This window comes from Mixophyes fleayi, chromosome 10 (assembly GCF_038048845.1).
Source record: "Mixophyes fleayi isolate aMixFle1 chromosome 10, aMixFle1.hap1, whole genome shotgun sequence".
Lineage (NCBI taxonomy): Eukaryota > Metazoa > Chordata > Amphibia > Anura > Limnodynastidae > Mixophyes > Mixophyes fleayi.
In genome coordinates this window covers 89620537-89676075 of record NC_134411.1, presented here as the reverse complement: position 1 = coordinate 89676075, position 55539 = coordinate 89620537, and the positions used below count along the sequence as shown (strand labels likewise).

The window sequence follows — 55539 nt, the reverse complement described above, 5'->3', positions numbered from 1 at the left end:
TATATAAACAGATAAAAGCAGAGGGCCAAGAGCAGAGCCTTGAGGGACCCCGACTGGTAGTAGTAGTAGGGGAGGATAAGTAGTAGAGACACTGAAGGAGCATTCAGAAAGGTAGGAGGTGAACCTGCAGAGTACAGTTCCGCGAAGGTCAGTGGAGAAGAGAGTGATCAAAAGCAGCAAAGAAGTCAAGGAGGATGATTAGGGAGAAGTGTCCCTTCAACTTAGCTGTGAGCAGACCATTGGTCACTTTAGTGAGAGCGGTCTCTAGAATATAGAGGGCAGAAGCCTAATCTGAGAGGTTTGTGGAGTGAATGAGAGAAGAGAAAGTGGGTTAAGTAGTTGTACACATGCATCTCAAGTAGCTTGGAAGCAAAGAGAAGGAGAGAAACGGCTGTAGTTGGAGATAGTGGGGGGGGGGGGGGGTCAGTGATGGTTTCTTGAGGATATGAGAGATTAGGACGTACTTGATGATGGAAGTGAAAGTACTAGTAGAGGGGGACTGGTTGCAGAGGTGAGCTAAATTTGGGCAAGTATTGGGGGAGTTGGGAACAAATGGGGTCCAAGGCACAGGATTAGTGGAAAGAGAAGACCTTGGGGTAAATGTATCAATATGCGGGTTATTATTAAGGGAAGTTAACCCTTTACAATGCAGCGCCGCTTGAAATTTAATCGCGGAAGAGGCTGAACACGCGGGTGTTGAAGAACCCGCATATTGATACATTTACCCCCTTGTCTTCAGTAACAGAGAATGTGGGTGTAGGCTCCTGAATAGTCTTGGATTTTGTCTTTGAAGTAGTTGGGAAGGTGAAGAGCAGTGAGGGAAGGGTGCGGAAGTGATTTGAAGAGACGAGGATTGGAGGACATTAGGTTTGATTACAGCATTTAGTGTTGATGTCTGCGTTTAGCACATGTCTGTAAAGCCTTTTTATTCCCACAAAATTACTTCATTTTTACATGTCTTCAAGGGTGCTGAAAGTCTGACATCGGCCAGTACATTAAGTGGGGCACCTTCTCCTTTTTCCAGAGGCACTTGAAATTTGAAAGGCCATTTATAGTAATAAGAACAGTAAAATACAGAAATGTGACATGAAATTAATGAAGCCCCATTGTCTGGTTTTACTGAACATTTATATACACGTAACGTGAAAATAAACCACTCTTAATAATATTACCTACAATCTATCTAGCCACATTATCTCCTTTAAGCCTCATATAGAGTTGGTTCTGACCTGACAATGTCTGTATTGTTTATGTGAAACTATTACCCAGAAGTCAGTTCTGCACCATTTACATCCCATTTATAATAAGTATTCAAATGCTTGCACTGAGGTTATACTAATAAGAGATATTCCTCTTGTTTTACCTGTATTTGTAGAATATTGTCAGGAAAAATATGTGTCACTAGCACAAGCTTGTTTTTGGAACAGATAGAAGAAGATTTTTTGGATAGACGAGCCAGAGTCATCACTTGTGATATTATCATCAAATGGGGGGGGGATGGAGTGGGTGTTGAATGACCAGAAGTCGATCCCTAGTGATTCTGGAATAAAAAAATATACTTGGCATCAGAAGAGCTGTGGGCAATGTCCGCCCTTCGCTCTGTAAAGCAGAGTGGTAGTTCTATACATGTACCACGCCCTCTGATATTACAGTACTCTGACATAACTCTTGAGGGCAACACCTTCGAGCCTGAAGGGACATTGAAGAAAAATTAATTAACGAGCACCAACGTTTCAACTCTTGCAGTTAAAAGCTTGTGCAACTACAAGGGCTGTCGCAAGCAGCTATTAGATCACATCTGTCTGTGGCTAATCAAAAATTGGATTTAGATGTTATTAAATAGCAGCATATTTCATGAAACATGGCACCATCCGCTTATTGAAGATGAGGAGAATTTTTTTCATTTTTTTTTTGCTAGTGGGTATCTTGTGAGGGTCATGGCGGATTGACCTTGTTGGAGAACACAACTTTGCCTCTCTAAACACAGCCCCAAACCCTAGGCACACTTCTTTCCTGTAGTCTTGATGGTACTGCTAGTGAGCTGAACACTCTTCAGTTAATTACATGTCTACCCTTACCTGGTTAATTTAAATGCCACCTTTCTGTCTCTGATACCCCTAGGTTTAGTGGAAGAGAATCATTTTGTGGACTAAGCCAATTCACCTGACACTAGGCAGTCCCTGTTTTACAGTTTTCTCCCTAGAAATGGAGGTCATTGAAAATGTCCCTGTTTTTTTTTAATACCTCCTTGGGCAGCACGGTGGTGTAGTGGTTAGCACTTCTGCCTCACAGCACTGGGGTCATGAGTTAAATTCCCGAACATGGCCTTATCTGTGTGGAGTTTGTATGTTCTCCCTGTGTTGGTGTGGGTTTCCTCCCACACTCCAAAAACATACTGGTAGGTTAATTGGCTGCTAACAAATTGACGTGTGTGTGTGTGTATGTTAGGGAATTTAGACTGTAAGCTCCAATGGGGCAGGGACTGATGTGAGTGAGTTCTCTGTACAGCGCTGCGGAATTAGTGGCGCTATATAAATAATAATTGGTGATGATAATGATGAAATGCACAATTCCTTATATTCTGTATATAGCATGCAGCTCTCTGTAATTGTAATATTAAAGATTAGCATTTAAAATGGTAAATTATGAGTCAATTTATTATCCGTGGGTGATAACACTGATTTTTTTCATTGCTGCTTATCACAGTGATAAAAGATCTGGTTTCACCCCTATTTATCTATAAAAACCATATCAGAGTAGTTGTATCGCTCGGCAGGCAATGCTGCTGATTTAGTACGCCAAGGTCCTTTTGTACTGCACCGTGTGTAACCAGCTTCCATGTGCCAACACTGCACTATACTGTATGTCTGCATGTTTCATAGTTCTGCTTCACACAAGAGCACTTGTTTTGTACCTATAATTTAAAGTTCACCTCTGATGTCACCTTATCACCTTCACCCATCAGAAAATCTATAGCAGAGCCATCTGCATGTTTTGCCACAGGCAATTCTGGCAGCCGTTCAGGGGCTACCATATACCATCCTTACAAGAGTTATAGGGTGTGGGGTGGGGGCAATATGATTTTACAGAGGTCGTTTGAGAATCAAATGTGTTGAAAACAGTAATTATAATAATAATAACTTAGGTATCCAGTATTGTAAAATAAAAACTAGATTTAGGCGTTTATTTCTCCTAGACATATTTTTGGAAGAGGAACAGAAGCGAATATTAAAACAAAGAAAAAGTTACATATCAGTTGCAATAGTTACTCTAAATTATCTTATACAGCAGAATCGGTAGTGCATTAATTTATACATTACCGATATTATAATTTTCCTAGGTTTCCAAGACTTTCTGTGTTTGCTTCTGTTTTTGGAGAGTTGCCTCCATCCAGTCCATTCTCATGGCAAAGAACAGATTTTCTTTAAATTGTTCAATGTGTGTGTGGGGGAGGGGGGGAGGGGGTAGTCTCTGGATCAACATATTGGAGGACGCATTTTCTGTCTGCTGCCAAAATCACCATTATCATTTTTTTTAACCCCCATCGGAGATCCTTACATTGTGCAGTAGAATGCCTAAAATTGCCCATTTGGGTGTAAAGCGTAGACAATTCACCAAGACCACTCCACACCTGGATCCAGAAGCTTTCTACGTGTGGCTGCGGGATTTAGCTTAATGGAAGTACTTAGGGATTTAAGTAATTTGTTTACTTCTAAATCAAGAAAATATACTAAGCCTGTCTTATTATGGTATGGTCTATGGGGTCACTTAATGTAGTGAAATTTCTTCTTTTTGGAGAGGGTTGGACTATAGGACATTGTCCAAGGAGTTGTTGCAAATTTTTATTAGACTTATGGTGTGGTGTTGTGCATGGAGAAAAGTTAGGCTGCAAGGGCCAATGAATTAAAATTTGTCTCTGGCCTGGGCATATATGAGAGATTTCCTAGATGTTTTGTTCAGTAATTGTCCTATCGATTGTAGGCCTTCTGTTAACCATATTACGATGGGATGAGCTGCCATGCCATTTTTGGAACTCTAGGCTCCCTACAAAAGGTAGGTGTATAGGTTTATACGGGTAAAATAATTATTTGGTGGTAATTTTTCTAAGTGACAGTAAAAGTAGATCATCATCATTTATTTATATAGTGCCACTAATTCCGCAGCGCTGTACAGAGAACTCATTCACATCAGTCCCTGCCCCATTGGAGCTTACAGTCTAAATTCCCTAACACACACACACACACAGACAGACAGACAGCGAGAGAGAGACTAGGGTCAATTTTGATAGCAGCCAAGTATACTAGTATGTTTTTGGAGTGTGGGAGGAAACCGGAGCACCCGGAGGAAACCCACGCAAACACGGGAAGAACATACAAACTCCACACAGATAAGGCCATGGTTGGGAATCAAGCTCATGACCCCAGTGCTGTGAGGCAGAAGTGCTAACCACTAGGCCACTGTGCTGCCCATAATCTAAGATGTAGGTTGGTTTTTCTTGATCATGGTAATGGAGGAAAGCCTTGATATTTAGATTTGTAAGAAAGTGTTTCTCTAATATCGTGTTTATATAAGTGCTTTGGTCTTGTAGCCAGTCTTTTAGGTATCATAAGGGTACCACATGACTGTAAAGGACTGTATTTGGAAAATGAATACGATCATAAGCTTTAAGTTGTTGCAACTTATCAAAATGGATGTCTGGGCCTTTTTCCTGCCCATATAAATGTACAAACTATATTATTGATAGTTTGAGTATATTAGCAAGTTCGTAAAAGAGGTAATGATTATAAAGGATATAGTAATTTGGGGAAGAACAAAATCTTCAAGAAGTTGGTTTTGCTCAAATAAAATAGGTAGTGTTAGCCAAATGCTTGGGCAATTAAATACCTAGATAAGATATAGATTTAGTAACCCAATTAAATTATAATTTAGTCGCCCAAGCACTGTTTGGAAATAATACAATTAATTTGTCAAAGTTTACTTTTAATCCTGAAACTTTGTCAAATTCTTCAATTTGTTTCATGAAGGAGTCAAAAGAGGATTCAGGATTACATATATACTGTAGGATTTCGTACACAAATGCAGAAATTTTGATCCCCCTATTCTGATTTCCAGGAAGGGTTGACAATTTTCTAAATTATCATGTGTTCTAAAGACAAATTAAATAGGAGGGAAGACATTGGGCTCCTTTAATGCGTTCCTTTCACCATTTACAAGTGTTTCCCGCAAATTCCATTAATTTTTAATGATGTGACTGGTTTATCATAATATTATTTAGTATAGAGCTATGAAGTCTTCCTCAAACTCTCTTCTTGGTAATATGACAGTCATCAAGGGTACAGTGTCAAAAGCTTTACGAGGACCGAGACTCGGAAGCACAGTGGGAGAATTTTAATTTTCTATTGAAGCTGCTACTGCTGCTCTTGCCTATGCCCCTGACCAAACGGCAACTGAGCACGAAACCCAAATGATGATCTGTCAGCGGTGTGTCTAGGATTGTTTGAAGTCTTCTTTCTCACCATAATTTTAGATAGTATCTTAAAGTAAACATTCAATAAATGTATTGGGTGTTACGGAGATATTAATGTTGGGTCAAGTGTTTATTTTGTGCTATTCTTAAGTTGGGCAGGTCAGCTTTTTTCAACAATTGGTTAAGAGCGTTTGGTTTTGTTCCCCCAGTAGTAATATATATTTTTAGTGTGATCTAATTTCAATTGGGCCTGTGCCAAAAGTAGACTCTCCAGCGTTTGTGTCGTCTGTTTGTGATTGAGTAATGAGATCTCATTTGGGTCAGAGGCATAGGTATTATATTTATCCTGTAATAATTTAGATGAAGACTGATATCTTTTATTGGCTTCATTTTTATACCTGCTACGTATATTTTTATATTCCCCCTCATTACGGCCTTTGAGTTTTCCCGGAATAGAATAGGGCCATCTAGGTGTTTTATATTAATATCTAGGAAAACCATCCTGTTGTGTTATAAGTGTGGTAGAAAGTGTTCTGAATTGTGTAGGTATGATGGGAAGTTATTAGGTTATTTCTGGGTCCTTCAGAGACTCTGGTGCATGGTTGGAAATAACGATATCCCAAATGTCCACTTTAACGACCTCTGAGATTAAGGAATCTGCCCGCAGAATATAGTCCATTCTGGATTGTGAGTTATGGACCCTGAATGGAAAGCAGAAGATTTGTACGTGGGTCTTTATAACCTCCACGGATCAGTTAGTCCACATATTATCTTAAATTTAGCTATTTGGCTCCGCAGGTCTGAGCGTTTGTTCTTTGGAGTTGGATGTTTGTCTAGTAAGGTCTTATCAACCACACTGAAGTCTACTATAATTATTCAATTTGGGGAATCCCTAGTAGCTATTAGGTGGTAGATTTGTTGAAAGAAGTCCTGTGGGTGGATGTTGGGTGTATATATATTCACAAGAGTATATTTAAGGTTGCATATTTGAATATTCAATAGGATATAGTAACCATTGAGATCCAAAATCACATCTACGATTGGGCAAGGTAGTTTCTTGCCCATTAAAATGGCCACCTCCTAGATTTATTTATATATGGGGCTGAGATATGTTCATTAATCAATGTGTCTGGGGGGTTTCCATGTCTTGTTCAAGCCTTAATGCTGAGGGAAGTGTTACACTGATGTACTTGTACTTTGTTGAATGTCTTGTCTTATATATGCACATTTACCATTTTATATGTCTGTCTATTAATAAAGCTTCAGGCCTGTGATTACCCTACTTCCCCTCACACCCATTGCTCTTTGTTGGCTCTATTATTTCAGTGATGAATGAATGTGCTTGGTGTATAGAGCAGGATGTCACGTTGTATGCATATGTCTTGTATTTTGCTTTAAACTATGACTGATTTGTGTTTCACAGTGTATTGGGTTTCAACCGCACTACGACGCCGTACACTTTATGTTATGTCCGTTTTATTTTCTATATTTTTATGCAAATAAAGTATACATTTTTCAATGAAAAATTAGTTGGGGTGCCTTGATGTTTTCTGGGATACCTATGAATTGGAGGTTATTCCTCTGATTTCTATCTTCCAGGGTTCATCAGTTAATTGATCAGTTTGTATACTAGGAGTAGCAATAAATGGTTTATTTAACAATTATGATATAGTCAAGTTTTCCTATATAGTGTGATACCTAATATCAATTCTCAAAGCAGAAATCTTAAAATCTTGTGTGGCAGAGTGGAAATATAAATTGCCCAGAGGGATAAATATGCTAAATATTGCTAAATATAGTGCTAAATATGAGCCTAAAAATTGATCCCCAGATATTTTATCAATACGCCCCTGGTCCCAAGCCGTTGGAACAAGGCAAGCCAGAGTCCATGTGCTGCTACCAATGATTACGAAAAGCCACATTGGGCCCAGTGTTCGCTGTCAAGGTGTGATTCACGTATGTTCGCTCCACCTGTCGCTTGGTATAACTCTGGTCTCTTTTCTACAACGTGTGGGGAGCTGGATTCCTCAAATATAATGCTGTGGTAATTAGGAGGCTAGGTCATGGGAGAGTGGAGCTCCCCTCCAACTAGGAGGTATGCTTACAAGTGTTCCACTTGTGATAGTGTGGAGCTAGATTCATCGGCCAATCACTGAAGGGTGCCGATTCATCAAAACGGCAATGAGTCTGCTGTGCAGCTAATATGGAGATATACTCTGCGCTGTGGTCTTAGCCAGTGACCCTGGGTATGTGCATGTCCTGCTGCCAGGAATCAGAGGTAATTGCTCTATTGTCCTGGTATGCATGGTGAAATGGGAATCGCACTAGGTATAAAGATCATAAAACATCCCCAAATCAATAAATCATTATGGATTTCATTACTGAGAATATATCATTAATATTATTGCCTGAGAGGTGCACCCTAACACCTAAGTACAGTACATCATCATCATCATCATCATTTATTTATATAGCGCCACTAATTCCGCAGCGCTGTACAGAGAACTCACTCACATCAGTCTCTGCCCCATTGGAGCTTGCAGTCTAAATTCCCTAACACACACACACACACACAAACACACACACTAGGGTGAATTTGATAGCCCACACACACACACAGAGGAGACCCACGCAAACACGGAGATGGATCATATAAAAGAAAAAAGAGATGTTTATAGGGGCACTCTGGGATGTAAGTGAAACATATTAAATAGTATAATCTTTATTCTGTCATCTAAAATAACACATTATCCTGATGATGAGAAAGGCAGCAAAATAATTTAAAGAAAAAAGTGAAATAAATGTGAATTAAAATTGCAGATCCACTGCTAACAACCCTGTTGTCACTTATGATAAACTTATATATATATATATATATATATATAAATTAAACACTTTTTTTGTGTATTATCTTGTTATTATCTTGTTAACTGCACCCTTTTCTTTATAACCAACTGTCACTATCTGATAAATGGTGCAAATTGCATACAATAATATCATAATAAAGGTTACAATAAGACATTAACCATATCCCTACAACTATTATTATCAAAGTAATAAGAATTCTGAAGTAATATGATAATAACGAGACATACCCAAATAAAGGTCTCCAAATAAATAAATATATATATATATGATATACAGCAATAAACAATTGGCGCAAACAACAGTATAGTATATATGTATGGTATTTCAAGAGAGTCCACAAAAACACCTCTTCCACGTATGGAGGCAGCCTTCCTTAAATTGGGTGGTAAGTCCAGAATAAATAAATAGGTATAGTGCAGGAATCGGCACTCAAGGTGTGACAGTATTGGATAATAAGCCAAAGTTCAGTGGAAAATATAAGTCATAAATAAATAGATTTTTCAAGATTCTGGATAGTCCTCTTGGACCAGGGTTATAAGTCCAGTCTTGTATATATGTAAAAGACAGAAAAACAGGAACATCAGAGGACTAGTGTTTGTGATAGCCCATCACCATAGTAAACACACCAGAAAATTTATAAATTAGCTAGATGGAGAGCAAGATGGAAAAGAGGAGAGAGCAGAATACGATGTAGTATAGGAGACTAAGGGAGTGTATTAGCAGTCCAAGTATGCTCTATGACACGTGGATATTATTTTTATAGCCAGAGATATCACAATGGGCAAACATGACATTTTTGTTAGTTATAACCAGCATAAATGGAAAGATCTGGTATTTAGATAATCAATTACACAGGTTGCAAAACAGTCATAGATGAGATATAGAGTGACGTGTGTTTTTTTTTCCAAGCATATCCCCCCCCTGCAAATCTTTAACTCATAGGACTTAGTTTTCCTTCATTTAAAAGATAATAAACCCTAAAGCTGAAAATGCAGTTTTGTATGGAATATCAGAAGTAGAACCTAGTCCCCAAAAAATCTTTTGCCTGGGGACTTGTGGTCACATGATCCGGTGGGTCACCTGACGAGACGCTGAATGTGCTCACTCCCAGGGGACAACAGGCTGCCTACCTGAGAAAACACTGGTTGTCAAGGAGGAGGAAGACATGGGGCTCTTCTTGCTATTGCCACCAAATCTTTCTTTTAGACAAGCAGCGTGTTGTCCACCAACAAGACATTGGTAGCAAGAGTGACCTGAGCAGCAAGACTCTCTGGGAACCTGTGGATTGCATGAACGCTGGACCCACAGATAAGTCATCCTTTGGGACCAAATTATACTTCTGATACTTCATCTAAAACTGTATTTTCAGTTTTGAGTAGAATTATCCTATGAATTAAGGACAAATAAGATTTGTGTTAGAGATATTGGATGGCAAAAAAGGGTTCTGATATTTTCAATTTTCAGCTTTGAATTGAAAAGGCCTTTAATTTCCCGATGCACCTAAAATAAAAAGACAAGTTGAATTAGGTTCCTATAACTGTTTTACCTTATTTGGGACCTAAAAAAAAGGAAGGGACGGATTTTAAGGACTGAGCAACCCTTGGGTCACATGCATGTCCTGGAGTTAAAGACGATGAGCCCTGATCAGGACAGGTATATAAAGTCTCATGAATCGGAGCACATGGAGAATTACTATGTAAATACATTGAGAAACCAGGTCACTGATGAATGTACAGTCATTGTATAACAACCAGGTCAAGGATGTTTCTCAGCTACAGAACTTGGTAGATCTCAAAGCCGATAACTGGGTCCATAACATTCATTTCTCAGTACTCTCACATAGCCTCCTAAATAGGTTTCCACCTTTAGAGGAGTGATGTTATTGGCACATACATGTCCCTCTGCGATTCCCCTGGAGTCCTATATACAGTACATTGTAGTAGGATTTTATACCTGTATACCTGTATATTATTATCTGTTTATTATCTATAACCTTTGAAACCAGGTTCTCGTACAAAATAAAATTAAACTATCAATGCTCATTAGTTGGCACAGGGTACTCTGTTATTAGGTTAGGGGCTTGCTCATGAAGCTGAGAGTTATTGTCATATCTGAGTAAAAATGTCAAGGAAATATTCATTACTTCTCTTAAGATATATACAACTTTACCATTTCAGGTTTCACTTTGTAAAGTATCTCAAGGTCAAAGGGACCTGCTACATGTACCATAATGATCAAGGGAAGGAGAAGGACTGGTGTGTCTTATGTGCAATACAGGTAGGTGCATACAATTCAGTAATTAAGTGACGGATATTGGAAACAAAGGGGCTGATGCAGAGTTGGAAGCAAAATAACTATTTAAAAACTATGAAAATTACGGAAAAAATGCGACTTTCCGCACATATGCAGTACACATCTCCTAAAAAGTGTATATGTGTGCTTCTGCAGGTCTGCATTAGGTGTGCACACTTTTATTGCACTCATCCAATGTTAGAACACCCTTCCCTCCCCTGTCATGCTTCTCCAGGCGTAGGCAGGTGTAAATGAGTCAAGCAAGTCTGCATAGGTGCAAACATTCACGGCATGCAGGGAGCGAGTTCATGCTAAGCAAATTGCTGTATTTCCCAATCTCCAACAGTCCCAAAATGTGTCAGATGTAGTCAGTGATGCTAGCTTCAGAGTACATATATAGATCTATATCAATCACAGACTTATGTGTAAGAACATGTGTACCATCCTAGTTATCTATGGCATACATCCAATTAAGTGCTGGGTGGAGGAAGCTCAGATGCAGTGTGTGGGCACTGTTTATATATAGAGATGTGTGTGATGGCACTGGATAACAAGAAACTCCATTAAGTAATTTTGCTTTAAAAGTACATATTTGATCTAAAAGCAGTGCAGTCAGAAATTATTTAAATGGATCCAATATTCATGCAAATACAACCTATCAATTTAATAGGAACAAAGACATCACTGAGGGATTTGTAAATTGATAGGCTGCATTCTCAGTGATGTCACAGCTTCCTGATGAACCGATAGGCTGCATTCTCAGTGATGTCACAGCTTTCTGGTGAATTGATGATATTCTCAAGTTGCAACTAGACCTGATCAATGACTTGGATTTGTAGTAATAAAGGATGATCTATGCTTAAAGCAGTTATAGGTTGGACTCAGGGGAAATAAGGACTCTGTATTAAATGACACTTTTGTATGTTGGAATGTTTATATTGCATTGGATAAAGTAATTAATTTTGTAGGTGGAAAAGTATATCACCTAGGTCATATGGCTTCCTAGGTGATGTCCTCACACTTATTGCTGTAGCAGGAGGTGAATGGCCTGGTCCCCTCTGAGCTCTCCTGGCTGGAAGAGGGTGACCCTCATCTCTGTAGATGCCATATTGTGAATACTCTCACCGCTCCCACTCTCTATGGAGACAGTCAGACAATGGCGCAGCATAACTAGTCAGCAGGGTTCTTACACAGAATTCTGACATAACCACTGCTGATTATGTAATTCCTGAAAGGGTCATTATGCTTTATAAATATAGGATACTATTTGTTTGGAAACTCATCAGCTGGCTATAAATTGTGGTGGCTTTGGTTTGCCCAGTCTAGATCTGTACAATTCATCCCCGCATTGAGGGGTTTTCACAAGAAAACTATCAAAATAAACAAAATGATGCCACCGTGGACAAATTCTCCTGTACAATTTTTCAGTGGAGTCCAGTTGAACATCATCATCATCATCATCATCAGTTATTTATATAGCGCCAACATATTCCGTAGCGCTTTACAATTGGGGACAAAAGTAATAAACTAATAAACAAACTGGGTAAAACAGACAAAGAGGTGAGAAGGCCCTGCTCGCAAGCTTACAATCTATGGGACAATGGGAGATTGACACATGAGGTTAAGTATACATTTTGCATCTTGGCCCAGCCAGACTGCAAAGGTAGGGTGACTCATAAGCTAAATGATCCTGTCACACAATAATGTTGGTCAGGGGGCAGCCGTCCCGCGTGAAACTGTGTAACAGGCTAAAGGTAGTGAGGTTAAGATGGTGGTTGAGGAATATTATACGCTTGTCTGAATAGGTAGGTTTTCAGAGAACGCTTGAAAGTTTGTAGAACAGAGGAGAGTCTTATTGTGCGAGGGAGAGAGTTCCATAGAGTGGGTGCAGCCCGAAAAAAGTCCTGTAACCGGGAATGGGAGGATGTAATGAGGGTGGATGAGAGACGCAGATCTTTTGCAGAACGGAGTTGCCGAGTTGGGAGATATTTTGAGACAAGAGAGGAGATGTATGTTGGTGCAGCTTTGTTGATGGCCTTGTAGGTTAGTAAAAGTATTTTATATTGGATTCGGTAGAAGACAGGCAGCCAGTGTAGAGACATACAGAGTGATTCAACAGAGGAATAGCTATTTGCAAGGAAAATCAGTCTTGCCGAAGCATGCAAAATAGATTTTAGGGGTTTGAGTCTGTTTTTGGGAAGACCAGTAAGGAGGGAATTGCAATAGTCAATGCGGGAGATGATTAGTGCATGAATTAAGGTTTTAGCAGTGTCTTGTGTGAGATATGTGCGGATTCTGGAAATGTTCTTTAGATGTATGTAACATGATTTAGATATAGAGTCAATGTGGGGAACAAAGGATAGGCGTGAATCAAGGATTACACCTAGGCAGCGAGCTTGTGGGGTGGGATTTATGGTCATGTTATCAACAGAGATAGAAATGTCAGGTATGCTCTTGTTGGCGGGTGGGAATATTATTAACTCTGTTTTAGAAAGATTAAGTTTGAGTTGACGAGAGGACATCCAAGATGAAATGGCAGAAAGACAGTCAGTTACACGGGACAACACAGATGTCGAGATATCAGGAGAGGATAGATAGATTTGGGTATCATCCGCATAGAGATGATACTGAAAGCCAAAGGAACTTATTAGATTTCCAAGAGAAGCGTTATAGATAGAGAACAGCAGAGGACCTAGCACCGAGCCTTGTGGTACTCCAACTGATAGGGGAAGCGGAGCAGATGTGGCTCCAGAGAAATTAACAGTGAAAGAGCGATTAGAGAGGTAAGATGAGAACCAGGATAGAACTGTGTCTTGAAGACCTAGGGATTGCAGCGTTTGTATGAGAAGAGAGTGGTCAACTGTGTCAAATGCAGCCGAGAGATCAAGGAGAATTAGGAGAGAGTAATGGCGTTCAGTCTTAACAGTGATCAGATCATTAACAACCTTGGTCAGCGCAGTCTCTGTGGAGTGTTGAGAACGAAAGCCTGACTGAAGAGGATCCAACAGGTTGTTTGCGGAAAGAAAGCGTGTGAGGCGAGTGTAGGCAAGTCTCTCTAGAAGCTTGGAGGGGCAAGGGAGCTGAGAGATAGGACGGTAATTTGAGAGAGAGTTTGGGTCGGAGTTTTGTTTTTTTAGAATAGGAGTAATCACTGCATGCTTGTATAGTGATGGAAAGATGCCAGTAGAGAGTGAGAGATTACAGATTTGAGTTAGAGGTGAAATGAGCACAGAAGACAGGGATCTACCAATTTGCGAGGGAATAGGATCAAGAGGACAGGAGGTAGAGTAGGAAGATAAGAAGAGCGTAGAAATTTCCTCTTCATTTGTGGGGTCAAATGAAGAGAGGGTGTCAGAGGGTAGTGGGAAGGAAATGAGCTGATGGCTTGTTGAGGAAGAGGATACCATTTCTAGTCTGATCTTATCAATCTTGTCCTTGAAGTAGGTAGCAAGATCCTGAGCACTGATAGTAGATGGAGGGTTCGGGTGGGAGGATTGAGAAGATGATTAAATGTATTGAAAAGGCGTTTGGGGTTAGAAGCCTGAGCATAGATAAGAGATTGAAAGTATGTTTGTTTTGCAGGTGTTAATGATAAGAGTGACGCTCCAGGCTTCTTGTCAGATGTGTCATAATGTTCATGTATTAAGATAAACTATGTCAGTGTGTTCTAACAAATACACCTGTGGGGATCACAATGTCTGTCTGTATTTCTACACCTACATAGCTAATGGTGCTAATGACAGTACAGAGAATAAAATTGTGCTTTGCAGTGATCAGTGTGTTATAGACAATACTGCAGTACTGACTACATAACTATGTAGCAAACACAGTGTACACACCAGTGTGCCGTAGTCTGGGCTACCAATATTTGGTCACAAAAAGCATCCACGGACAGTTCCCATAGTACAATCCAAGAGGAATCAGTGTCTGAGGGGCTGTGTGCTGCTTTTACAAGGTCATAGACATCTTGTATTTGTTAATGCTTGCTGATTGGCTGCTTTACATTCTATGCACTGTGATTGGCCCGATTCTCCAATGGGCGTTATTTATTCAGCAAACTTATGACAAATCTGTATCAATTTGTTAATTTATTCAATGATGGACCATCTCTGAAATTTCTACAAACTCATCACCCGTCTCTAGTGACTGTACATCCCAGTTAAAAAAAAACCATCTTTAACTCTGTAAAAGCACATAAGTAGCAATAAAGTAAAATTAAAACAAAACTAAACCGAGCTCTATAACACATAGGGCCTAATTCATTAAGGAAAGCAAAGTAAAAAAAAAGAAGAAGTACATTTGCAACTTGGAAAACCATGTTGCATTGGAGGGGGAGATAAATTTAAAATGTGGGGACAGATTTATAGTTGGGGGTAGGACATGTCCTAGATCAACTTTAAATTTCAACGTAAAGCTATCAATTGTTTTAATGAAAAATTAAAAAGCAGCAAGTATTTAACTTATGTGCACAGTAATAAACTAATTTGCACCCCTTTGCATTGTGACATGGCTTGTCCAGGAGCAAATGTACTCCCCCCCGCTTTGATCTCCTTAATGAATCAGGCCCATAAACAGATATGATGCTTTGGACGGACACAGCTAGAACCTTGTCTGTCTGTGTGTACAGAAGGTTCCTTCCCAAGATTCCAACAATAACTCAATTCAGTTTACTGCAATAACTCTTACGGTGATATAGTCCGCACAAGCAATATTAAGTAAAGCAGCTATCCCATATTAAAAATAGGTTTAGGGTTTGTTTGTTTTTTAAAATAAATAAATCACTGTGACAAGCTAGAAGAAGTTTTTTTTTTCTTTCTTCAGGCTGCTATTAATGATTTCTGATTCTGAACTTCCATGGTAACCACAGTCACATGGCACATGATGTAGTGAGCAGAGAGACTTTGATGCGGCCCTCTGAGCTCTGTCTGGACTGTGACAACAGTCCTTCACCCCCTCTCTACCATCAAATGACATGCTGAGAGCTGTGTCTATGTCTGGCAGCCAATTTTTGTTTGCCAACCAGACAGGTTTTGAAAATGAGATAATTATATGTAGGAGGGATAGCAAAGAAAAAGATACTTAACTTTCTATATAAATAAAAAAAAAAATATTTGTGGAAATGCTTTACTCAGATTATTGTTTGGACAAAGTAAGTTGTCTTTATAACAACTCTGTCTCTGTTCCAAATAATGGATTGCTGGTCTATAAAGTTCTGTTACTATTATTCTTTATTTATATTGTACACCTCCTTAGAATATGTTGGTACTTTCAAAAGCCTCACAACTGTCCCAGGGCAGTCTGGATTGTCAGGCCTCAAAAGGGACGGGACAGGGGGGGGGATGGGACGGGACGGGGGGGGCGGCTTTACCCAAAAGTGGGCGTTTTAGACAGATGTGGGGCAGGATTTGGACTGATCAGGAAAGAGGTTTGGGAGTGGGACTGGGACTTATTTTGTCCTGATTTTGTATGTTTAGATGTTGGGAGGTATGTGATATGGGTACATTATTCAGGCACACACTACTATTGTGCACACAATATACAACCACATCTGCAGCCTTAGGCATAGATCCCTGTTTTTATCTTCACATTGTGCATCCTCTCTGCCCTCAGACCCAATTTATTAGAAAAAAAATAACACTAAATAAAATAGACTACTACTTAGAAAACAAATAAAGTAGGAGTAATGTATTGGTGGGTTATTGCATTTTTTGCACTTAAAAACAAAATTATACAACAAAACAAACAGAAATATGTTGGAAAAACAGCATAAAAAATAATTCACTATAAAAAGCCACAAACACTCCAAAGCATTAAAACACATATATATATATATTCTATTTCTAGTAACCTGACCCATCTTGCCCTTACAACTGAGACGTGGCACCCTGCTTCATACACAACATACAGACACCTAGATTCCCAGACAAGACATCCTAAGCGAAGGTCGTTTGCGTATACAGCGATTTAATTGACGGCTCCAAACCAGGAGTTTTCCAGCCAGAGACACAGACAAACATACAATAGCTAGACAACAAAAACAACTTTTTCAAGAGCTCCGTGGTAACAGCCCAACAATAGCCACAAATCCAGGGTTTGAACACTAGACCTGCTCTGCATGCAGAGTGGGCAAGAGTTGGCACAAAAGCACAGCTTAATAATGGCACAGTATGGGTGACTGATAAGAGAACTACATGACTCCAGATAACCTCAGACACTCGATGCTTTCCTTAGGATCACAATCTCACTGTGACATCATACTGCAGGCCTTCTTCCAGTATGCCCGATCTTAATAACCTGTGACTCTCCAGCCAGAGATTGACAGGTCATGCTGGATCTTGTAGTCCCATGACAGCTGGAGAGCCACATGTTGTCATCAGCTTGCAGCAGAGCGATTCAATTTCATTGCACTTTTACTTACAACAGAAACCAAATATTTTAAACTTCACTCACCAATTTTCACCCCAAAATGTGATTAAATATTGTGATTTCCCCCTTTCCATCCGTGCCGTGCTTCCACCCGGTGTAGCCGCATTGCAACAGAAAATACCTATTAATCTGCAATGAAAACTTGGAAAAAAAAATAAATTTGTGCCTTACCTTTTGCTCAGAGTGGCTCAACTTCCACTCCCTCCTCCTACCATGTTATAAATAAAATTCTTCCCTTAAAAAAAAACACAAAAATCTCCTTGTTTGGAGTCTGAAACTGGATCCAGGAGAGGAGAGAGGAACAGGCGGCTCATTCTCTCATCCTCCTGAAACTAAAAAAAAAAAAAATAGCAGAAAACACCCTCATCCATAAACATCATCAGGACATACACCTACAGGGAATGGGTGTCTCACAGGGACGTTGCAGAGAGGATATTTCCACTACTTGGGAAAATAGACTGCAGGAATTGCGGAGCGACTGGTGTCCTGAGATCCGGACATCTGTAAATCTCCCTACTGGAAATTGTGTGATCAAGTGACTCAATTACCTTGTTCATTATAGTTGAGAAGGCAGCCTGTGGCTCGGAAGTTGCTGTGGAACTACTAGTCCCAGTATACCCTGCCTGGAAAGCCAAAGAACACCTAAATCTCCTTTACTGACAAGTTAGAGAGGTTTTCCATTGTATTTAAAAAAACAAAATATATTTTTTTAATCCCCTAACTTCCAAATATAGTACTTGGGCAAGTCCCTCTCTTGGATCTGCACCATTCTCTGTAATGAACATGTAATACAAATGTTGATATATATTTATTGGAAAGTCCATGTGTTCGTCAAAAAATGGATAAGACCTCTAAACATTTAGGGGTCTATTTATGACCCTTCGTTTTTTTCTGTAGAAACTTTTCAATCCTCATCGCATAGATGCGGATTGAAAAGTTTCTCATATGTATTAAAAATCAACACAGGAACAGCCATTCCGAAAAACGGCTGCTCCTGTGAAGTCTTACACTTACCTAACACTGTATTCTTCTCTTTTCCTCCCTCTGCGGTGCCGATCGTCCCTCTTTCAATCCCTGTGCGCATGCGCCGACTGGTAAACTCGGGCATGCGCACAGAGATCCGTGTCTGCAGGAACCTGAAGCATGTGATGGAGGGATCATGTGATCCCTCCACACATGCGCTGTGCAGCTCTGCTCGTCAGAGCAGCGCTGTTTTCAGTGTAAAGTTTCACTTATGTTAATGTACGCCAGCTTCAGATGGCGTACATTAACAAGTAAAAAAAAAAAGAAATATTTCACCTGCCAGTTTGTAATACATAGCGTTACTGAGCACTCCCCATACATTGTTATGGGGAGTGCTCAGAAAAACGCTAATGGGTGCAAAGCAGCAGATATTGTGCTAGATTAATACATAGGGATTTTAACGGTAAAGCCCCGAAAACGTGCTTTACAAGGGGGAAAAACTTTAATAAATAGACCCCTTAAGAACAAGAATTTGTAAACGTGTTAAATATAGAGAAGGGAATATTGACACATAGAAACTGGGTGTTTGCCCGTTTACTTAATGTAAAATACACAAATGTGCCCACAAAAAAGTGCCTGCCTACATCCGTACGCAGATTTGGTACTTGTTGCCTCCTTGCGCTAGGAGTGGCGATTAGGGGGAGGGAAGGGGGTGGTCAAATGTAGTCCAAGTACAGTTAGGGTGAAAATAGTGATGATGGTGAAGGTCGCCAGAACGAGCTAACCACGTCTGATTGGCTGATTGAGAATTCACCTCTGAAGTTGATAGGTGCTTTCTTCAGTGATCGTGCCTGTTATATGATTTTGTGGGAGCGTATTTTAAAAACCTTTTTTTTTTTTTTTTGCTACTTTCATTTGTATGCGGTAAGGAACATTAGGTCTGCTTCATTACAGAGCTGGATGCGTCTTGCGATTGGCAGAAATACATGATTTTTGTGTGCAACTTAATTTTTTTTTTTTATACATACATGGCATAACAAAAGTTGCTATGGACTTATCACAATTGAGGTCTTTTAGGTACAAGTGATGGAAATAGATTAAAAATTTGTCAAGAGGAGATGTTGTTGGGATACCAACAAAAGCTGCGATATAGTTTTAACTTTTTTTCTGGGTTAATGTTTAATTTCAAAGGCTATATTGTATTTGTTATAATGTCATTTCTAATCTTAATATATTTAATTATTAAATACTATATTTTGTAGACATCTCTTATTACGATAGATTACTTATTGATTAGTGTCCATTTGTGAAATGTTTTCCTTTTTTTGATAAACCCTATTTTTACATTCATGTTCACACTTATAGACCTTTTTTTTAGCATTGATCTCCCCCCCCCTAGTGTTTGAGGCTATCTGCAGTGCGTGAAGTTGGTGCATTAGTATTTGAGATTTCCGTCACTATCAGAGTTGAGCTCCGGCATTGGAGAATCGGCTTTGCACACGTGTGAGATCCCTGCATGCAGGGGCTGGCTGGCAAATTTTAGCCTGGGGGCTCAGCAGCCTATTAGGAACTTTTTAAAAGAAAAAAAAATGCATGTAGCCCAGTGACCCAGCCCAAGTTAGCCCACTATGGGACCAGCCTGGGGCTACAAATGCCCCCCTGCCTGCATGCCCAATCTCTCCCTCTAGTGCCAAGTGCTCCTTTTTTTTTTTTTATCCAGGCCATGCTCAGTAAATATATAAATTCGCTTAAAAAAATTCTGTTAACATTTTATTTAATGGTAATTTTATTCACCTCATTTATCTAATTTTATTATTCTTGTCTTGCAAAGCTAAAGCTTCATTTTTAATAGATGAATTCATAGGTCTTAAAAATATATCCGTTTCTATTTATGATAATTTGTTAATTAATTAGGAGCTGCTGAAACGCTTCCCAGCGCTTGTGTAATTCACTAATATGGTTTTATCAATGTTTATTTTGTTTTTAATAGAGTAATTTAATTAGTCTGGCTGTATTATTCATTTGATCTGTTGTTTCTGCATCATAAATTAGCATGGAAGTAAAAGGATTTAGGAGTTCATTGATTTAAATCACCCTATAAAATTTGGTTAGTTGAACAATTTTGCTTGATCAAGTTTGTGTTTTACTTTAGTCATAAAAATAAACAAATACAATGATGAACAAAGTTGTTTTCATATTGCATATGTTGCAACATCTGATATGTAGTTAAGTTCTATTTCTTGAGGAAGACTTAACCGGTTCCGTGAGATTGTAAGGATTAAAGCTCATGCAGATGAGAGGAATCCAGATATACGATGTATGGACTGGTTACTGCGCTGTTTCGTGACACTATTGTAAGTGTAACTACACTTTACATTTTGATTATCCCTGGGCATTATTTAAGAACCAGCCCATCCTAATATTTCTTACCGAACCCGCAGTCCACTTAGGAAGCGGGGGCTTTAATTATTCAACACCAATTTTTTTTTGTGAAGTAACACAGTAAGCACTAAATGCTGGTTTATTTTCTTTTATTCTAAATCTATAGACTCCAATGTGGGGGCGCTGCATGCTACTGTGGACCACTAGAGTCCTTGCGTAGTTTGATATTAAATATACTATATTACAGTTATCTATTTGGAGAAATGGCTATCATTGTTAAAACAAGAACGTTTCCAGTTACATCCTATGAACAATGTGCAGCCCTCCGGTTCTGGAGAACAGATTTCTCGGAAATGCCATTTACATTCCCGTTAATGCTTCTCCCGCTGGGTATTCAAAGTGTGTTGTTCACATAATGGGACATATTTCAGTTTCTTCCAGCTTACATGACAGTGAGATAGGGTGCAATTTTATAAATATCATTTATTATATACATTAGATACTTTTAGAAAGGAAAAGGCACTGTGTGAATCCTGTAAACAAGTATAATTCCTGCATAACAAAACATGGTTTACTTCTATTTCCCAGATATCAATGGTACAATTAAAGAGTTAAACATTTTGGAAACCCCTGATCTTTTCTCAGCTTCCTACCCTATGTAGCAAATTTGGAGGGTGTCAGGGCCATACCAAGCTGTGAGCACAGGGGGAATTAATCCATCCAGCGAATACGGTTAGTTGGGGCCTCTGGGTCGATTGTTGACTTCTAACTTCTGGCAACAGAAGTCATAAACCGTTTTTTTCAGCCACACCAGATTATATTTTGGTAAACACCAAGCGGTACCACCAATTTATCCACAAAAAACATTACCCTTACTAGAAGCTCACAAGACATTTATTTATTACAATTTAGATAAATAAGTGGCACTATAAATCATTGTAGGATAAGGCCACATTGATGAGGGACCGGAGACTATAGAGACTTAGAGAAGCCGTTCTCTCTGTAACACAAGAGTAAGGAGAGTGTTCCAGGAGATCACTCACATCTATTAAGGTAAAACAACAATTTTCTTCTCCAGTTTCTGTGGAGGGAACAGAAGAGCCCTCATGATAGTGTCCAATTCCTCCAGTCCGAGCTGTGCGTGAAGTACAGACACAGAGTCAGACTCGCATTGGACCACAAACTTCAGCAACCGGTACAAGTCCAGGAGCACATCATGTAATACCTGGGGGAACACATGGGAGTAAAAGGTCAGTGAAAGGGATCTGAAAGAAAAAGGAAAAATACAAACAAAAGGAAAACACATCACAACAATTTTTAAAGACGAACTTCAACTTGCAACAAAACACAAATAAGCTGTAAGGAAAAATACATTCTTTGTCTTACTATGTTGTGTCTTATTATTGTCATTGTTGTAAGGGGCCAAACAGTAGAGAATACAGGGACATACATAATACAGGGCATACAATGTAGACAAAATAAATGCAATTGTTAGGGGAGCCCCCTGCTTACAATTTAGTGGGAAATAGGCACAGCTGAGACTAGAGGAGCAATTGTGGCTCAAAGTAGATATTAGAACAGTACGGAGTTTTTACTGCTGTGAGTAGTATAGATTATGCTGTAATAAAGAGGGGGTGATTATAGTTTTGGAGGCTATGGAGAGTCTGATCAGGGAATTCCGGAATTCCATATTTGGATAATGGGATGGGAGAACTGTTGTAAGCAGGAGTGCGAGATGGTTATCATTGACAAGGTCAATGGTAGATCTAAGAGGGGTGCGGGAGAGTATTTAAAGATGAGCTTTGAGCTGTATGGAGGAGTGTTGAAGACGGCTGTAACTTAAATTGAATTCTGCAGGATATGGAGAGTCGGGGAACGAATTCTTTAGATATTGAATATTTGCTTGATTATTAAGATTATAATAATTATTAAGAGCTATATGCTTCTTTCCCAGACAGCGAAGAATTATCCAATAAATTTTGCTCAATATTAAGGTTACCTAAAATTTCTTCAAAAGATCTAAAAAATATTAACAGACCTACATGATATGAAGAAATCTTTATCTCTTTATACAAGGAGAAATCAATACGGCCAAATGGGCCATCTGCTGGAATTTATAAACCTCTATCTAGAGAAGCACATCAGCTTCTGGGAAAGGTATAGCCTTACCTTCTAGTAATTAAGCGTTTATCAGACTGTTTCACAAGGAAGGAGAAGATCATATAATCCCTTCCTCGTACCGTCCAATTATTTCTTTTTAAATCAGGACATTAAAATAATAACCACAATTAGAGAAGACAGACTTTCAATGTCTCTTCCAAATTTAATCTATTAAGATCAATTAGGTTTTGTAAGAGCCAGGATAGGTACAAAAGAACATTAGAAAAAGAATTGTCTGATCTCACATGCAAAGAAACTCTATAACAATTGATGCTGAAAAAGCTTTTGACTCAACTGGAATTATCTTGACACCACCTTAAAACACGTCACTATCCAGGATAATGTTATTAATGTAATACTGCTCCAGCCACTCAACAAAGGTACCCCTTTATGAAGGTAACTTATTCTGGTCTATGTTTGGATCATGTTGACCGTAAACTGGCTGTTTTTGGCGATTATAGGTTATTAATAGTGACAAATTTGAAATCTTCCCAACCAGAATTAATTTATTTTCCCTATTCTCAAAGAAAAACCGTTTTAAAGGCTAAAATTTTAATGAATTCCAGCCAATCACTCCACTTAGAGATTCATATTCCTTCAGAATTGTCCCAATTATACAAGTACAAAATATTACCTATATTAGAGATATAACTGAAATTGAAAGCAAATTGAATTTGGATAGAAGAAAGGAGACCTTTTATTTCAAGCTTGAGAGCATGGGTTCATCAACATGGTTATAATTTGTGGTCTTATTGGTAATGGGATGGTAGTGAAGGCTGTGCAACAGAAGAGAAGATCAACGGTCTGAAAAGCAGCAGAGAGGTCCTGGAGGATGAGTATGGAGAAATAACCCTAAGACTTTGGGCAGTGCTAAGTGGTTAGCACTTCTGCCTCACAGCACTGGGGTCATGAGTTCAATTCCTGACCATGGCCTTATCTGTGTGGAGTTTGTATGGGTTTCCTCTGGTGCTCTGGTTTCCTCCCACACTCCAAGAACATACTGGTAGGTTAATTGGCTGCTATCAAATTGACCCTAGAGTGTGTGTGTGGGGACGGGGACGGGGGGGGGGTGGAAATTTAGACTGTAAGCCCCAACGGGGCAGGGACTGATGTGAGTGAGTTCTCTGTACAGCGCTGTGGAATCAGTAATGATCAATGATCTACTCAAGTAGATCATTGATCTACTTAAGTAGATCATTGATCTGTAAGTAGATCATTGATCTGTAAGTAGATCATTGATCTGTAAGTAGATCATTGATCTGTAAGTAGATCATTGATCTGTAAGTAGATCATTGATCTGTAAGTAGATCATTGATCTGTAAGTAGATCATTGATCTGTAAGTAGATCATTGATCTGTAAGTAGATCATTGATCTGTAAGTAGATCATTGATCTGTAAGTAGATCATTGATCTGTAAGTAGATCATTGATCGCTTCAGTCAGGATAGTTTTGTGGAGAAGAATGGTGGAGGCAGAAGCTTCGTTGCAGAGAAGAAAAGAGGAAGCAGAGTCAACTATGGAAGAGTGGGCAGGTTGTAGGGTGGGAAGGCGAGTGGGGATGCAGGGGTCTTGCTCAATGGTGTCAATCATATCTTTGCAGTAGATGGCAAAGTCATGGGCTGTAAGAGAAGAAGGGGAAGGTGGTGCAGGAAGGCACAGAAACAATCTAAAGGTGGTAAAGAGACAGAGTGATATTACAGAAGTGAAGCATACTTCTCTTCTGCACTAGACACTGGGTCTTTGCTTGGCAGTGTTGTAAGATAAAAGGAGAAATTTATAGTGGTGGAAGTAGCTTTGGGGCGAGATTTCCTCCCGCATTGCAGGAGCAATTTTCCCGGTAACGGATATATCTGATGTACCAAGGTTTGGGTTTGGACTGCTGGAGACTCTGTGGTGTCTGACGTGAGTGCGTTGTAAAGAGACAGCTAGAGCAAGGCTGCAGGTTGTGGTTGTAAAGTTTGAGACACAACAGATGGAGCAGAACCAGTACAAAACAAGGTCAAAAGATTGGGTGGGAGGTGAAGGCCAGTGGTAGAGACAAAATGGAAAAGGAAGTGATAAGTGTGGTTGTCAATTATAATATTGAAATCACCTAGTATGGAAGTAGTGTGAGCCAGGCAGCAGAGTTATCAAAGAATCAGGAAATTGGACCTGCAGGGTTATAAATGACAGCACCAAGAAGTTGGAGCAGAGAGAATAGACGGATGGTGTAGACTTCAATGGAAGAGAAGAGGGATGGGTTCCATGGGGAGATGCCGAACTCTACACACTGTCTGTCTCCAGGTCGTGTAGTGTTTCTGAGGGAGGGTCCCTTGTAGGAGAGATCAGCAGAGGACATAGTGTCAGATCTCTTTAAGGAGGTTGAAAGATTTTAAATTAATAGTCAATGGATGGATGCAAGTTGTTTTTTTTTTTTTTTTACAAACAGTTCTTGTGTTCAGGGGAAACATGGAGAGAGGGGGAAGGGGGGTAATGGAGATGTGGATAAGGTTGGAGGGATTGGAAGTACAAGGTTTATGGGAAGTTTTGGGGTGAAATGAGAGCAGATAATAGGGACTGTATTAGCCGGGCGAGGACATGGGAGATTTGTGGGTGTGAAGTTTTTGTTGGCGTAGATTGGTGGGTGCAGGAAACAAAACAGGTCACATGTGGAGGACGGAAGTAGTGAGGGAGAAATAACTATGAGGGAAGGAGAAATAGGAGGCCTGAGAGGAAAAAGAGAAAATTGTAGCAGTAAAACTGATCCGAGGCGGGGAGTGGAGGCAACTTTGCGACCCCCATCCCTCCGCCTGACTGGGGTAATGGAGTACGCAGCCTCCAGTCCTTGAACACTAGGTCCAGGAGACAGATCATTGGGCTCAGTGGGTAAAGCAGCCAAACAGATGGCAAAAGAAATGACAATTGAGCCATTACTACTATTATATCTCACAAAGTCATTTCATGGAAGACTTTACACCTCGTCAGCCACATAAGTCACACAGAATACACGCGTCACTCCAGCTGGAACAGATTATATGTGTTGTTATGGAAACCAGTAGAGTGTAAAAGCTCCGGCCTAGCTGCGACTACAACCTGCTACTATGACAACTGATCGGATGTAGGTTTCTAACGACACATAATAGAACACACACAATGGCAGAGATGGAATCTTGAAGTCTTTACTAGCAACATTATAATGGTCCGCATAAACAAGGTGTTAGGGGATAAGGCAGATGTCTACAAAGGTTATCTGCCTCCATTGATGTCAATGCGGCCGTAAAAACGATCACAACAAGGGGGAAATATATCAACAAAAAGCAACAATACTATAAAAAATATGCATAGAAAGTCCCTGGAAGTCAGACACCTACATATACATTAAATCCAGGGATAACAAACCCTGGATGTACGCCAGGGTTAACTCTACACTTCTAGCTGTGAATTATCTTCTATTGACCTCTAGAGGAGTCAGGGATACCACAGATTGTGCCTAGTCTCAAAGAAACTGCAGACAACGGCAAAATAAAAAAACAATCGTTAAAAGACAATAAAAGCTGATGTAGGGAATCAGCTAAGAGGTGGAAATAGATCAGATAGTAAACCAATGTTATAGTTCTATATGTACACAGACACATAATTATTCCAACCGGAGAGGGTCGTAGTAACAGACATCACTAAATTTGAACTATGAATGAAGTATTCTAGAATAGGATTCTATAATCATATAGTGATAATGTGCCCTAATAGGTATATTTGATTTATATAACAATAAGAATTTTGGAGTGATAAGATCTCAAAGGTAAATAACATACCTACAATAATAAACCCCAACAAATACAAATTGTATTTGATATTAACAACAACAACTCTGACGTAGTAAATAAAGAATGTTAAGAGATCATCAGGTGCTCATAGGCAGCCATTTTTCTCGTTCCCCTCTTTTTAATCCATCACACTAAATTTCTAATAGTTGATCACATTTTATTCACATATGTTGCATGGGACAGTATAGCACTATATGAAGCCAATTAATAAGATAATTATTTTAAGTCTACTAATTAATAAAGAATTACTTTTTAAAATAACAAAGGGAAGAATTTTTGTCCTAGTACTGGTAATAAATAAATTTAAAGTGAAGTTTAAAGCTACTTTAAGATATATTACCGGTAGCAAGTGATTACAATAAAGTGCACATAATTTCTTTAGAATGAAACACTTGTAATTTAACATGGGTTTTGGGGGGCACAAAATAGGGTACAGAAAATGAAAGAGAGCCATGTACCAACAAATCCCCTGTTTTGCAGGAATATGAGGCTATGGCAATAATTACAATGCAGAAAAAGGTACGCACTCCCTGAATATATAGAATGCAGCTTCTATAATCTATACAGGTATAGATTTAATAATTAGTACAAGGATGAGAAGCGCCATATGTAGTATATACTGTGCAGTGTGTTAATGCACATTACTCACTAAAATATGAACAGACACTGTTGGCAACTACAGAGTGTAAGAATGTATATTGATTATGAAGATATCAACACGTTTATTGCACCAATTGCAAACCAAAGTAAATAACATGGAAGATAAAAATCAAATTAAACATAACCGATTAAAAAATAAAGTGTAGCTAAAAATAAGAATAAAGAGCAATGTTAATAGCCGATTTTGATGTACGGCGGCAATTAGCCCCGGCACACTACAGCTTATACAAGCAGCCAAGCTCTTGGACCCCTGAGGTGCCATAAGGACGATGTATTACAGTTGGGAAAGAGGACTAAGTAGGATAATATGAGAAATCAAAGGCTGAGAATAAGTCACGTTTCTAGATTGTATAATGCTCCCCATCAAAGGAATATTCTGTCCAGCTGCAGTAACGACATTACCCTACTGGACAGGTTAAATGATGGTTTCTCAGTGAATTTGAAATATAGATTTCAGTAGTGTAGCTCTCCATTAGATGACGTGTGGCAGGGCATGCTGGAACTTACAGTTCAGAACAGATGGCGAGATATGACAGGGAATTTACCGGACTTAAGTTTGTCTGAGGGGGGGTTCTTTCGACTTCCAGTTAGCATGAAATAGACAATTACTACGGCAGTGAAATTATTTGTGTCTCCCATGTATAAAATGTATATATTTTTAAACAGCGTTTGTATGTTTTCCCCATGTTTGCGTGGGTTTCTTCCAGGTCTCTATGGTTGCCTCCTACACTCCAAAGCCAGGCTGGTAGGTTAATTGGGACCTGGCAAAATTAACCCTAAATAAATAATACATTTGGAATAAACCTCTTTAATAGCAAAAATACATTTATTATAAGCTAATCTATGACTGGGCAGGACATGCTGCCCTACAGGCAGGAATGACGGCCGTGAGAATGAGATGTTCTGCTGACCTGAGCAGACTACTCTTGGAATTACACTCTTAGTACCAGAGATTGTTCTCTGCTATTTGAATACATCTCTGCAGTGATCCTATAAATAGAAACCAGGGGAGCGCCGCCTCTGCCCCCCTCAGCAGGAAAAATGAACAGAGCAGCAGAAATTGGCAGTTTATCACAGTGGGTAATTAAGAAATTGAATTCGTGCAGGCGCTGGGCTTAAAATACTCACACAGGCTGCTTATACTACACAGAATGAAATTAACCCTAACAGAGCCTCTGACATTCAAAAGTTAGTGTACTTCTAAGGAAATAAAGCAGCAGGTAAGCGATATTGTGAATATACTTTACGCACACTATGCAGGCAAGAACAAATATTAGTTATACTACTTTTTATAATACAGATTCTTCCCTCAGTTACCTTAACCTAGAAAGTTGACCGCAAATGAATCAACTAGTTCACCTGAGAAAAGATGTGTGTGTTCTATAGACTGTATGACGGAGTTATAGGGGGGAATTCAATTGCTGGCGATGTCGCGCCATGGACATTGCCGGCAGTTATGGTAGAAATCTTTATTTTCCCTCGAGAGCGGAGATTTCTGTCAAAATCTCCGCCACAAAGTGTCTCAGGAATGTCCGTAAGACACTTCGCTAACTGGATTCCCCCCATAGGGACTCGAAAGAAAAGTTAATTTTTTTTGTTATTTTAAATGAGAGAGCGTCTTAGACCACGATAAGCAACTGGATACACTTCAGAATCTACACGATAGATAAAGTGTATCCATCTTGTAGATTCATTTTACAGCGATACAGTTCATCACATACCCATAGGGTAATTCGTGATGATCCTATTGTGACATCACAGGATCCCCCATTATCTATGGGGTACTCTGGTCAATCTCATTTAAATTTTACACGTTAAAAATATATTATGCTACATTACAGTTTTCCGTTAAGATAATTTTAGAAATGTGAGAAGAATGTCTCCAGCAACTGAGAACGGTAAAGATTGGCCATCGCAGTCTGCTTTACATTTATAATCTGTGCACTGAAACATGTCAGATTAATTCTTGGGCTATTGGCATCTCATTACCGTAGTGTTGAAAGGGCAGAGAATTCAATTCTATAAAATGGCAATTACAAATGTTTCAAGCGTTGAAAGAAAAATAAAAAAAATAGAAGGCAGAGAGTCTGCGTATGAACACTACCCGGAATATGGAATGATTTATTGAGGGAGTCCCTGGCTACAATTTTTTTTTAAAAAAAGGGTGAAGCAATCTGAATCCCCTCTGAGCCAATGCATAACTCACTAAGTACAAGGATCATGCAACAGGCTAGTGCTCACATGTAAACAGTATTCTCAGTCGTGTTCCTTCCAGTAATGGAGAAGCTTATTTGCATATAGTCTCTGCTAGGGAGGTGCTTAAATATGCTACATAATTAAATTCAGACATATTTACATGTTTGTTATAACAAATCCTCATCCTCTGGTTAGAGGTTGAATTTAGTCAAAATATTTTTTTTTTCTTGAACAGAGAAGACCCCTTTGAGATTTAGGAGTCTGTGCAAGTTATTTATGAACCTTTGCTCGAAGGTGCAAATCTGCATTACAATCACAGCAACCAATCAGCAATTAGCTTTCCTCCATCTAGTGCAGATAAGTGTGTTGTCAGCACTGATTGATTCAGTGTCACCGGGATCTAATAGTAAGCAAACAGTGCAGCAGACACGAGGCTTCTACCTTGGAGGTATATCATGATTGTATCCATGGTTGTGTTTCTGCATTTTCCACTGGCAATTCAGATGTTTTTACTTCCCCTGAAGACAGCCACAAAAATCTGTGTTCAGAGATATCACTGCTGGGAACCAAAACAAATGATTCCCAGCCTTGTGCTGTATATACAGCCTTGGAATGAGGACAATTCAAAGCCAACTTCTACAAACAATGGTAAAATGAAGGGGGTTCAGATAAAGCATTGATTGTGGAACATATTTACCTCTGTGGCTCGCTCACTCAGTCCTCTGAGAAGCAGCACAACCACGTGTATGGCCGCCCTTCGCACCTGGGCCTCTGAATCATAGCGAATCACAGCTGATAGACAGGAGCTCATCTGATCAAAGGGAATAAAAAGGAACGAATGATATTACAGCTACAGATCCACTTTGTTAGAGTAATGTCACATGCTTTAAAATGCTGCAATATTTCTACCAGTAAAACACAGAATTCTAAAGTGATCATATGCTGAGATACGCCCACTCAGCGCTACAAAGTGAATTAGGAATGCCGTTCCCCTCTTACACCATAATGATTCCAGTGTCTAAGCGTCACATGTGCAATCACTAAGGTAGGGACAACTGCTTTCCCTCTTTCCTTCCACGCTTCACCGAATGACCAATCACCACTTTAGAACACCGCAGTTTCCCGGTCAGAGAGTTCAAAAACACCTGTGTAACCTTACACCAATTGTGGCAAAGGTGTAGAGACACTCATGGAGAAGACTTCTTTGACCTACCTCATGGATGATCGGGCCCAGAGAGAACTGTAACTGTTGGCAGAGTTCACCTAGGTTGGAAAGGCTGCTAGCCCTCACGGAGCTATCCGGGTCCCGGGACCCCCTCAGGAAGACGTCAATCAGAGCATCTTTGTGCCGGAGAACCATATCCCCTGTCGGCAAAGAATTGCAATTTAGATGTGTTTGCATGATTGAACACCACGTGTAACAGCCCGGACCAGCTCAAAGAAGTATAGGATACAATTCACAGGGATAAAAGAACATCTTTTACCTACCTTTGGTCTGGCATTATCCGAATATTGAGAGTCCCCTTGACAGGCCATAACATCTCAAGCTGTGTCCATTGCCATTATTTTATTGCATTTACAGGATGTGCTGGTAGTTTACCATAAACACACAGCAACCTGCCTAGGCCTTTACACAAATGTGGACATTGGCGTCTTCATTTAAGAAGAAAATCACAACACTGATTAGTATTGTTACTCTTCCAAGCTGTTACTTCACGGAGCTATTTTTAACATGCCTCCAAAGTGAAGTAATGGTCATTTACTAGCCTAATATGGGCGAATATATGTGTATATGGGAATGCAAAGATTAGCAGAGGGAACTATGGGGCGGTGGGTGCAAAAGTTTGTTACTTCTGATGGGAGGAGCTGGGTGGATTGGGGTATTCCTAGCAAAATGGGGGCAAATAGCAGGACTGCACCTTGTATTTCACCCACATTTATGGGGTGCTCCAAACACTGGTCCATGAAGTTCAACATTTTATAAATTCTAATTGTCTTGATCCAAAAGAAGGCAAAAGCAAAACCCTCAGCCTGAAAGTTGCCAATTTAACGGGGTGAGGTGGCAACTATTTATGTAACTGTTCCCTGGTATAAACTGAGAATAACTGATATTTGTACACACGATATATGTATATAATAACATTAGCATGACTTTTATGAGCGACTTATTTCTAGGATGCCGTTGGCTGAGCAGGGCGTCGTAATCGGTTGCATCGTTTCAAAGTTATTTTGCAAAAAGTCCGTCCGCCAGTTACAACAATGCATTACCATTGTCCTCTGGAAAATGTGGTTTTGGCAATACACCTGTGCACCTGCTGGTTGCTCTGGAAACTGCGACAGTGAACTCTCTCTGTGCACCTGCTGGGAGACCTAGAACATGTGACCTGCTGGGTGGTCTGGAAACTGAGTCATTTGCAGCCATATATATCAGCGCGTCTTGCGGGGACCTCAATTACGGACTGCTGTGTTATTTCATTATTCACTTATACTCTCTTTGTTCACAACAAACATGCTAAGAGGACGTTGATGTGGTGGAACCCTTACAGAGCGCCCAGAGGGTGCAGTTGAACGATCTTACAGTCAAGAATATTATAGTCACAATCGACGTATAACAAAAACAAATGATACGCCTCTTGGTTTGGATATGACTTATTTGCCACAATCCTACTCTGTGCTCTATGGACGTGCCTACGGAATGTCGTGCTGATGTGGCAGGGATCTCCGCTCATTTATCCACGCAGAAAAATGAGCGGATATTCCTACCATAATCACTGGCAACGTGCGCTCTTAGATATTGCAGTGATATCAGCTTGGCCCATCGCCAGCAATTGAATCTCCCCCTAAGTGAAAGATTTACCAAACCTTCTAAAAACTGAAGAGTGGAGGTTGCAACCAATCAGATTCTGGCTATCATTTATCTAGTACATTATGGGAAAGGATAGTTCTACTGATTGGCTGCTATTGGCAACACCTCCACTTTTCGTTTTTAGGTTTAGTAAATGTACCCCTAAGTAGGTATATATATTTTTACACAAACAGGAAGTGGAATTACAGTCTCTATATAGCACTACAGCTTTCTTGGTACAAGTCTTATAAATGCATACATATAATTGTGAATACCACTCACTGCTCTTAACAGAAGGCAGCTTATAGTGTAGGTTTAGTGGCTGTCTGATGCTTTGGGACCTGCTGATTCTTAGCATTTTCGCTGTGCACAGACCGCCCCCCCCCCCCCATAACTTGCTGAGTGACTAAGGATTACCATAAGATCCTGTTAGCTTCACACCCAGGATGTTACTCTCCCTATCATGACAGCGGCTTCTTCACACAAAGCTCCTTAGGCATTTCCGTTTTCACTTGTTGGTTTACACATTGTCCATTGTACAGACATGCGGGATTGATGTTAAAAATTAGCATGACAAAGCAGAAGTCAAAAAATAAAGAAACAAAAAGCTTTGTCTAAATAAATTTTTTGGAGAGCATATCTGAAGCTCTAAATATGATCCTAAGACTCTTAGGGGCATATTCAATTAGCTTTTGGATTCGCGGTAACGCGCCGGAACGGCCGCGAAACGTAATACACGGTACCGCAATAACGTGGATTTTCGTTCGCAGCCCATAGGGTTGCGTACGAAAATCCGCGTTAATGCGGTACCGTAATACCCGCAAGAACGCGCACTTTTCGCGGTAACGCGCGTTACCGCGAATCCAAAAGCTAATTGAATATGTCCCTTAAAGCGGACTTGTCACCTACACACAATCGTACATTAAGCAGATCCATAAACTGAAAGCACACAGTAAATGTGTTGTCTGCCATGTACAGTAGTTACTTCTATATTCACCTTCTGAATAAAATTAGACATTTTCAGGGTAGCTATGAATACTCATGAGTGTTAATAGGGGAATGAACAGTCCATGCACTGACAGGAGCATTCACACTCAGTGCCTGAGAAACATCCTGTGACATCATCCAGCTGCCAGCTTTCAATACATTGGCTCTGAGTGATCACATGAGCTCAATGTCACAGGAACCCTCTGGCCTCCCTAACAGCTAATTTACATAAGGGCTACTGGGCTTTTCTCAAGAATAGTAAAGTGTTGATAACTGTCTGATGCAATCTATGCAGGTTACAATGATAATGTTGTATGACAGTTACAACTCTCCCTTCCCTGGAACAGGATTTGAAAGTCCACAGAAGATTTACACAACAAGGAAGAAGAGATTAAGATATAACTCCTAGATCATTCTTTCTGGTGAAAGGCGTTACTGGAATCTATTTCAGAGCCTCTTTCAGGAAACGGATTCTCCCTTCATTACAAAGAAGTAACAGGAACCTATTTCACAATCTCCCATTATTTTCACTTGCATCCAATGCCATATTACAGAGGGTTACATTTTCTGCACAATCGTTACAGGCAAAGAACCTGTCTTATGCCCAAGTTCTCTCTTTATTGAACAATAATTAAAAAAAATAGCAAATTAATTGTTAACAGATTAAACTACTGCCTGCTTGGTCTAAATGAACGATCTGTGGCATCGCAAGGAATGAGACAACACCATTAAGAAGATAAATAAACTATGCTCAAAGACACAACATCCCTATATTTGTATTCGCTATGGAGCAAGAAACATCTTTGATCCTATAGATTAGCAGTTTATGGGCAGGGTATGGAAACATACCAGGTTGGGAGGTCACTTTAGTAAAACAATTCTGGCACTATACGAGTGGCCATCAGTATGTGTTAATGGCCAAGTTCTCCTCCCAGACGCAATGTGAAACGGACTTACACAGAACCTACTCGTTGCAACCGTGGGAGAACATATACCTCGCATCCTATCGTATCTCCAAATGCCTCAATCATACGGAGATGCATGTCAAATGCATCTCCCGCTAAATTACATTAAATGTGGCCCACACAATCTAAATTCTGCTTGAGACACTTTACGCAAATAGGAGATATTATGCATATATTTTGGGACTGTCCAATAATTCAAGCCCTAGAGAGAAATCTTTATAGTGTAATTTCCACAGTAATTGGGGTACTCGTTACTCCAGATCCGGAAATAGAATTAATGTATTTATGACCCTAAACAGTTTTGAAACAAATAGAGGATAAGTAAATCATGATATGACCACATAGGATATTCCCCACTTTAATCGGTTGGGACAAATTACTATTAAAACTATTCTACCAAGGATCCCAAACTTCATGCAGGAACTCACGTTATCACATTTTACGCAGCCAGTTATCGTAATATAAAGAATTCAAGGTCTTCTCTCACAATTCACATGGAATAATAAAAATCATGGAATCAGGGTCTATGTCCTCACACAGAGATCAAGGTGGGCTTCAACTCTCCAATCTCTACTGATACTATAAGGCCCATCTTGTACAAAGAGTAGTAGACTGGCAAAGAGGCTCTGCAAAGAAACTTTGGATAAAATGCAAAGCAGCATGGGCAGATTTGCCAATATTATTGAATCCTTGGATAAAGGGTAAACACATCCCAGAACATCCTACAATCACACCCACACTGGGAAGCTGAGATGAGTAGTTAACAAGACTTCACCCTCCCATGTTTCCAATTGCACCCTCAACTAACATTTTCAGCGGTTAAGTCAAACTATGATTGGGCAAGTCAAAGTGCGTCTAATGAACGACTACCGACACCCTTCGACTCGCCCAAATATTGACCCCCTGCAGAAGCCTCAAGACATTCCCCAAACTCCAATCCCAGTTTTCCCTACCAACACGACAAATTGAAATAAAATACTTCTTCAGCTCTCTGGACAAGGGAGATTCGGTACAAGATATAAAACAATTTGATGACTTATGTACTAGCGTCTACCCTCTTAATAAAAATGTACTCTCTTACATAACATATTGCGCAGGGTAGAGGCAGACTTTTCTCCTCTATATACCACAGAAGTGGGGTGGGTGTCTGCTATATATTTGGTAGTCTTGTTTCTGCCTTGCTCAATATTGGTCACAGGGGACTGCAATCCAATTTCCTCTGATGGGTTGTTTTGAAGATCTACTGGATTACAATCAGATCAGCTGTTGGACCCACTGTCGCTAGATCTGTTCCTTCATTTGGTGATCTCATAGACTCCTTAGTGGCTGCAGCTAAGGCCACAACATCTGCGTACACGGGAACAAGTATCCTGGCTCTGTCGAGCAGCGAAAATTATGCTACATACTGTGGACACAGCTGGCGAATTAGTACAAGAACAAAAACTTCTCCAGAACCAGAAGACGAAGAAGGAAGTAAATGGTAAATGATTGTCATGGGTACCAGCAGCTGACTGTCTTCACATTTCTACAGTGACTGGTTCATCTTTTAAGTCTTCACCTTCCACAGTCACCCCTCATCCCAATTAGCACAGCAGCAGTAGCTGCAGAGAGATTCTAGTTGCTGCCTTACAATAGCTACACACACACACTTTCCCAGTCACAATCGTTATTCCTCTACCTTGATTCTAAAAGGCGCCATCATCTGGCCGCAGCGCTGTACATAAGGGATGATCAGGGTACACATTTACAATATTACACAATTCACAGCTACAAATAAGCATCATTACACAATATATAAGTATTTGAACAAACAGCCAGGAATTGACAGAACACATAGCAGGACAACTGACTAAACAGTGAATCATGCAGATTAGACATATGAGAACTCTAGGCTTAACAATGGGTACAGATAAGACTGATCAGAGAATGGATGCAATTAACAGGGGGTGTTGAAGGTGAGCAGAGAATAATTCAAGTCTGTGCATGAGGAATAGCAAAAACGTAGAGATTAATCGGTCAGATCTCGAGCAGCTAGACCGCAAGACAACGCACTGCGCAGCGGCAGTGAAGGAGATTGTGGGCACAGAAGGAACCCTATGGCCTGAGGGGTGCAGGCAGAGGAGGAGGGAGTTTTCATAGGAAACATGGGAACCCCAATGTAAGTAGATTAGCCGGCTCGGTGAAAAGAGTTGACCCAGACATCCAATGTCAGGTTGTGGGAGAAATTTAGTTGCCTGATGGCATTTAGGACAAAGTAGTGGTTAGATTGAGGGACTCAAAATGTGGCCACAATATCCAAAGCTTACCAATACACTCTTGCTGAACCTGTCCTTGGACGGACGGATGGATACACGTTGGTTCCATACCCCATTGTTAACTGCTTCATTAAGATAGATGTATATCCATATATAGATGCTAATGTTGTCTCCCCTCTATATATACCCATTTTTTTCCCACAAAAATATATTCATAATCCTGCATTTTCCTATAAATGTTTGAATTAAAGTTTCCCTTTAACAAACTACGTAATTCGCTCTCTTCCTGGTCTGCTATGTGCACAATGTGCCCATAAGAGAAGATAAACTGATCGGTCCATGGACTACCAAATAATTGTATCCAATTCCTGATTCCTTTGGTTTGCAAGTTAAGGTTTCACAGTAACATAAACCAACCATCAAGATATAAAATGAAATTTAAAAATTGTCATGTTGTAATTCAGTATAATTTAGGCACGATTCTCCAAAGTAAAGAAAAATTCTTATCCAGAACAGGCCAAGTATTCCGCATAAGAGATGCCTATACCTGAATGTGTGTGTTATATACAGAATAACACAGGCCAGACTATATAATCTCAGTGTTGGCACAATAGGAGAATTGAACATGCACTTTGGGTCTCCCTCACTAGGTGTGTCCATGTTTGTCCTGCTTGTGGCCGCACTCCCGTTAATTACGATACATTAGTCCATATGTTTTATCACAATAACAAGATACATGAACCCACTTTTAAATCCTTCCCGTGTAATTCTGGCGGTATATCAAACGTGTACAGAAACAGCCCATTTGAACCAACACCTTAGTTCTTGTTGTCAGATCAGACGTTTTCTTATGCGTCTGTGTTAGATATTCCCACCCCCCACTTCCCAAATGTTGGCAGAAGTACTTTTATTTTGTTATCAGACATTTGCTTGATAGGTGAAGGTAGAGGAGAAGGAAACGGAGCAACAAGCACCATCGAAGACCACTCGTGGCTGCTAAACTCACCGTCTCCCATAGAAAAGGTCCTTATAGAGAAAAGTAAACTATAAAAATAAACCGTACTTTCCTGTACACAAAGTAAGAAACATTTTGAGTCCCTTTAAGGGAGATGTGGGACATACAGGATGCAACATGTCCTGAAAGTCTTCCAAGTTATAGGTGAGGCAGAGATTAAAATACAGAGGAATCGCCGAGTCTTTGTATAGCCCCAAAGGCACTTTATAACTGCAAAACATCTAAAATCACAGCGAAATATCACAGCCCTCCGTAATAATTACTCAATTCCGCTTAGTAATGTGTGTAACACGTAAGGTGATCAATTATAAAAACATGACAATAGTAGTTTAGATTTTGATTAAAAAGTACCCAAAATATTTGCTTTCGTCTTTTATTTTTCACCTTACTTGTATTTATTTTTAGTCCATGTCTATACACATCATATTACTGAAAAAGATTGACAAATGTACAGCATACATAGAGTACATTCATATCTAACCTTAGTGGAACAAAAAGATTAACAGACTTAAACAGGTTTTCATTTGCTTATCTTACAGCTGGATTTTGTAGTAAAATCAAAGACCAGCATTTTACGGTAGCTGGGAGCTTACAACCGTGACCCGCCCCCTAAGCCCGTAAACACACTCACCCAATATTTTGGTGCATCTCATCAGTGCTTCTCCCACCTTCATCCTGGTCTCAGGAGTCTGCACCTTAGCGATGGATGGTGTACTCTCATACTGTGCCAGAAGGACAGGCAGGACGCGCTCAGGGATGTCTCCGGACAGTACGGCAATGCCTGTTTACCAAAACAAGAGTACATCGTATTCATGGTGATGTAAGGATTTATTTTTCACCTGTGCTTCATATTAATGTTATCCGTTTTTTTAAACATAAAACATATTACGCGGCCCTGTTTGTTAGAGGATTGAGTCTCTAACATATCTACAAATGTCATTAAAGTGAAATAAAAGTAAACCTTCATAACACAGCTTACAATCTAAAGCTGGGACCACGCACTGTAAGATCAGGCAATTTGCTCGATATCGCGACACATCGTCAATAAAAGATGTGAGATAATGATCATGTCCAAATCAATAGGATTTGAGGGAAGGAGGAAACAGTCACACAATTACAACTATTGAGGGGGAATTCGATTAGCCGCAAGTGTCTCCAGAACGTTCGCGAGATACTCCGCGGCGGCGATTTGACAGAAATCTCTGCTCATTTTTCCTTGCACTCCACAGAAATCACAATAAAGTCAGAAGTGATCCAGCCACATAACCAGACAGACGGATCTCATCTGATCTGACCACCACATACGTCGCCAAACTAAATAAAGACTCTGCCGCATCAGCCCGTGCATGGTCACTTTTAGATTACTACAAGAAATGTTCTTGGTTGCTCATTGCTGTATTTGAGATCGATTATTTATTTAAAAGGAAAACAAAGGCTGTCATATCAAAGCACTGACCTCTAGAAGCAGTTTATAAATATTGTGGCACCATCCCGAAATAGACAACCAGGAATGCACAACGCATTTCACAGATTTTACAGTTGTGGCGGACAAGTTGTGCTCAGGGGGATGGAGATAACATTTAGATGTATATATTTTTACACAGAAACCTGTTATTCAGGAATTTGATCGCCGCTTTTTACTAATGTCACACTCGGACATAATCACTAAGGGTTTTCTTCTACAGTCACTGTGAGGAGCACTGCTAATCAACTTGGTAAGAAGGTAAAACACTAGACCTATCCCTTCACCTCTTTGAGCAGACAGGATCTAGATGGATTTTTACATGCAATTCTTGTACTGTGTAGTACAGTTACGCACATGAAATTGAAGCAGAAAAACTTTATAGAAAGAATTATATATGGACATTACATTTGTAGTAGGTAGACAAAGGCATCATGGGAGATGTAGGCTAGCAGCATCTCATCCATTGCTTGTAAGTAATATAAAGCTGTATATGTATGTTTTAGTAAAATACATGACAATAAGCATGGGCTCGGGTTCTCCAGCATGTGGCTTTCCCTGCACCCGTGGTACGGTCATCGCTGCTGAATGCAACACAACTGACACTACAAATAGGAGCACCCACACACAGCATAGTTTAATCTTTCCAACTCCAAAGGTAGATTCATTAAACCTAAGGAGGAAAAGTGGTGGTGTTGCCCATGGCAACCACATTCTAGCTATCATTAATCTATTACATTCCAGAACATGAACGCTAGAATCTGATTGGTTGCTATAAGCAACATCTCCACTTTTTCAAACCCGCAGTTTAGTAAATATACCTCAAAGTGTCTAAAAAGCATACATGGCTTCTAACATAAGTAAGCTTTTAGCATGCATTATTTGAATGACTATTTGTTCTTGGTTTGTAATCAGAGTTTAAAGTTATGGGATAGCTTCTAAATGGACATGAATATTATTTAAACAGCACATAACATAATGGCTCTAATCTCATATAAGTGACCACCACTTAAACTATTCCAGTAGCTCTACATTATCCTGGCCGAGATGCCCTGTGTGTGCATCAGTAGGTTGCTTTGAAGCTGAGCCCCGCCCTGCAGGTATCTTATTAATGATTAGCGAGAGGCCTCTCAGGAGTTAGATGAAAGGCTGTTCCCCGCCTGACTTCTGCTCTAGAACCTGTACAGGATGGAGAACATAGGTTGTATTGTCTCACTGCCACAATGGGGGCTCTCACCTCAAGTGGTGACTACTATCCCCCCACTCCTCAGGCCTTGCTACCATGATCAGTGGCGCGGATCGACGTGGGTGGATGTACACACACAAAATAGCCACTAAATGACCCGTCGTTATTCCTGTGTAACATGCAATGAACAAAAGTAAACGTTGGATTAATTGTTGCCAATTTAATTGCACCTTAATCAGCGTTTATCACTGAGATTTTTCTTTTCAATTTTAGACATCAAAAGGAGATAATGTGGGAAAATTTAGAAACCTGTAGAAATGGTGATGTTGCCCAGAGCAGCCAATCAGATGTTTACAAAATGACAGAATCTGATTGGATGCCGAGGGCAAACCCTCATTATTTTACTTTACTTTTTACAGTGACCCGTAGAGAATCTTCATCAATACCCCCCAATGAAACGAGTTTATATGATGTTTAAATATCGCTCTCTATACAAATATATGTCTGAAAATAAAGCAGTTTAAATAACTGATCTACACATTATAAAAGCTGTATGTGCACAATCAACATATTTATTCCATCCCTAGGGCCGATATTATATTACTACGGCAATGACGCACATCCTGTAACCTCTCGGCAACCTAAAGCGTTATAAATCTTTGCTTTCTTTCATTTTTTGTGCTTGCAAAATAAAATATTAGCAATATAAAAAGAAAAAACACCCACACTTGGTGATATGATCTTTTTTTCCATTTAAAAACAGGATTAAACAGAATTTTTCTGAAAGTACAAATCTACAAGTCAGGACACACACACACACCAAAAAAAAGAAAATTTGCTTGGGAAAATACCAGATTACACACAAGCTAGTGTCAAAGGTATGTGTTAAGGCAGCAATTTGTTTGTTTATTTTTTTATTTTTTTCCCAAGCCAGCGTTAACTTCCTTCCGACGGGAAACCCAATGATCTCTTTCGGTAATGTGTCATTACTATTGGGCCTGATATTAGCTGCTCAATGCACATGAACATACTCTAGGATTGAGATTCATAGTCTATTACAGCTTTTCCTCAGGGCTCCATTAATAATTTTAACTGCTTTGCTATATCTATACCTACAACTAAGCACCTGTGTGGTGTGAAACCAATTAGAAAAAAATTAATTAAAACTTTAATGGGGCGCAAAGAATAAAGTTTGGCAAGTATACGAGTGCCTAAGAAAATACAACCCTCCATCCACCCCTTGTTCCAATGAATATGCAGCGAGGCGCTCTACATGGCGTACAGCAGAGGAGCTGACGGAACCTCGTGCTTCTTGACGTGTTTTCCGATGCACCCTCGTACCACACATCAATATTAAGCTTTTAATGCTCGTTCTTAAAGCATATTAAACATGCCTTGATGTAGAGGAGTCCAAAATATAATGTAAGCCAATAGACCTGTACAAGACTCTTTGACAAACGGCCGCTTTATTTTGTTGCAATTTCAAAAGAGCTGCATTTCGACAATGGAGCTCTATGACTGCGCTCCTTAAGTACATGGTGCATTGAGGGTGTGAGAACACTCCTCTGCTTAACAAACGGACAAGGTACAAGGTTTCCAAGCCCGTGTGTACGAGCCAACCAATCAGGAGACAGCTGTCACATCTAACGGTGCATCGTGTCCAGCGGGTTTTTAAGATGCATGAACAGTAGTAACAGTACAAGTATGTGTAGGGGGCATCTGCATTGTGCAAATGGCAGGGTCCTATGGGTAAGGATCCCCTCCAATGTACTCGTTAGATGATGGCAGCCAATAGGAAACTAATCTGGTGTAACAGTCCTGTCGACACATTTAAAAATAAAAGCTTTGTGGGCTCACGTTAGTAACAAATCAGAGTCATTGTGCCATGGACACGATCTCAACGTATTGCATCTGCCACTTGGTTACAGCCCATGTGCCCCAACGTATTAGGATTCATAGGAGGGAGGATGGGTGATCACAAAATGTAATATTACATAATGGATTTCAGTATTTTTTAGGCTAATTTGAAACAAATAAGAATAAATCTTCAGGGAAAAAAATCCATTAACAAATGTCATGTCTTCAGTGGGTTTTAATCTGTTTTATCTGATAAACAATGGCATTAGTTCCTGGAAAAACTAAATGACATCAATTCGTTCAGGGGCTATTCATGACTACTATAGTGTTTGGACATAATGGGCAAGTGTGAATTACCTTGAATAGCCGACAGGTACACAAAGGGGTCCTCCTGCTCCAAGTTCTCCAAGAACAGCTGAAATAAAGTGAGGACATCATTGGAGCATTCTGCAAACAGCGCCACTCAATGGCCAACAAGACACGGTCATCTGCTTACCTGCATCACCTGCTCCCTGAGTTCCATCACCCGTGGGTGCCTCTGCTCCAGCAGACGTGTCAAAGTGCGCAGGGCGGCGGCCCGTGTGGGGATGTCAGCGTCCGTTGCAGAGCTCAGCACCTCCTGGATGTCACACAGTTCAGAGGTCGTATGGCCTTTGCTTGGCCTGTGATGTTTTGTCTCCTTTTTCTCTGTCTCCTGGTCGTTATACGTCCGGTGCGTAAGAGGGACAGCGCAGTGTGTGGCTATAGTAACGCGCAGGTCACTCGCCAGCTCCTGAATAACCGGCTCAGGGTGGGAGTGGGCGACGGTTTCCAACACTGGGAGTAGAGACTTCAGATGCGTGAAATCTGAGGAAGTCAACTGTGGTATAAGGAGGGGGAAGTGGTACATCAGGCCAGACACGTCTATCACATCGGGGTCACATTATTTAAGTAGTGTTCACTTATTTTACATTCTGTGCCATTAAAGAATACCTGTCAACTATACAAAAGGGGCCTCCATTTGGTGGGCTGGACTAACTGGCAGCCTATCAAATTGCTAGGAACCAGTGACATCACACACCCTGCCTGAAGTTTATGAGGCCTAACTTATATTCCTGAGGTGGGAGCTGCCATTTTGTGGGCTTACCAAATACTCTCCTATATACATTCAATAGGAAAATTATATTTCTGAGCCATGAGGCACAAGGTACCGCATGTCTCCGCGTGATGTCACCAGTTCCTGGGAAATGGATAGGATATATTTTTATGAATATTGGCTCAGCCCACAAATTGGCTGCATTCACTATGTGAAGGCAACGGCCTGCGGTGTTTCTCCAGAGCTTGTCAGCGCTAGGCTGATGTGCCAAGGATGTTTTGTAATAGGCATACCAAGGGTAACTGGTCTTATGTAACATGTCAACTTCATATATAAACAAAAACAATAATAATGATCTAAAATTTTGACACGTGATTAAATATTCTGAAAAGAAATAAGGCGATGTAAGGGTTAATGTTTCATACAGCATGAAGAGCTTGCGGGGAGACGAGCTGGCATGCGGTGGGCAGAGCGGCTGTGCCTACACATGTAACTGGACAAGCCTGCAGAAGGTGGAGGACTAGTGGGATATACATGCCTCTAACATGATGAACCAGAGATGTTTCCTATCCATGTTCTGTCAGTGAAAGGGTTAATCCACCACACACAACGTTCTAGGTTACAGGCGTAATTATAGGAGAGGCTGTAATTAGCTCACTCTGGAGGGCTCCTGTGTTCCTGCACTGTGCCAACTTATTCAGGGTTGGGCAGAGAGCATTACCTTGTACCTTACTTCCGATCATAAAATGTCATCTATTGTATTATCTATTGATGGATACGTTGCATTCTCATGAATAACGGGTCATTCCATAACGGCTCTATTTGCATTGTAAAAGGGACGTTATAATGTGTCTGAACTACCGAATGGGTTCCTGAAGAAAAATTATGTATGATATAGAGTGACGATTGTTTCAGATACGCTCCGACAGACCTGGCTAACCTGTGGCTCTACAGGGGTTTGTGAAACTACAAGCCCCAGCATGCTTTGCCAGTAGATAGCCAGCCGATAGCTGGCATGGTATGCTGGGACTTGTAGTTTCACAGCACCTGGAGAGTCACAGGCTGGCCAGGCCTGCACTATGACATGAGTGTGCAAAAGTGGGTGAGAAGATGCAATTTCCACTGCAATGTACCCGTGATTTAGAGCAGTTTGATTCCTTGAGGGTGAGGAGAAGGGGAAGAAAGATATCCTCTCTGGTGAAAACAGGTATATTACCACTTTGGAGTTATTTGTTGAGAGCGCAATATAGAACACAATGAGGGTAGGATGCTAACATTCTGCATCATAACTCAGCCACTGGGGCAATGCACCACTGCAGTGTATGGTTAGTATGGCATTTTACCACAGCGGAAAAAGTGGTCATGTTAAAGGACCAATAACCTCAGTTATAACTAATCCTTTCATTGTACAACACATTGATGCATGCTCCCATGTCCCGTCATGACGTCACGTGAGGGCCATGTTTTGAACCATGCCAATACAGATACCAGCTCACATTCAAAATGGCTGGAAACTAGGACTCACTGCGCATGAAAAGATGGATTCATGCGACAGAACTTTTCTACCACCCAGATAGGTGTAGTTGTATTCTTCTTTTAATAAATTAGGTTAAAGCTTTACCCAAAACAAATAGATCATCACAGGGAGCAGAAAGTACACAGTACATACTGAGCCAGAGATGTCACAGTAACTCAAATGACTGCAGTCTGAGCTTTTTGGCCGGCATCATATCCCAGCAGGACAGAACCTTTTATCAGAGCTGCAGCGACGTGTCAGGGTAACACTGAACAGCATATTATATCTTTATATCTGAAAATGCCAATACTGAGGTTCAGTGGTCCTATAAGTTACAATACAAAGTTGGCAAAAATGATCTAAAAAGCCATTATCACAATACAACTTAGTGTTATAAACAGTGAAATTAACCTAAATGTTGCAAATCCTTGTAATGTCTACACACAAGTAATTACACAGCTAACATGACAGAGGAAGTGAGGATACCGTCTGTTCATGCTTTAATATATGTGACTCACTCCCTTTTACTTTAAGGTTTCATCACCAGCCACTGAAATCAGCGGAGGAGCCCAATAAATGAGATTAACTCTTTAACCACAGCACTGGGCACCACACCCTACCAGACGTTAGCTTCCTCTGCTCACCTCTACAGCTCCCAGCATGGCGGCTATAAGTCCCATCGCCATACTGAGCGTCTGCGATGCCACCGTACCTCCCTCTGAGACGGCAAGGCTGGCGCAGGCCCGCTCCAGCGTCATCGCCACAAATTCCACCACCTGTGCAAACAGCAAGATGTTAAATCCAACAAGCAACAGTAATGTATTAGGGGGGGTGCTAGGTAACTGCTTCCAGGGCTGTTCCTCACCTGCTTGACATCTGTAAAAATGGAATCAGAGACTCTCTCGCACAGCACGGACAGAACCTGAAGGAGCTGAAGCTGCTTCTCCCGAGTCTGGTAATGGAGTGTAAGCTTCTGTTCAATATCCAGGAGACTATCGCCTGGACTTGTGCTATGGGCAGCTCCTTCCTTTCCTTCAGTAATGGGGGTCAGCTTCTACACAGGGCAGGAGAAAAGCCATCAATACTGGGAACTGGGCAACTTGTCTGACAAGCCCAATGGTGGCCACATACATTCAGATGCAATGGTTGATCACCCAAGAAATGACTGTGTCTAATCTGGCAACTTGCATAGAATAAATTGTTTCATGGTCAGGTTGAAAGACCGGATCACATGGGGTACAGTCAGTAGACAACGGATATAGTGTGCGGTCTTGGCTCAATAGTTTTGTTTTTTCCTTTAGCCTGGACATAAACTGTGATTGGACTGTAATCATTTTGGCCAACTTCAGATAGAAAGTCTGCATCATAAGAAATAAAATTTGCACAAAAAATTGTGCGTCCAACTACCAAATAAAAAACTGAGAGTCAATTTTGTGTCTCTACAAGTAGTAAAAGGTGTCCTATATAATGACCTACATAAGTTTAACAGCACTCTTCTTTTTACAAGACTCTGTTTTGCAGACGTTGATCATCAAAGTCAGTGACTCAGAATGTGGGACAGACATTTTCTGAAATATGACAGCAACAAATGAGCCACTAATGATATCATGACTAAACATTTGTTGCAACATCCTAGTAAAGATCTTTTTAAGTCAATGACTTTCATGCAAAAAATTATGAGATGTGCAATTTTCATAGAGTCTAAGCTAACCAATGACACAAATCAGAGTTTGTATTTGCTGATTGACTGTTATTTAACTGCATGTCTGATAATTACAATAAATGCATTAACACAGACATGGATAAGCAGATTACAGACATTTACGGTGACCACTAGATACTAACAGACAGGCCCAGACGAGAGGTTTGAGCCGCACAATTACCTGGAGACAGTAAAGGAAGAACTCAGCGGCCAGCCCGGTGTGAGGATTAACAGAGAGTAAGTCCACTAAACATTGCACCCTCCACTGGTCCCAGGACACCTTCTCATACAAAGCATCATCGTCATCGCTGGAAGAAACATTAAAGGATACAATCGGGATATAACTCCGACCTGTGACAGTGCAGCTCCCCTTTAACATCAGAAGGTTTTATATTACAATCAGCTGCATAAAGCAACAACATCACAGGTCACATTGGTTTTTAAATGATTAGAATGTCGACTGAATCTGTCTTCTGCCTCTCAGTTACATAGAAGCCACAGGCATTGGAAATAGAAGATGTAGGAGACCATTTACAAACATCAACAGGACAGGACAGGAGCCACATAAACAAATCCACAAATTTAAAAAAATATTTTTCATTTATCTAGACATCCTCAAATGCTGTAAATTTGTAATTAGGCAGCACTAATTTAATTAGCCTATTTCTGTGGGACATAGTATGCTATATGATGGGCACTGGGGCTATGTGTGTTAGTTATAGGGATATACTATGTAGACTGTGTATTGGGCTCTATACAATGAATAGTTGGGTCTAATGTATATAATAAGGATTTACTTTTACAACATTATTTTAACATGCCACACTTTCTAAAATATTCCTTTATAACAAATATCTCCTATTCTCATACCACAGACAGCCAAAATATTTCCATTTCCACAGGTCTAGTGTTTGCAAAGCACCATCTTGTGGTGAAGAACGGCACTGACGACGACTATACCTCTTACCTCTGGTCTTCCCGCAGGATGATGAGAGCTCCGCCCAGACTCCCCGGCTTGATGTGACAACAGTGAGGCAGAGAAGGGAGGGAGGCTTCCATGCCACTCAGTCCTGCAAGTGCGGACAATGCGGAATCTCTGTCGGACTTCTCTAGGAACCAGAGCAGCACATCCTGGCATGGTGAGCTGTAAGGATTGGGCATTCATATGGGTGAAAGCATTAAGCAAATCCAGTAATACTGCAAAATTGTGTATGAAACACAATGGCAGACATACATCAATCATATACACATTACAAAGGGGACAAATCTGTTTTAAAAATCTTGAACTATAGTTTAGTACATCAGGAGCTGCGTGGAGCTTTTCATTTTGCAGAATTATGCCCGTTCAGCTGTTTAGAGTGTTATATTTTTATTTTCCTCCATTTATATAAGCATACATCTGCAGAAATATTATATTTGTATTCAGAGAAAACCCTGTCCCATCATAAGCTGTAGATAATATCACATCTATGGAGGCTTTAACTTGAAATCCTTTTCCGCCGTTGAAAAGCTCTACATCCGTCCTATTTCTGCATGTAAATCGTGAATGCCTTTGTGTCTGCACATATCCCACATGCTTCAACCCATCCAAATATCTATCCTACAAAACAAAATCTAACATTGGCCTTAATCTGCTACAAAATTGTAACTTGAGCAAAATACTGTATCTTTTACCTGCTCTCTTACCGTAAATGGGACACGTTCTGCCGAGCGAAACAGTACGCGGAGAAGATGACCGGGAGGACTTGTCTGGTGAAATTCAACAGGGTGGATGTGACATCATTGCCCACTACAAATACCTGCAAATCGCAACACCAGATGTAAAGAGCAGGATGTCCAGCATTTAAAAAGGTCGACTCTTAGAGGAGCTTATATATTTAACATTCTAGCACCAAGAGAGTAAATTCTGGTATTAAATACTGTACTACTATGTATCATGGTGTCATGTGACCAGCCGGTCTGACTTATTATATTATAAGAGACCAGACTGCCATGAAAGGCTCTTATGAGAATACTATGGGCCTGCAACACATTCCTAAGAAATAAAAACAGAAAACTCCAGAATTTAAATGTTTTTTCTCTTTACAACGATCACCAGACACAACCACATTTCAAAAAGCAAAAACAATACTATCCCTTTAATTCAAATTACCAATTAATCGTTTTAAAAACAATTACAAACATTTTCAAATCTTCCTTGTAGATCTCTTGGATAGTGGATGTGGAATTTCTCAATTACCCCCAAGGGTGCTCTGACAGCTATCATTTACTTATTGCCACACGGGCACTGTCAAGTCATAGGAAGAAACGGATGTTCCAGCCAAAGGACCAACCCTTCACCTGGCACAGGTCCCAGGAAGCTGAGCACTGGCAGGAACAGACACGCCAAGCATCAACTAGCTGCAACGTGCCAATTATCACCCAAAATCCCCAGATGAATACCTCATGTCTTATTACAAAATATTCACACCCCAAGCATAATCCCCCACCTAAATAGTCCTTTAAAAGTATCCTGGGAGGTGAATACTTCCAAGACAATCAAAGCCAAACTCACAGTTATAACAGAAAGCCAGGTGTAGACCCTCTAACTGCACTAACTATCGCCCAATTTCCCTACTAAATGGATGTAAAAGTTTTAGCAAAAGTCCTGGCAAATAGAGTAAATTAGCTACTACCCATCTTGATACATCCCAATCAAGTGGTCTTTGTCCCATCCAGACAAGCGTTAGCTAGACAATCTGGCTATGAAGAAGGTACACTGGCACCGATATATCACCCAATTCTGGCCCATGATGTGCCAGCACTTGTGACCACGATATATCCCAGGAAGCGGACACAGGAATGCCCCTTAACCAGGGGATGTGGGATAACATCCAAACAAAAAAAGGCAGATTAAGTTCAGACTACAAGATACAGTGATGGAGGATCCCACCCGAAGCTGCTTACAATGCAAAGATAGACCCTCTTTACCCTTGCACTGCTGGCAGTTTGGGAGACATGTTCTCACAGGCAGGGGCCAGGCTTGGTTTCAGGATTTTGAAATAATTTAATTAATTTTTATTCAGTTAAATTCATATTCCACTTTAAAATAAAACCCAATGCGGCTAAATATAGAGTCTGTCAGATCTACTTTAATACAAACATAAAGAGGAGGCTATTTTACCTTTAGAGGAGAGTGCTAATCTACGTACGATGGATGTGAGGGAAGCAGTTCAGTGACAATGTTACAGTTATCTGTTCATTATTATCATTTATTTATAAGGATCGGCAGCCACCAGCATCACTCTCTGTATTACTCATGGTAACTTACTAGATGTATTAGGACTTTCTCACTCACCTTAACAATGTCCTCCACACACTGAGACAGCTCCGACTCGGATACCAGCGTCTCCCCCGGGGCTGCCGGCGCCTCTGAGACAGAGAGGAAATAAAACATGTGAACAGAACGCGACTGACACAGGTCTAGAGCTCTGGAGCTTTGCGACTCACTGATAGCTCTCAAGCGTGGCCTAAAGTGTGCTCTCTTTCCTCCCCTTAAAGCTCATTTAAATATCTCATCCTTCAACAAGAAATTGCGTTTATCGATGCAACACAAGTTCATTTACGTGCCCTATCTTACGTAAAGATCGCTCTGCGGATGCGTGAAAACAAGGCTTACAGCAGTCAACGCAACTGCGTCCACACGCAAAGCACACTTCTGACCGCCTACGATTTGAAGGGCAGAGCGTGGATGGGATGGGGAGGACTAATGTCGACAACGTACAGTAAGGGTGTGCTGAGGTCAAGCACACGCTGGGGCGATTTGAGCTCTGAGCATCTCTCAGGTACATGTTTTTCAGTCGTATCATTTGCTCCAGCTACAGGGCAGGTGTAAATGCCAATTGATTGTGACGGCGGCTTCAGATCCACTTGTACTTGAATACGGGTGGACTTGCGTGCAAATTGTGTCCGATTTTTTTAAAACGCAAGTTGCATTCAGATTGCGTTCCTTAATGAATCAGGCCCTTATTGTCTAATGACAGCATTATATGCTTGAGCCAACTGTGATATACAGAAGAGTCTATAACAGAAAACAGGCAACAAGCAATTTCTGTCCTATTCTTCGCGTCGCTACTAAAGAGCCTCATGATTTTGTATTAAAAATTCTGAAGGGATCCTGAGGAGCAAAAAAATAACTTAATTTCTCCAAAAATAGAAATATAAACTGTGTTGTTATCAAAAAAATAAAAGGACATTATATCCATCATACATACAAAGACAAGCCACCTTCTCACCACAGGATACACAAAAACGACTCCTACAGTTCCGGACAACATTTCCCAGCTCTCCAAGTGGCATTTCAGCTGCTCACCTGCTTGTGCCATGGTGCAGCGTATTAAGGGTTCCAGCATGGGTACAATGAGATGCTTCTCTGCCAGCGAAGGATGATCCCGTGCCATCTTCAGGAACGTCTCAGTAGCGACTCTTTGAAACTGGCGTGCCGTCAGTGTGTTCTGGATGTGTAGTAAGTCCAGGATCTAGAGACAAAAGGAAATGTGTTTCGTATTGGGCTGCATATGACACCACTTCTAACACCAGTCTGAAAGGAGCCTTGTACTACTAATTTGTTTTATTAACATTTAGATGCCCAGACTGCCTATGTTAGCCTTAAACCCCTACAAGCTTGCCCACATATGAGGACACGAGTTGACCACTGAACTACTCGTCAGTGCTGTTTAAAATTCTAATGCTGCGATTGACTACTGGTTACTCTAGCCCACTTCATCTCTTGCCCAGATGAAATGTTCTCTAAAGATCAGTAGGTGCAAAATAGAATTCATTGCGGCTTTTTGCTAATGATCCCTAGTGAATGTTCGGTGGTTCCTTACCTGCGGGCAGACCTTCTGGTAATATTCTTCTACAGTCAGTGACTGCTGAGGGCACGACGCCAGGATCTTCGCCACAGCCTCACACTTCTTCCAGTTGCTGGCGGCAGCTTCCGCTTCCCGCCCCCCAGCGGCACCCACTGCAATATAAGAAAGCCCGATCCTTATCCAGCCTTGGTAAATATTTTTTGGCTGCACGGCCGAAGGTTTCATGCGACACACAAAACAAAATGAAATAAAACTTTCCTAGTTACTTAAATGTTCAATTTGCTCCACCAAAATAGGTATTAAATTATTATCTTTTACTTATAAAGTGGCGACAATTTACTCAGTGCTGTACATTTAGGGTAACATGATACAAACAAATTCTGTTTCATGTCACTGTATGTAAGGGAAGGACGGCCCTGCCCACACAAGCTCACAATCTAAGAGGCACTTGGTACATAAGGGAGCAGAATAACATTTATAGCTGTAGATGGGCATATAGGTTCAAGGATACAGGCACTGAGCTAGTTCTTGGCTCTGGGTAATATGCGATTACAGGTAGAGCGTTCGTTGCAGACAGTTAATAACTACAGGTAGATCGCTGGATCCTGGCTCTGGGCAGTTGGCGATTGCAGACGTGATGCAAGTTCCTTATACACTATACAGCCGTTGAAACATTAAACCAACCTCCAGCTCCTTCTAGGATGCCACGCACCACAGACTGGACCCCATGAGGCCTCATCAGTCGTTCAGAGAGCAGCTGTCCAGAGAGACGCCGCAGCCAAGCTGGTGCCGGAGCCCGCTGGCCCGTGGTTGCAACACTACAAGGACGGGGACCCTGGAAAATAGACTGTGGATTAGCGACCGCAGTCAAATCATATAGAGCTAGTGTGCTCTTTGTTTCCCAAAACCTACCCCTGACAAACCAAGAAGATAAAGATAAGCAAACCGGAAAATAAATACAGGTTTAAAGAGAACCAATAAAGAAAATTTCCTTTCCCCCATTACAGATGCTTATCGCACTCCTATATTGAGGGTTCAGCACTATATATCCAGTTGACAGCATCTTTACCAGTGCAGACTACGCAGAAAGAATTACATCTGAACTGGGAACTTACTGGGGGCCTCTAAAAATGATGAAAGTCAAACAGTAAATTTATGTAAATGTCATGAAGTACATTAGGTCTGAATGCAGACAATATGGCTTAAGGGAGCCTTAGACAGAAACATAGATATGACAACTTGTAGGTCTCTACATGTTTAGTTCTATGCAAAACAAGTGAATTAGTGCCATAAATTGTCGTTTTATAGTTCCATTTACATGGAATTGTGCCCACTAGTTGGAGCATCACCTCTGTTATGTGAGGATAAAGGGGATATTTTCTCAATAGAAAGAATCGCACCAAATAAATAATCTAGCGAAAGAATCTTACTAGATTCCCTTTAATTTGGAAACAGCTTAATCATTGGTCAACTCGAGAAGAACAGTGAAAGACATGTAATTCACCCAGAGAAGTACCTGTCTGGGTCCCCCCTGCAAGATCAGCAGCTCTCTGATAACCAGCGGCTGGTACAGCTGATCCAAGAGACCCCGTAGAGCCTCCTTACACTGGCTTCTCTCGCTCTCTGTCAGATTCTAAGAATAAAAACAAGAAGAGCACTTGGAATGATGGAATCATAAAACCTCAGTGTTTAAAAGTTTTTAAAACAATATAAAAAAGGAGTTAATTTCTTAATTCCAGGGCAATCTTTCATGTGATCCAAGAGAGTAGAATATGGACAACACAAAGCTACGCTGTACTTTCACCACTCACGGTGGCTCTAGCGAGGTATTCTACCTTCAGTTTCCGTTCTGTGCTCGGCTCTGTGTTGGTTTTGGTTGGGCAGTATCCAAGCTGACACAGCCCAGCCATGATGTCCCCAAGATGCTGTGTAAAAAGCAGGCTCCCCAGAGATGAATGACGAGACACCTCCAATAAGGTTGTGCAGGAGACGTACAACCTGCGTGTACGAACTTGGGGCAGGTCACATGACGCCACTGAACACACAAGGGCTCCAAATTCCGAGCGATGCTTTAAGGGTAGGCCAATCCCAGGCAGAAGATATGGACAGATCCCCATAGACACCACAAACTGCAGAACCGACTGAACAATCTTCTGCTGAGCAATGCTAAGTGTGTCTGGGCTGAGTGCAGGGGCGGCCTCAGGGGTCTTCAGGTTGGGTTTAGGGAGCTGGAAAGAAGCTGCTAATGCATTCATACACTCCTTAAGACACAGGAGTAACAGCAGAGCTTCTGACGTGAACTTCCATGATGGATCTACAGGGGATTCTGAGCATTTTTCCAGCCATGTGGCTTCTCCGGAGACCTTTGCCCGAAGGATCCGCAGTTCCTCCCACTTAGGGGCATTTTTAAGTTGCTCGTCCAGGGAAGACACATTAAGCTGTAACGTGCTGAGTAAGGCATCTTGTTCATCGCTACCATGAGTGACAGACCCAGTATCTGTAAAAAAAAATAAAAAAAATACACACATTACATATATAACAGAATACCCTGGCACGGCATGCATTAAACAGAAATCAGTCCACTCAGTAATTGAAAAAAACAACACTATTTTGGCTGGTGACGAGAGATACTTAACTATAGTTTAAATAGTCATTATAAGAATGTGATACTAAGAAAGCACAAACATTTTCTTTTTTCAGAGAAACTAATCCCAAAAGTGCTGGCCTCATGTAGAGCTGCACATCAGTGCATTTGTACAAGGTAAAGAAGGGTTCTAAGACACAATGAGTGCACTGCACGTATGCACAACATGCATCCGAATTTAGAGTTGTCCTTAGCGCCTGGAGAGACAAACCAGGGGCATTAACGTGCAAGTGAAGTACAGGAAGGGCATGCAGATGTGGGAACTCCAGTGCACAGATACATCTTTGCTCATATACTGGCTCATAGCACTGGGGTCATGAGTTCAATTCCTGACCATGGCCTTAATTGTGTGGAGTTTGTATGTTCTGCTCGTGTTTGCGTGGGTTTCCTCCCACACTCCAAAAACATACTAGTAGGATAGTTGGCTGCTATCAAATTGACACGTGTGTGTGTGTGTGTGTGTGTGTGTGTGTGTGTGTGTGTGTGTGTGTGACATCTATTCAGCAATGGGTATTTTACCAGATTTGCACCAGTTATACAATTTCAGCTCTTTTTAACTGGAGGCTGAAATGATGTCTTCAATACATACGATAAACCCTTCTGAACAAATTCGTAAGTGTGTGTGTTGATTTTTTTTTTTAAAGATTAGTTTTACTGAAACTGTTTTTCATTTCCTTTCATGCATTGTAAGCCAGCTAACCAGTGACTATTGATCACAAACTTTTTTCCATCTACAAAAAAAATAAAATAATAGAGAAAAGGTTTGACAGTCTGTCAGTACACAGTACAGTGATAGCATACTATAAGGTGCCTGACACTGCATGCATATGGGGGACAGAGCAGCCACATACAACCTAGTCTCATGCATGCTGCATCTGATTGCACTGCGCCACTTGTAACTATTAATTTCTGTAATGCATCTAAAGAATGCTTATGCACATCCAATGCAACAGAATATCAACGTCATCATCTTACAGTCTTTCCAGCCACATGCAATAATAGGGAACGGCGGTGTATAAACAAGTACATCCAGTGCAGACTGAGGATGTGGATCGTTGGCTATTGTGGAACTACAAGTCCCAACATGCCCCGGTGGGAGTTGTGGTTCCACCTCAGCTGGGGAACCTGAGCCTTTTCCAGCCTGTCCTCACCTTTTGGAGTTATCAATATTTTCAGCGCCTCAATCACTGTCCCGACGTTCAAGTTGACAGCCATCTTACTACACCCCCTGGCGCAGGTGTACATACGTCACAGTAAACCTGAAGCCTGCCGCCATGTTATGTGACGTCAGGAAGGAAGCCATATTGAGTGTGGCAAAGTGTGGCATGCTTCCACTGCTGTTTGTTTTTTGCGAGTATTTGCACAAATCGACATGCTTGGATCTAATGCAAAATATAATAGCCTTATTTAACAACATTGTGATTTATTATCTGCACAAATCGTGTGCTCTAACTTCAACCAACCATCCATTTGCTTCATTTTGTAACTTAGTAAAAAGAAAAAAAAATCAGCTCAGATTTGGGTAATGGACATTAAACTGTAAGCTGTTACTAGTAATATATTATTTTGTAATGACTTGTGCAGCTGGCCTAGTGCAGTGAAAAGGATTCACCTAGTAATTTTTTTGCCTCATATGGCAATGATTAATTATTTAGTAACACCAGTCCCAGTGTTAGGGCTGCACAAGTTGTTGTTAGCTGGGTTCAGTTGACAGAAATGCCACAACATGGGTTGAACATCACTCAGTACCATTAAGTAGCAATTAGTATTGACTTAACCTTTTCATGACAGGAAAAACATTACAGAACTACCAGAACCCTTCACTGTTAGAAACAAGCACTCGGCTGGAGAGCTGTTTAAGATAACGCCATTTGTGCGCTTGTCCTTTTGAAAACATGGTGAAGGATGATTCATCCGGCCATATCGCCTTCCTCCACTGCTCCGTAGTCCATTGGGCGTGC

At 40.6% G+C, this 55539-nt stretch overlaps 1 protein-coding gene across 1 annotated transcript; it reads right to left on the bottom strand.

Moving 5' to 3' along the window:
* Nucleotides 1-21274: 21274 nt before the first annotated feature.
* TANGO6 (transport and golgi organization 6 homolog) lies at nucleotides 21275-54805 on the bottom strand. The gene is made up of 18 exons (XM_075189091.1): nucleotides 54730-54805; nucleotides 52770-53431; nucleotides 52451-52567; nucleotides 51619-51769; nucleotides 50950-51086; nucleotides 50433-50598; nucleotides 49419-49492; nucleotides 47768-47880; nucleotides 47049-47225; nucleotides 46263-46389; nucleotides 45245-45433; nucleotides 45024-45155; nucleotides 42285-42647; nucleotides 42146-42203; nucleotides 37915-38064; nucleotides 30430-30581; nucleotides 29914-30027; nucleotides 21275-21623 (listed from the first exon to the last, which is right to left on the bottom strand). Exons 1-18 carry the CDS (start codon nucleotides 54791-54793, stop codon nucleotides 21447-21449), a joined length of 3123 nt encoding a protein of 1040 aa, XP_075045192.1. The 5' UTR covers nucleotides 54794-54805; the 3' UTR covers nucleotides 21275-21446.
* Between the last annotated feature and the right edge of the window lie 734 nt (nucleotides 54806-55539).

Coding starts and splice junctions, on each gene's coding strand:
- TANGO6 (XM_075189091.1), bottom strand. CDS start 54,793: ATGGCTGTCAACTTGAACGTCGGGACAGTGATTGAGGCGCTGAAAATA. Junction 38,065..42,145: donor GTACCTGTCGGCTATTCAAG/GTAATTCACACT, acceptor TTTGGTAAACAG/GCATTGCCGTACTGTCCGGA. Junction 30,028..30,429: donor TGGGCCCGATCATCCATGAG/GTAGGTCAAAGA, acceptor CCCTTTGATCAG/ATGAGCTCCTGTCTATCAGC.